Source organism: Pan troglodytes, chromosome 14, assembly GCF_028858775.2.
Source record: "Pan troglodytes isolate AG18354 chromosome 14, NHGRI_mPanTro3-v2.0_pri, whole genome shotgun sequence".
NCBI lineage: Eukaryota > Metazoa > Chordata > Mammalia > Primates > Hominidae > Pan > Pan troglodytes.
Genome location: NC_072412.2, coordinates 36,541,626 through 36,604,944, shown reverse-complemented (window position 1 = coordinate 36,604,944; position 63,319 = coordinate 36,541,626). Strand labels below are relative to the sequence as shown.

Here is a 63,319-nt window from a genome sequence, read left to right as displayed (position 1 = left end):
CAATTCATTGTTTGGCAATGAAGGGAATGATTGTGGTGAAAATCACAGGATATTAAAACAGAAGTTATTTTCAGCAAAATCTAGACTGGCACTTATTTTTAACCCTTATACCTAGAAAATAATATGAGATCAAAGTTTACAATGTATTAAGCAAAGCCTACATAAAAGTTATTGATGATTGATATTTTACTGCTATAGGTGACCCCATAGAGATACATTTCTTAAAATTCTTAGAGTTTAGTTACAGGATAATAATATCAATGAGTTTGGAGAAATAGGCTTCAATTCCTGCTTTCTGAATTGTTATTCACAACTATCCTCAACTACAGAATTATGTACTGTGATGGAGGAAATTGTAACAAGATGGAAAAATAAAACAAAGTCCCTTTCAGAGAAAGCCTTGTGCATATTTAGAGGAAAGATTTCGAAGCTAAAATAAACCAATTATGATGAAAAGGACTTCCTGACTAACAAAAGGCTGTGAAGAAATTGCCCTGTATATGAAAAGATGGAGGATTTGAGGTTCTGAGGAAAAATAAGAATGACAAAATAAAGGATCCAGTAAGAAGGGATACAGAGTGACCAAAGGGAGGATAATGAAAACCAGCAGTTTTGTTATGATGGCAGTGAGAACTTGCAGAAAATAAAAACATTTAACGAGGACAAGGTTTTGTGGTACATGGTTTCACCCTCTCTCTTTCTCCTACAGAATCTTCATTTAAATCTGTATCATTTTTGGTTTAGTGCTTTGTTTGAGCAAATTTAAAGTGAAAAGACCTGAAAATGTTCCTATCCAGCTATACAAAAAGGAAAAATCCACCCCAGTAAATGCAGAAACCACGGGTTAAGAGTAAAAAGCTTTAATCTGGGTCACAGTGAAATGAATCTGATCAATCATCATAACATTACCTTCCCTTTGATACATTAATTGGTCCTCATGGTATAATTTTTCTATAACATATTTATGTTTCTATGTTATCAATATGCCTTTAGGCACACACATATCCATGCAATCCACTTTAATTTTTTAACCTTTTTCCTTCTTGTACAATTCAGTAAGACTATAACTAAAACATGGAAGATAATAATATACCTCAAGCCAAGCATACATTTCGTATGAAAAATTGAAATAACTAAGGCAGCACGTTTTAGTCTCAATTATCTGAATTCTTCCTCAATTTTCATTTTATCCTGTAAAAGAAGAAGGGGAACAGACAGAAGACAGTTGTAGACTCTCTGGGGGTACTGATCTCACCTCTTCTTTATTTCCTGGGGAAATGCTGCTTTTGGAAGTGGCTTCCTTTTCAGCATTAATTTCTTATTTATAATGTGCCAATGAGTCTTGTATTACACTTAATATGGGAAAAAATACAAAATAAGCACTGTGCAGAATATTTGGCAAATGAAGCAAAGAAACCATTTTTTTTTCTAGTGTCTCAGACAGGAACTGAATGAAAATCACATTCTTTACACTAATAGTCACCAGAGCTTCAAGATGAATAAAGATTTAGGAAAGTAAAAGATCCACAAATAAATAGACACTACATTCATGTAAGAAAACTATTAAGTAACTATCCTGGACTTCCAAATAGCATTCTGCCATAGAAATGTTTAACTTCCTTGATGCTATCACAAGTAAATAAATAAATAAAAATTTTAAAAACACAAGCTTTAAACATAGCTTTCTGAAAATATAAAATGAAAGGAAATAGCAAATTCATTTTCTGATAGACCCAACATAAAAACCAATGAGTATAAAATATGGAACATTTCTACCTATAAATGGAAGTTAATTTGAAATAAAGGTAAAATCAGTTAAAAAGAACAAAATTATTAAAAGTTATGGGAGACATACTTTATTATCAAAAAATGTGTCAAGCTTGAGAGTTTCAATTCATAACACTTGTATTTCAAGCCAATTATGTATTACAATATTTAAAAGGGCCAATGAGACCTTCAGGAGCAGTGAAAAATTACAATATATGAAAGAAAGAAAATTATTATCCTATGTTATGTTGCTGAACATTGTGTTAATCTTCCCTCATATTAAGACAGCTGTGGGCAAATGGAGATGTAATGAAATGTTAGCAACTACGATGGTGTGGGACACTACATCACATGAAGGGAAGCTGACAAAATAGGGTGCAGAACCTGGACAGAAGACTTAAGCAAAAGCTGAGGAAAAGAGAGGGTAGTTTTCTCCAAGTGTCAGAAACACTGTTACATGAAAGAGTTACACCTGTTCTTCTTGTCTCTATAAAGGGGATCTGGGATCCACATAAGAATGTTTCAAAAGTCCAAACTGTGTCATCATGGAATGGGTAGTCATGTTAGACCTCTTTTGCTTATAAGTAGTAAAACAAAAAGAGAAAAAAAGAGAAAGGTATTAACCACACAATTGAGAAACCCAAAGGTGGAGCTAGCTCTAGGAATAGAGGATTTAGAGGTTTCAATAGCTGCCATCATGCTGTCCATTTCTGTTTGGTTTTTGTCTTGTGTTTGGTTTCTTTCTCAGGCAGTCTCTTGATACACAAGAGCGAAGAGGGCCTCTGGAAGCACTGGGTTTACCAGAGTTTGCAATCAGAAAAGAAGAAAGTGGCCCTTTCTCCTTCATCTTCCACTTGACAGGTATGATGGAGAACCATGACTGGTTCCCAAAGTGGTCACTTCTTGGACCAGTGACTGTAGATGGGGGATGGATGCTGTGAAAGGCCTACCCTAGGCTATGCGTCTGCCCCTAAGAGCCCGGCAACCATAACTGACATCAACAGAACCACTCTGAGTAGAAGAGAAGGCAATGAGGAGCTGTGAAGCAAAAACAAACAGGCAAAACTGAACTAAACTAAACTAAAATAAGAAAGGATATGTACCATGGCTGCTTTGGAAGGCAATGAATTTCTCATCACTGAAAATGTTTGAGCAGAGGTCTAATAACAATTTATAGATAGAAGGCCACAGCACCCCTTCTCAACTGTGGGACAAGTTCTCCCTCATTTACTTGTCCAGCACTTACAACACAGCAGGCCATATGAATAGCATGGTGCACAAAGTAGACAAGATCCCTGCTTTGCAGTAGCCTGTAATCTACGGTCTCTAGTCCATAAAAAGAGAATATGCTTGTCACACAATATGAGTGTGATTAAAAGAAAAGATGTATGTGGAAACTGGCCATTACCGAACACTATATGAATATCAGCTATTAGAGAGCACACTTGCTATGTGAACACTGGCGTGGGTAGAATAAGCTCTAATTCCAACCACACCTCTTTGGGGAAGTTCATTGTGTGAGTTGAGGTAAGTCACTACCTCTTTGTAAAGCTCAATCTTCAAATTCGGAAATGAAATGAAAGTGGGTGTAAACTCACTCATACATTCCCAAAAACCCAAATAAATTTAAATGATGAAATAATGGAACATTGCCTCCCGGATCCTAATTCTTAAAGGTTCCTTAATACTACCATTTTATTGTTTGAGTGAGTGCCAATTTTTCCTTTAAAATCTGTCTATTCAATGAAGGCAGCCTAAGATATAAGAATTCACAATTAATCTGTGGAATTCTATGATTCATTTTGAGTGAAAAAAAGTGGTCAAAGTGGACAGCTAATCTTTTTTATTGTTGTTTTTTGGTTTCTGGGGGGTTTTCTTGGTGGAGAGGCACTTAGGATATTGGGCAGGATGAAAAAATAAAAAGTTGCTCACCATTCTCTTAGGTCTTTAGATCTGCCCTGGTTGTTTCACTTACAGTTTTTCCCAGACACATGTGCTATGTTGTGAAAGCCCCTGATGTATGATAGGAAATAGCAGGATTAAGAGAAACCTCTAAATCAGATAGCATGTGGCACAGCCTAGTTTCCAAACCATCTGAACGGGAAGGTCGGTTTGGACCAGGACTCAGTATGCCCCACATAGGACTCTTTACATCTTTAAATCAGCCACTGGCCAAAGGGAAATTTCCCTCAATCTCCAAAACATTGATGTCATGTCAGTATTCACACTCACTTTCACTTCGTTTTCAAATCCGAAGGTCGAGCCTTAGAGGAAGTGAATTACCTTACCACAAGAATAAACAGAAAATAATTTGCAGAAATTTCCTCTTCTCCGAGGGAGGCAAATAGGATGTAGAAACCCTGCTCAGCTGACTGAAATGAAAAGTGCAGGAGCAATCGCCAAAAATCTACTTATGTGAGGACATTTAAATTGCATGAGCAACCCCATCCCTAAGTAAGGACCAGTGCTTGGGAATTAAACACCAATAAAACAGCAAAGCCCATTGTTTTTCCAAGTTCAAAGATATAAAGGAGGCTTCCGAGTCAAAGGTTGTTTATTTGGTAGGGAGTAGGGGGTTGAGATATTAAGTGTATTGTTGACCAGTGGAGTTGGCAGTAAGTTTTGGTGTTTTGAGGTTTTGTTTTTTTTTAATTCCCAGGTTTCCATTACTGCATGCTCCAGTCATTTGGCAATGAGTAGCCACAAATCACTTTGTAACAATAAATGAATGTCTTGTCTAAAGTCTGCTTGTTCCTTGCCTGTTTGCATTATTCTCCAACACAACATTTTTTTCTGGTGAGAGAGGAAAGATGTGTGTGTACATGCGTGCGTGTGAGAGTGTGTGTGTGCACCCACATAGGTGTCTATTTTCCATTCTGTTTTGAGGACAAGAAAAGAGAGATAACTCAAAAACAAAAGCAGTATCCTTTAGTTTTTCAACAGTTTCTACAGCTCAAACATTTCCAATCATAAGTGACCCTACTTCTTTTTTGACAGAGATATTCTATTACTTCATAGCTATGTTTTCAAACTTTTTCCTGACCTTGCACACACAGAACACACAAGGCTGCTCCTGGCTGGCAGTGATCAGCTGCAAAGGTGCTCCTCTGAGGGGGATTGGGCAGGGCATCCGCACTTTGATTTCAGATACTGGGAAATGTCAAGCAACTCCTTCCAAAGGAGCTAGGGTGCACATTCTTTCTCTGAAAACCATGTTGCTAATATGATCACCTTACAGACTTGCATCCTCTTTCTCATTTCAAACACATTAATTATCAATATGTTTGGAGTGAAGTTCTGTATGGTTTACCACAAATATAGGCTGTATGGTTTTCCACAAATACAGGCTGCCCTGAACTAGGTGGACCCATTCCTGTAAGTTGCTGGATCTCTCTCCAGAGGCATTGTCTTTGAGGGGATTCCATCCTGTATCATTTTGCTGCATTATTCTGCAATCAGGAAACAAGCAGGTGGCTCTCAAGTAAAGAACTAATACCTTTCAGATTCATAGGACTTATTTCAAAATCAAGGATCAGGAAAAAAGGTAATATTAGGTAATTTTGACCAAAGAATCAGCAATTAAATGACAAATACATATAGGGATGGTGATATGGTTTGGCTGTGTCCCCACCCAAATCTCATCTTGAATTCCCACATGTGTTGGGAGAGACCCGGTGGGAGGTAATGGAATCATGAGGGTGGGTCTTTCCTGTGCTGTTCTCATAATAGTGAATAAGTCTCATGAGATCTGACGGTTTTTATAAAGGGGAGTTTCCCTGAACAAGCTCTTTTCTCTTGTCTGTCACCATGTGAGACATGGCTTTCACCTTCCGTCATGATTGTGAGGCCTCCCCAGCCACATAGAATTGTGAGTTCATGAAACCTCTTTTTCCTTATAAATTATCGAGTCTCAGGTATGTCTTTATCAGCAGTGTGAAAACGGACTCATACAGATGGGTATTGTGGTTTTAGGATTTGTAACAGGAAAGAACTAGTGTTTGCTAAACATGGCCTGTCCCCTGCCTAGGTGTCATGAGAGCCACCCTTCCCAAAGTAGCACTTGTGAGCAGAGGTGATCAGAGGGCTTTCTGAAGAGTGAGGAGGTGAGGACACTGCATTTGTTGGGCAATACTGTATTTGAGATTTTTTTCTTTCTAAGTTTTTGTTTGTATACACTAGTGACTTCAGAGGGCCAAAAAGAAGAAAAGGGAGTGAGCCAGTCGTTAAGACTCCTAATCCCGGCTTATTTTTACTGCTTCTCAACACAGCATTGCAAGTGGTTGATTTGGTAAGTATGAATGCAGTAGACAAAAATCTCTGTTCTTAAAGCATTCTTGCTAATGTCAGAATATTTTCTGAAAGCAGTTTTGGCCCATGAAGCAAATCAACCTACAAAACTGAGGCTGTGCTTTTTCACGGCTTGTTCATTCTTGCTGCCTCATTCTTGTGCATTCTCAAACTCTTATTACATAAAGCTCAAGATTTCAACAGATTTTACTCATAAATTATATCATACTAACTTGGTTCATTTTGAAGGTAAAACAGACTTAGTTAAATAACATATTTCAAAGTTGATTCTGATCATTTAAATGTTTGTGGAAGGCCTCCAATTATTTATTTATTTTTTTTTATAGAGTCTTGCTCTGTCACCCAGGCTGGAGTGCAGTGGCATGATCTCGGCTCACTGTAACCTCCATCTCCCAGGTTCAAGCAATTCTCCTGCCTCAGCCTCCCAAGTAGCTGGGATTACAGGCACCTCCCATCAGCCTGGCTAATTTTTGTATTTTTAGTAGAGACGAGATTTCACCATGTTGGCCAGGATGGCCTCGAAGTTCTGACCTCATGATCCACCCGCCTCAGCCTCCCAAAGTGTTGGGATTACAGGCGTGAGCCACCGCCTGACCTGAATTTTTTTTTTAAATGACATTACCATTTGTTGCTTTCATTGTTTCCCTGGGAAATGATGTTCTTATATTTTAAAGATGCTGGTCAAAACTTGGAATTGCTTTCACTTCTTTTTTTCCAGCTGAGTGCTTCCAGAAATAGATTATAATCCACAGTGAACCCTTAAATGCCTCTTTAAAAAAATTGACTACGACTTTATTCCAAAAAATTATGTGGCCACTGTTATAAAATTTTGACTAAAAAGATGTATAAATAACAAAATGCTGATAGTAAATAGTTGTGCCTTAAAAATATGAAAAATAAAAATGTATTTCACACACACAGAGTTAAACCAAACTAGAATTGGAGTGAGCTGTGTCTGTCATCATTTAAGAAATAAGTAAGAAAATCTTAATTACTGCTTATTAGAAAATCTCATCACAAAATATTATTTACTTACAGCTCATTTGAAATACTCATAGCTGGAGACAAACACAACTCTCATTCTAGTTCTTTGGACTTTAAAACTGAAAACATCTGAGAAGAAAACCCTGCTGGCTTTCTTCAAATGTCACAGCAGACTTAATTGCTTTCTATAATTAAACAAAAACCAACTCATTAGACAATCTGTGAAAACAGCACTTATATGTACTTTCAGCAAAGTTTGTGTGGAACAATCATTAAACAATTAGTTAAGTTTCTCTCTTGCATGGCATCCGCACACATGGACAAACACATAGGTATACAATGTACACATGGATGTACAAGGAATGAAAGGTATCTTTGTGTGAATATTTATAAAGTTCCTTTTTAGAGAACCCAGATTTAATAAAATGTCATGTGCAGTAGAATATTTGGAAAGGCCCATATAAAAAAATCAAAGGGCCTTATTTTCTCAGGTGCTTTCACTGGCAAGAAAAAGAGCTCTTTCTAAATGTTCAGAGGTATACAGGATTTGAGTTGAGAAGAATTTAAATAATCTCCAGCTTTTGATATCATGGTGAAATATAACATTCTCCTAAAAATGTTGCTGAATATAATTGCCAAAAATATGACTAGACTCAGGATGAACAGTTGTTCCGAATATGGATATTCTTATTTTCTAATGCGGGAATAAGAGAACATTAAAATATTGTGAAATGTATGGGATGGAATATCACTTCATCAGTGCATACTATTGGGTTGAAGTTTCTGGAGAATACTTTGGTATTTGTGCCAACCTCAGACTCTTTAGTGAAGCACTTGTTTTTTTTCTTTTATTATTGCCATGGTTTTCAGGTTTTTCTCCTAGCTAATGATGGACGCTTCTTTCCAATATTTTTATATATTCCCTTTTATGTCTCCTAATCATTCCCCAGTCAGTTTAATCATTATCAGTTGCCATTGGGACTGTGTTAGTTCCTGATTATATCAAGAAAAGCCTTTTCTCTTTGCCTATTTAAGAGAAGTATTTACAATTTATAATCCATCATCAGCTGTCTAATTAGAATACTTGATTTTCCCCACCTTACTCCTTCACCCCCAAAATCACCTGGTCTAAAGTAGTCTGCAAAACAAAGCATTCATCACTTTGAGCCCACGCTGGGCTCTCTCTGCAATGTCCTTCCAAAAACATTTCCTTTAGTCAAAATGACTGATTCACTGCAGCTAAACACACCCATATGGCCTGCCTCAAATGCTGACTTTAATAAACTGGCCAAATGAAACATTGAGAATGTCTATATAGTGAGAATACTAACATGCACTTTTTAACAAATGACTGGAGTGTGGTTTTATTGAAAATTACAGTGGTAAAAAGAGAGAGATACAGGAAGGGAGTGTGTGCTCATGCATGGGTGGCCATGTTTCCACGGAGACACTTGTTTACCTCATTAGTCCATTCTTTCCTTTCATAGTAATAGAATTTTTATCTAGATCACATGACCTCTCAGGATGGAGACTATATTTCTGTTTACCTTGCAGATGGATGTGGCACGTGACCAAGTTCTGGCTAATGAGATGTCTGAAACTTAAAGTGGAAGAGATGTATCATCTCCTTTTCCTTGCTCCATCCTGCTACCTGAAAAATGGATGTGGTGACAAGCCCTGGAAAACCACAAGGATGAGAACAGCACTGGAGAGATGGTGCAGCGCATGATGCAATTGCCTAGGTATCTGATGGCTGAGTAGAATTGCTCTCCTCCGACTTTTACATGGGAAGGAAATAAAACTCTATTTTGTTTGAGACTCTGTTATTTTAGGTCAATGTTTTAAGTAGCTGTAGCCATGTACTAATTCTTTCCACGAACAGCCAGGTTTCGCATGATAGCCTTCAGACATCTGAGAGTCACGGCATACACAGTTCTGATAACCTCATGTTGTTATTGCTCTCAGGAACTGACTTGCACTTTGGCTAAACCATCTGGACCTTCAAGCTGAAAACTGAAGTCATTGCTTCAATGTTACCCAATGGATTCTATTACTGGGGTACACAAAGAAAAAGGAGATGTAAATGGGCCTGAGGGAGAGTCTGAGTGCTGGACCTGAGTCAGTTCAGAGACATGATCACAGAATCACATGAGACATTTTGCCAAGTTTTACCAGGGACAAAAGCCAAGGTCTCTTGAATCTCAGCCTAGTGCAGGCATCTTTCTCCTGATGTTTCATCCTTCTTAAAGAACTATCAGAAACCAAATCTTTAGTATAGGTACCTAAGATATTTTTCTAGGTTTTCCCTTTTCTTATTTTCTATTTAGCTGTGTTTCTCCTTGTCCGTTCTTTATTTACTAAACTTTCTATTGAATATCTTTTCTACTTAAAACTAGTCCCATGATTCAAAAGCGGCCCTTGCCTGGCCAACATGGTGAAACCCCGTCTCTACTAAAAATACAAAAATTAGCTGGGAGTGGTGATAGGCACCTGCAATCCCAGCTACTCAGGAGGCCGAGGCAGGAGAATTGCTTGAACCCAGGAGGCAGAGGTCGCAGTGAGCCGAGATCATGCCACCGCACTCCAGCCTGGGTGACAGAGCGAGACTCTGTCTCAAAAAAAAAAAAAAAAAAAAAAAAAAGAGGAAAAAAGAAAGAGTGTGACACAATTTATCAAATATCACCTTGATTCTCCAGAAGAGATCATTATCTTCCTCTGTTCAAGGACTTTGTTTTCCTAATGATAATAATTTAACTTGGCTCCCTGCCTGATCTGAACAGCTCACTATATACTCTGACCATTTTCTAACTACATAGAGAGAAGACAGCTATATAGATTCACACTGTCAAATGCAGCATCCATTGTCTATTTGACAATTGTGAGAGTTTTTTTTTAATGGAATCATTTATATTATTTTGGTCCCTGGCTGTATTACATATTCCCCTGTATTATTTGTCTGCAATTATTTTAAGCCTTTACAAAAACTATTTTTCAAGTATGGCAAAACAGTTTTTGAATTAAACTTACAGGCTTTTTCTACCATGCACTGCCTCAAATTCTGAGCCTAAAGAGCAAAATGTTGCTGGAAAAAAATTTATATACCGAGTTGACCTGGCCCATTTCCATTTCCAACCACATGGGAAAGCAGAATTTACTGTTATTATCTTATTAAATATAATGTGGCCACAAGCTACATCTGTTCTTAAAACTGTTCATGTATTGCCTAAGATTTTTTTCTCCTTTATCTTTCTTCTTTCCCAACAGTAACAATCTCATAACTGCTTCAGAGAGAAAAACAAGATGATCAGCTCAAAACACTCTCAAATTCTATTTAAAAATGCCCTCCCTCATTTCTTTTCTCATCCATCTACTCAAAGAGCATTTCCGTCATCTATTAGATATTTATTGAGTATTTGGGCACTCTAGGAAAGAAAATAAGTATTTCTCAATCACAAATACAAAATAAAGGAGTCTCCTATCTGTTTTCAAGGAGCTATAGTCTCTCAGGAGAAAGTCTTCATGTACACAAATCATTAATATAGAATACAGGAAGTTCTGGGTGTCATCAAGAGACATATCATTAAAGCCACTAAAGAAGAGCAGAAACTTGAAAAGTCATAGCCAGTTTCAGGGACTGTATGTGATCTGGGCCCAATGTAGTTACAATTTGAGAAAACAGACATGGGAGGAGAGAGGTTTTCCAGAGGAAGGAAAACAGTTGAACAAAGTAATGAAGGTAGAAAAGTATATAAAATGTGCAGAGATATCTTCCAGTTAATCTGGCTTCTCTAATGCAGTAGAAATCTGAAGGAAGAGAGTGAGAGAAGCAAATGTAAAAGACAAATTTGGGTCTGTAATATTGGGCTAAATTGCATAGATTTTATTTATTTTGAAATGGTGAGCCATTGATGGTTTTCTAGTAAGTCAGAGGTATCCAGAAACATTAATCTGACAGCTATCTGGAATGAATGGGAAGGGAAAAAATTGAAATCAGAGATAGCTTGGATATTCCCTATACTAACCTAAATAATAGGCAAAGGAAGCATGAGAGAGGCGTAGGAGAAGAATAGAGGAGATGGATGGATACAAGGAAATGTAGAAGATCCAGGATTTGACAACTTCCTTGGATTGAAAGAGAGAGAGACAGAGCATATTTCCACTCTAAACCTGTTATTCTTTTAAATTGATTTCATGGATAACATTGATATTGATTTATGAACCTATGTTATTCTTTTAAATTTATTTCATAGTGTTGATTTATGCCCTATTCTAATTTCTAAATAAGAAGTTGCTGAAATTTCAGGAAAGTAGTAAAAAGAAAGGTAATTCAAAAACAATACGTGAATTCATTGAGCCAAGCCAGTGGCAAAGTCATATTAAAAATACATGATGAATAGTTCCCTTATTCAGTATAGAATAGTAGCTCAGCAAAAGGGTGCTCTGTTTACAATACAAACAATGATAAAAAGAAGAAACATATGCATCAGAGTCAATGAACCCTATCTCAGTCTGCTTCCTGTTGCTTATAACAGAATACCTGAAACTGGGTAATGTATAAAGAAAATAAGTTTATTACTCACAGTTATGGAGGCTGAGGATCCAAGGCTGAAGGACCACACCTGGTGAGGGTCTTCTTGCTTTTGGGATCGCTGCAGAATCCCAAAATAGCACAGGACATCACCTGGAAAGGAGGCTGAGCATGTCAGCTCTGGTCTATCTTCTACTTATTAAAAAGCCACCAGTCCCACTCCCATAATAATCCATCAATCCATTAATCCATGAATCATCTCTTCAAGATCCCACATCTCAATTCTGCCACATTGGGGATTACATTTCAACATGAGTTTTGGAGGGGACAAACGTTCAAACCACAGCAAACTCTAAATAAACACTCAACATGTATATGCCTTTTAGCCAAACTAAAGATGCCAAATTGATTCCACACTGTAATCTGTACTCAGATTAACACTGTACTCAGATACCAAATGCTAAAATAAGTAAAACCGAGATAAAATTGACTGAAATATAGTAATAAAAATAGTAAATTATTTATTTAAAACAATACAAAGCTAAGCATTCTATTCTTTTTTTTTTTTTTTTTCCTTTTGAGATAGAGTCTTGCTCTGTCACCCAGGCTGGAGTGCAGTGGCGCGATTTCGGCTCACTGCAACCTCTGCCTCCCAGGTTCAAGCAATATTCCTGCCGCAGCCTCCCAAGTAGCTGGGATTACAGGCATGCACAACCACACCCAGCTAATTTTTGTATTTTTAGTAGAGACAGGTTTTCACCATGTTGGCTAGGCTGGCCTGTAATCCCAGCACTTTTGGAGGCCGAAGCAGGCGGATCGCCTGAGGTCAGCATTCTATTCTTTACAAACATGACACTTCTATGGTTTCTATTTTCTTTGTCTTTTATTTTCATTGTAAAAGTGATATTGGAATTGTGTGTGCATCTGTCTGTGAACAATTAAAAGTTCCCACTGAGCCCCATTTATAAATGCAATATTTATATTTAAATGATTCCTCAATCATGCTGTTAGCAGTACTTTAAAGAATAGCAACATCCCAGACATTGACTGAGACATAGGCTAAGTGAACTCCAATTCAGAGTCCCTTCTGGAAGGAACGCTGTACGACAGAATTTTCTGAGTACAGTGATCTTCTTCAGTGCCAGGACTGACAAGGAAATGGAAGGTTTGTTCAGTATTTGGAAAGACTGAGAAATAGAGAAGGGAAATTTGGGGGTAAAACAGAGGTAGAGTGAGAAAAATGAACAATATGCCAAAAAAATCAGTGCTCGGATTCTGACTTTATCTATTCCTTATAAGATGTATCTTTGTACATAAGTATAAATTATTATAGACATAAAATGATAAAAGTTGGACACTAGAAGTGGCTTTGAAGTAACTCCATCATAACTCTTTATTTTATGACCATGAAAGCTGTTCCTGGGGAAAGTGAAGTTTTTCATCTCCTCTCTCTATACCCAGTCTTCTCAATCATATCAGCATTATTAAAATAAACGTTATTTCTAAAATGCAACAGTCTATATTTTAACAGAAAGTGCAAACAAGATTTAACTATGAGCTAATCCTCTGAGGTTAGATCAATCCCATCTTATTCCTTTATTTATTGTGGGTGTCCGTGTATGGCTAATGACTCAACAGCCAGCCTGTCCTCCGGCATTTGTGCTTCTTCCATGGCTCACAGCTCCTCTGCTTTTCCTCTCTCGTGAGCACTGAGACAATGGCATCTAATCTGAGCCTGGGGATTTGGCAGCTCCTGAGCAGCACTGTGCCACAGTTTATGAGTATGTAAGCTGCTAATTGACTAGATCAAAGAATGGAGAAAGCTACAGGCCACATACCCCAATGTTTCTCGTCAAAAGCAAGTATACAAAAATGGAGTATGATCACTCAAAAACACCAAAACTACAGCCATTTCATTAAAGCATTATGAATTAACAAAATGGATTAAGTAGAAAATTTCCTGTCAGAGGTAGAAAGGATTTATATAAATACTGACACCTAAAATAGAAACAAATATAAAACTTAGTTTACATATAGGAAAAGCAACTTTTACAAAATGGTATGTTCTGGATGCATCTATCTAAAATTAAGTGGAAATAACTTTTGGTTGTTTATCATGAACTAAAATGTCAAACGTAAACTTCTTAATTATTGAAATTCTGTTAAAATAAAATATTTGTGGAAATTATAAGTTTTTGTATTATTTGCAATTCAGGACATCATTAGGAATAGCATATTGGGCAAAGACAACTGTGTCTGGTTAGGATATTCTTTCCAAACTAGGTGATACCATGATATCATGTGTATCACGAAATTAGACTCGACATGTGATTATTGTGAAGTTCTTTGCTTTTCTCTCACTTTACTTATATTTAAATAACTGTGAAAGGGCAAAATTAAAATGTGTAAACAGTTTATTCTAGAACACCTGCAGGAAATTTTTCTTAATGTTGGCTGCACTTTTTTTTTCATTTGCCCCATGAAATACAATAGTAATGTTAGACGAAATGCATATGTCAGTCCTATTTTCAGCATTTTGCCTGGAGGTATAATTAGATTTTCTTTCTTGAAATCCACACTATTATGTGAGTTCCTGTGGCATGCACTGCTGTGAGCAATCATCATTGAATGTCTACAACAGGATAATCATGAGACTCATGCTTATATTATCAGAGTATTGTTTCCAAATGAAGTCATTGTCTTCTTTTCCTGATCTATAGAGTGAGAAAATACAATATCCTAGATGCTGATAATAGATTGTATTGGACAGGAGTGTACTTTGTAAGTATTCATAAATACTCAACCAGTGTATTCCACGAGTATGAGTGGGAGACTACTCAGAACTATGTTAAAAAATTAAGTAATAAAAAGTGAGTGTGAATACATATATATGTATATAATATCCAGAAATTATCCATTAAACTTAGATGAGAAAACAAAGATGGGATTTTTCTTAATGTATACGATTTAAGATGGTCCACCTTGTACAGTAAAAGCTGAGACACTTGGTTTCAAATACTGACTGCTCTACTGACTGGTTATATAACTTAAGGTTCTTAATCTCTCTAAAACTTAATTTCTCTGTCTAAAAAAAGCAATAAAAATATCTACTTCGCAAGATTCCTGTTCAGTATTATAATAGGGTGTTCCTCTCTCCATCCCACTGTTACTCTGACCAAGATGACCTTAATGTTTCCCTTAGTTTGACTAAACTTTTAGACAGATTTCTTTCTGACTATTGGCCCCTGACCTCCCTTTTCTTAAAAGTGTTTACTTTAGAAAACTTGCAATGTATAAATTCTTTCTATGCCCTTTTGACATGTAAATCTTCTTCTAGCCACTTACCAGTTTTACAAGCCAGGAATGTCTTCCTCAAGGACCTGAAGGCCATCCTTTTGAAATGTAATCATCAATAATGATAGGGCCCTAGTCTCCAGGGCCTAACTTCAACAAGCAATGATTGGCAAACACAGATAACCACGTTGACTACCTCCCTCCTGATGTCATCCAGGACTTTTCCACTAACCCACTCCAGTGCTGGAAAATTCTCTTGCCTTTAGTTTCTTTTTATTATGATTATTTTTATTTTAGGTTCAGGGTCACATATGCAGGCGTGTTATATAGGTAAACTCATGTCACAGGAGTTGGTTGTACAGATCATTTTGTGACCCAGGTGCTAAGCCTCGTACTCAACAGTTCTTTTTTCTGCTCCTCTCCCTCCTCCCACCCCCTAGCCTCATGTAGGCCCCAGTGTCTGTTGTTCCCCTTTTTGTGTCCATGTGTTCTCATCATTTAGCTCCCACTTATAAATGAGAACACACAGTATTTGGTTTTCTGTTCCTATGTTAGTTTTCCTTTTCTTTCAATAGAGTTTAGTTCCCCCTATTGCAATAGTCTTGAATAAAGCCCTCCTGGCCTGGTTAACTTGTCCATTGCAATTTTTCTTTGACAAGTCTTCTAGAATTCTCCCTCTGTGGTTGGGGTGATATGACCCTTGACTACAAGCTCAGTACTGATTGATTCAGGACCTAACAGTAATCCAATTTTGAATAAGATGTAGAGAAGTTAAGAAATTCTAGCTCAATAACTCAAGAGTCAGTAATAGGCTGACTTTAATCACACGGTTTTAATAATGGGTGTTTTACTTGGCTTCCAGAATAACATCCCACTTTGTTTCCTTCATAGGCTATTGCTCTTGGCTTCTCTAAACAAGCTACCTTGGCTTACAACCTATCTATTACCCCATTACTCCAATATCTTGCTATTTTCATCTTCTCATCCCACCAGGAGCTAATCCAAGTTCATGCATCCTACATTTGTTATGTGACAGTTCCTACAGGGACCTTTCCTGTTTTTGCTTGATGTCAAGATCCTCAGCACAATTTTGTCCTGCCTGTCTGCTTAGAAATATCAGACAGTCTGCTACCTGGGCTACTGAATAACCTACATTGCCAAACGTCATTGTCAAATGGAGCTATTTGTCCCGTCAAACTGAGCTACCATTCATCAGAGCTTGTTAGGTGCCTAAGCCTCTGCCCTGAGTTTTGTTCTAGGCTACGGAATGTGCAAACTGTGCTTTAATATGTTGTGTTTCATTTTAAAAATCAATTTAGGCATGTCATTTTAGAATGACTTGTATTTATGGCTTCATATTCATTTTAAGCATATTGTCTTTTATTCAATTTAAGCACATTGATTTAGAATGATGTTGTGTTTTAGGATACCTGATAAGTATGCAGAGAATTCTTTGGAGGATAAAATGAAATCCACAAAAAACTTTTGAAGTATTAAAAAAAATTCAATTTACAAAGAAAACAGCAAAGGCAGGAGGGATTACTAGAGAGGCCTCTGGGGTACCCAGGAATCAAGCTACAGTATTGGACACAAATCTCTTCTTTCCATCTGGTGCATATACTGGGCATGGAGAAGAAACTCAATGAAAACAATAAAAGAAATAAAATTTTCTATTTTCTTCAATTTTCTTCTTCAATTAGGTCTACCCCTAATGAAACAGATTATTCTTTTCACTAACTCCCAGGCTGCATACACTTCTCCAGGAAAATCTTCCCCAAGGAATTATCTGTGAATGTGCTGTTGCGTACCAAAACCATTCCTTCTATTCTGCACACAGTGAGCACTACATTTATTGAATTACTTTTTTAAACAACTTAATCACAGTCACAACAGTGCCTTTTCTACAAAAAATAAAGATGGGTTGTTGTAAATAATCACATTCTGCCTCTACCCAAATCAGTAAGAATACATGTGCAAGATAAAAGTAGAAGTGAGTTTTTATTACTTGCAGAATTCATTAAAGAGAGACAATGCCTTGAACTCAAATGATATTCTGACATGTTGGCTGTATCTGGCAAATGGGCTAAACCAGTGGTTCTCATTCAGTAATTTTGCCAACATTTGTAAACACCTGGAAACTTTTTGGTTGTTACAACTGCAGGGTAGGGGATGGGGGATAGGAGGCGTGATGGGGGAGGTGTGGAGGGCGGCATTGCTACTGCCACCTAGGGGGTAGAGGCAGGGATGCTGCTAAATATCCCATAATATTCAGGACATACCCCTCAGCAAAGAATTATCTGGTCCAAAACATCAATGGTGCTAAGGCTCAGAAACCCCGTGCTAGGCAGATAAGTCCCATTGCATGAGAGTTGAGAAGCCTCTTGAAATAATTCACTCCAAGGTAAGAAGGAACCAGAGGGAGCAGGGGTAGGTTTAAGTACAGCGTAACTGTTGTGTTTGTTTCCAAAAGAGTCCCCTTCTTTACTGGAATCATCTTTGGGTTCTGGAGATAGCAGGAACTGGAAGCAACACTGCTAAAATCTCATTTGAAAAATCAATAGGTCAACATGATCTTGAAACTTCTTCTCCAACAGTATGTACCAAAGAAAAGGGAATGAGGTGACCATTCGCATGTCTCAACAATAAAAATCACAGTGCTTAGGAAACTTCCAGTTCTCCAAGACAGACTAGCCTCATTCCTCCCAGATCCTTCCTCTTGCAACTAAAATCCCTGGACAAACACAAGCAAGCTTAGGAAGACCCTGAAAGGTAGGCAAATAAAGATTGACCATCTAGGTGAGAGGTGAAGCCAGCTGAGCTTCTGGGTCAGGTGGGGTCTTGGAGAGCTTTTCTGTCTAGCTAAAGGTTTGTAAACACACCAATAAGCACTCTGTGTCTAGCTAAAGGTTTGTAAATGCACCAGTCAGCACTCTGTAAAAACCCACTAATCAGCCCTCTGTGTCTAGCTAAAGGTTTGTAAACGCACCAATCAGCACTCTGTAAAAACGGACCAATCAGCCCTCTGTAAGATGGACCAATCAGTGCCCTGTAAAATGGACCAATCAGCAGGATGTGGCTGGGGCCAAATAAGGGAATAAAAGCTGGCCCCCCAAGCCAGTAGCAGCAACCCACTGGGATCCCCTTCTACTCTGTGCAAGCTTTGTTCTTTCACTGTTCACAATAAATCTTGCTGCTGCTCACTGTTTGGGTCTGCACTACCTTTATGAGCTGTAACACCGCAGGGTCTGCAGCTTCACTCCTGAAGTCAGCGAGACCACCAACCCACTGGGAGGAACAAACAACTCTGGATGCACCACCTTTAAGAGCTGTAACACTCACTGCAAAGGTCTGTGGCTTCACTCCTGAAGTCAGCAAGACCATGAACCCATCAGAGGAACGAACAACTCCAGACGCGCCACCTTTATGAGCTATAACACTCACCGCGAAGGTCTGCAGCTTCACTCCTGAAGTCAGCAAGACCACGAACCTACTGGGAGGAACAAACAACTCCAGATGTGCCACCTTTAAGAGCTGTAACACTCACTGCAAAGGTCTGTGGCTTCACTTCTGAAGTCAGCAAGACCATGAACCCACCAGAAGGAAGAAACTCTGGACACGTCTGAACATCTGAAGGAACAAACGCCGGACACACCATCTTTAAGAACTGTAACACTCACGACGAGCGTCTGTGGCTTCATTCTTGAAGTCAGTGAGACCAAGAACCCACCGGAAGGAACCAATTCCGGACACATAGGGACCCCAGTACTTGAGGGTCAAGTTTTCTGGATTTCTTGCAGCCTCCCATGCATCCTGGAAGAGGTGCTGTAGCAGCTTCCAAACAAGAACTGGCAACAGACTGACCAGATAATCCCCAAGAAAACCTGTTTCTGCTAGCCAAGGAACTGGGAAACAGGAAGCCTAACAGCAGAAAACCTTGTGGCAATACCTTGCCTACTCTAGCCACACACAGCAATGAGAAAACCGCTTCCTCCCACTCACCTATCACAGGTTCAGCAGGCCCAGTAGGGAGCTGATTTTACACTTCATGCCCCAACCTTGTGGAAAATGGAATTCTCACCAAAGCAAAGAGCAAATCTCCCATCCCGCCCCTTCCCCTCCTGGAGAAGCAGGAGTGTCCTGACTCCCCTTCCAGGTATTGTTGGCACAGCCAGCCAGGCAGCTATCCTTTCATCCTCACCAGGCAGAAACAGGTGATGCTCCAGTTTCCCTCCTGGGACAGTGTCAGAGGGATGGAGTGAGAAGTTGATTTTCCACGCCCCCTTCAGTAAAAGCACGTGCTGCTCTGATTGTTGTGTCGCCATTTGTATTGTTCTGTCCTTTTTCATCTGTGGCCCTTCTGATTTTGTGTGTGTGTGTGTGTGTGTGCGTATTCTTAGCTTGTTTTTTAATTTATTTACATTGTTATAAATACATTTGAAGTAATAAATATACTCATAAGTATTTTTATGGTGCATTCCATATATATTTTATAATTTCCTATTCTTCTGAAGGGTTATTTACTATTTTGTTTTCTTTCTAGGCATAGGAGATTGTTGAGGTTTTTAAAAGATATACTTTCGTTACTGACTTCAACTTTTATTTCACTGAGATCAGAAAACATGGTCTCTTTGGTGCTGACTCCTTAGACCTTTTTTTAAAAGTGAAGATTTTTTTAAAAGCCTAACACAAGGCCAATTTTCATTAATTGCAACCCCTTATTTGCAATTCTAAAACTCAAAAAGCTCCAAAATTAAGGTTTTTGTAACTCATTTGGTGAAGAAATCTAACCTATATGGATTTAGTGATAAAAACCTATATTGAACTGATGCCATTATTTCATGTCTTTATTTACTACTTCTTTAGCTGTAGAAATACTAATATTTGATTATGAAGTCCTATGCTGTATCTCATCAAGGATGGTGTATTATATATAACATATGAATTATATTAATTTTATATCACAAAAATCTAAATTTTGAAATTCATCTGGTCTTGTGGATTTGAGATAAAAGATTATGCCCTAAATATATATTAGAGTTTGTTGATAATATTTAAATATTTAACAGTTTTGCTTGTATTTTAAATTTTTTATTTATTATTTTCTGAGAAGAGCATGTCGAAACTCTTCACATCCATTCTTGATTTATCCATTTCTCCCTATATTTCTGTCAATTATTGCATTATGTATTTAAAAGTATAACATTTGGTGCCTATATGTTCAATTTTTATCATGGTTATCTATTAATGCATATATTAATCAGGGTTCTCCAGAGGGACAGAATCAATAGGAGATTTTTTACATACATACATATGTACACATACACACACACACACACACACACATATCTATCTATATGTATATAGGAAGGCCTGCATGCCCTGCCAAGCCACTGGTGCAAGTGTCAGAGGCCAAAGGCTAAAGAACCTGGAGTCTGATGTCCAAGGGCAGAAGAAGTGTAATCAAGCATCCAACACAGGAAGAAGAAAAGAGCCAAAAGCCTCAGCACAACAAAGTTAACCCTCCTTCTTCTGCCTGCCTTGTTCCAGCTGCACTGGCAGTCAGTTGGATGGTGTCCTGCCACGCTGAGAGTGGGTCGTCTTCTCCCAGTCCACCAACTCAAATGTCAGTCTCCTCTGGCAACATCTTCACAGACACACTCAGAAACAATACTTACCAGCCATCTAGGCATTCCTCAATCCAATCAAGTAGACACCTAACAGTAACCCTCACAATGCATTAGAAACTACCACATATTTATTGGCTTAAAACAATATATATTTATTAGGTGGGTCAGGAATCCAGGCATAACTTAGCCAGGTTCTCTACTCAGGATCTTACAAGACTATTGAAATGACGATGATGGTCAGGCCACATTCTCATTTGGAGGTTTGACTAGAGAACAATCTGCTTCCAAGATACCTCGGGACCTTGGTGAATTTCATTTTCTTATGACTATAGAATTCAGCTCAAACTGTTTCTTCAAAGCTAGCAAAGGAAAGAGATAGAGACTGAAAGAGAAAGAGTGAGGCTGCTAGTTGGAACCTCTGTATTCACAGAAGGTAGGAGACTTCTTTGGATGGGTTAACCTGTTTGGTCAGACGTACCCAGAATGATCTCCCTTTTGATTAAAGTCAGCTTATTTTGGGCCTTAATTGCACCTGCACAATCCCTTAATCTTTGTCATATTCCATTAATTAGAAAGAAATTACAGGGCCTGACAACACTCAAGGAGAAGGGATTTTATAAGAGTGGGTCATTGGGGGGATTATCTTAAAATTCTGCCTATCCCAACTTTGATATCTTATCTTATTTTATTGTGCCTTTGACAAAAGTATAACATTCTTTTCTGCCTCATATGATACTTTCTCCCGTAAAATCTATGTTGTCTGGGTTTTCTAAAAATGCTACTTTGCTACCCTGGATGTATTTGGGGTACTAATTTGGTGGTAAGTACATCTTTTTCATTATTTTCAACTTTTCAGTATCCTATTATCTTATTGTAAAAAATACAACATTATATTTCTGGAACTGTTTTAAAAACCAAAACATTAGATTTCACACTTTTACTGAGGGCCACTTTGCTATGATAAAGTTTATTTTACCAAACTGTTTTCTATTTTCTATTTATTGTATCTTAAGATATTTGTTAAATTCCGTCATTTGAAAATTTTGTATTCTACTTGTAATCTTCTGATCTCTCATATATATTCATTAAGGACCACATTTAAGGTTTTTTTCAATTTATTGAGCTTGTCAATATCTATGTATTGCTCCTGAACCACGTAAATACCATAGCATGGTCTCACTCACATCTATTTTTGTTCCTCTCTCCCTCATCTCACACCACATCGGTATCATCGAAATTTCTCATTTTGTAGTGATTTAGATATTTCTTCTCCTTCTTTGTTTTTTCTATAATTTTTAATTCATATAATAGTAAATTTTTAATGTTATCTCTTACTTCCCATATCTTGTTAATTTCTCCTGGATTTATACCTCTTCTTCCTAGAGTATTTCTTTTGAAAGTACTTTCAAGTTGAGTGGGGAGGTGACAAGAATGTAGAGGATTTTGTGGGAAACTGTCTGAATTTCTATTTCTTTTCAAGACTCATAATTTTACTATAATATGTTCTTGATTATCCTTATTGATACTCAAGCTTGGGACTATGTATTCTTTTATTTTAGATAATTTCTGTATTATATTCCAAAATATTTTAACCAGCATTTTTGTCATTTTGGAAATCTATTATAATTTTCATCTTATTATTTATTCATCTTAAGTTTTTCCTCATACTTCCCACCTCTGTACAACCCTATAATCCCTTCAATTTCTTGATTTTATTTACCAGCCTACATATTCATTCTTCAATGATATTCATTTTGCTATTTAACCTTCTAAGTTTTTCATTTAAGGTATTTTATCTTTCATACACAATGTCTCCAATTTGTTGTTCTTCATTATTAACTTTTTCCTGCTCCATATCTCTAATATTGTTTCTTGTCATTAAGGGTATTTGTTTTGCTTATTAAACTTTTTTTTACTTTCTAGACCATTAGATTTGTTCCCTCTGATAATCAATGTCATTTTCTTCTTCGTTTTTAAAAATGATTGCTCTCTCATATGTCTTATTACTTTACCTTAAATGGTATTTTGGCTGCAATATGATCCTGGCATTATCAGTGAAATCCTGAGCTTGTTCTTCAGGGAGGTATATGGGAAATGGGGACAGATAGACTCTAGCATTCATGCATCAATAGAGTGGGGTGTGTGACTACTCTATTTGTCTCCTGCACTGTTTGAGGAATGCTTTTTCAGTACTCCAGTTTTGTCTTCAATTAGTGCAATTACTGGCTAGTTGAAAACGGTTCAATTAGCTTCATTCACTCCACATCTATCTGCCTGGTAAATTTGTGAATATTAAATTGCCGTGCCTTGGCCAACCAGACCCTTTCTTCTCTTGGAAGAGAGTTCTTAGAGAGAGTAAGTTTTCTCTCCTGCTCTTTGATGGCTAGACTGCCTGTTCCAGGTGGGTATATATACCAGTCCAGGTCCTCTGAGAAGATTCCAAGTGTAAGAAATCTACTGATGGAAAAGACTGTGGGATGAAATAGAGGGGAAGTCACAGGGGCCAGGAGAGCTGGCAGACCATTATGTTCTGACATTGTGCAGAAAAGAGGGAAAGAAGGAAGTCTGGGTAAGAAGAAAACTGCAGTGAAGTTCTACAGATATTTTGGCCAAGCTAAAGGGGAGTCTTTGAGCCAAAGTCAGAAGAGTGCCCTGTCTGTCAGGAACAGGTCTGCATTACTATCCCTGCCATGCAGTTATTGGCTGGGAGGAGCCCAGAGGAAAATAGGCAGAGAACTTAAGGAATATGAATATCACGAGAAGCAAGAAAGGAGAGATTTACAAGAACAACTGATGAAACCTATCCATGTATCAAGTACAGTAATACGTGTATTAAGCACAAAATGCAAAATCCACAGTCAACTATAAAGCTGATTATCCAGGAACCAAGAAAAGATTTTAATCTATAAAATTTAGTTTTTAAATTAAATAAAAATTTCTAAGACACTAGGGATATGTAAAGCACTTAATTATAATTAAAACATTTGTTTAGAACCTATTATATATAAGGCATTGCTATGGAAAATAAATAATTCCTTGTAAATACACAGTAGTTTACAATTTATAAACCACTGCCCCTGCTTTCTAGGAGTTAATTATATTACCAGAGGAATTAGAAAGACAACTAGCATCAGAAATATTTTTTGTTACTAACAGTGTTGATATATCAATTTATCATTATAAGATTATTAATTAATTTTTAACATTATTACTATAATTTATTTATTGTTTTATTTTCAGCACAGTCTTAGCAAAAAAGCGAATATTTGCTATGAACATTTGGATTCCATATGGACTTTGTCTTTCGTGGTTCACTGAGCAGCAGTTACTCAATTGTGTCTTCTTTTTCTCCATCTTTCATACACACAAACATACGCACACATGCCGCTTGAGCCCAGGGTTAAAGGATTTGAATATGACATCTGCTTTTATCATTTATTTTTTCTTTAGCAAGTATCATAAACAGCAATTTTACTTAGACTAACAGCATATTCAGCTTGTTATATTTTAAAACCTGGATTATCTTTGGATGCTGCCCAGATATAACCTAATTGGAATGTGATAAAACATGGTAGTTCCTTCTTAAAGGTTTCCAGACTGTATTTCATTTGTGTTCTATTGTTATATTGTTCTATTGTTATATTGTTATATTGTTATATTCCTTATAAGGAGAGAGCTGATATGACACAGAACCTACTCCTTCCTAAATGTTAGGATTTGTAGGTAATATGATATATAAAATAGAAAAAAATCCAAAGTTATTACCATGTCTTTCAAGGCCCCATACAATCTAGTTCCTATTCAGAACTTCCAAATCATGAGTAAACACTTGGCATAGAAAAATGATAGGGTTTGTTCTGGAAGAAGGCTACAAAAGGGGTGTGAAATGACTAAAGGACAAATTGGATCCATAAGAGTCTTAAAAAAAAACCGGAAAACAAGATGTCACAAATGAGCTTGAAAGCAGTGTCCAAAATAGATAAAATTATTTTAAGAGTCTTTACAGGATCTTAAAGAGTCTACAGAGATAACACAATCCAAGTATGAGCTATAGGAAACACATGGCAAGGAACATCAGTGGTTATGACTGATGGTGATGGCAAGAAATTTGAAGGGAAACTGATAATCCATGTATGAGATGGCTTGGGTTCAGATAAAGCTAGTCACCATAGGATTGAAAAAATTCTGACTGAGATAAGTTTGAGAAACCACAGGATAAAATATCCACCAAAACTACTTGCAAACTAGCAGTTTTCTGAAGTTCCAGATAGTATGCTATTATTAATTCATGGCTGATCACACACAGCTGCTCTATATTCTTTATCAAGCATCAGTTTGCTTTCGGCCATTTACTTTGTCTTCAACATTTGCATGTTATATTTTACAATTCCATGTCCCTGTCATAAGATGTTTCTCAAGAAAAGTAAAAGAGAATTTTTAAAAAGCATGATCAAAAGTGCAACAAGAACTACTAGATGCCTCCATGATTTTGCTTCAAAATATACACACACATAAACATTTAACTATAAAAGTGACAAGATTTGAGTTGGTTATTTGAAAATATAAACAAAATTGACAAGCTCATAACTAGACTAAGCAGGAAAAAAGGAAAGAACCTTCAAAAAAATAAAACCAGAAATGGAAGAAGAGACATTAAAATTGATGCCGCATATATAAACAGAATCATAAGAGACTATTATAAACAATCACACACCGACAACCTAGATAACTTAGAAGAAATAGACAAGTTCCTAGAAGTGTGCAGCCTACAAAGACTGAATCATGAAGAAACAGAAAATCTAAACAAACCTATAAGTAGCAAGTAGCAATAAAGAGAATCCCATCAAAGAAAAGCCCAGACCTGATGCTTTCATTGAAGAATTCTACCAAACATTTAAAGAAGAATTAGCACTAATCCTTCTCAAACTCTTCGAGCAATTAAAGAGGGGAAAGCACTTTCAAACTCATTTTATGAGGCAAGCATTACCCTGATATTAAAACCAGACAAATATATTACAAGAAAAGATAACTATAGATCAATATCTCTACTGAATATTGATGCAATAATACTCAACAAAATACTAGCAAATCAAATTCAATGGTACATAAAAAAAATACTACAAGATGATCAGGTGAGACTTATTCCTGGCATGCAAAGATGGTACAACATAAAAAAATCAAATCAATATAATACATCATGTTAACAGATTGAAGAACAAAAGCTACCTGATCATCTCAATCCATACAGAAAACTAATTCGACAAAATTCAACAGCCTTTCATGATTTAAAAAAACACTTGACAAACTAGAAATAACAGAAAATGTTCTCAATATAACAAAGGGCCATATGTGAAAACTAACCTCATACTCAGTGGTAGAAATGGAAAGTTTTTTCTCTAAGTTTGGAAACAAAGCAAGGATGCCCACTTTTGCCACTTCTATCCAACATAGTGATGGAAATCCTAGCCAAAGAAATTAAACAAGAAAAAGAAATAAAATGCATTCAAATTGAAAAGCAAGAGGTAAAATTATCTGTTTTCAGAAAACATGATGCTACATGTAGAAACTCCTAAAGACTACACACGTGTGCGCGCGCACGCAAAATGTTAGAACTAATAAACAATTCTGCAAGCTATAAAAATGAGTTGTGTTTATACAAACTAAAAATGAACAATCCAAAAAAGTTTTTTTTAGAAAATCCCATTTAAAACAGCATCATAAATAATACAATTCTTAGTAATAAACATAACCAAAAAGGTAAAAGGCTGAAAACTACAAAACATTATTGAAAGAAATTTAAAACACACATAAATAGAAAGACATCTCTTGCTATAGTGTGGATGTCTGTACCCCTAAGCCTCGTGTTGAAGTTTGATCTCCAGTATTGGAGGTGGGGACTAATGGGAAATGTTAGCGTCATGGCAGTGGATCCTTCATGAATGTCTTGGTGCCATTTTCACAGTAATGAGTGAGTTCTCATGCTATTACTTCCCAGGATAGCTGGTTGTCAAAAAGAGCTTGACACCTCCCCATCTCACTGTTGCCTCCACTTTTACCATGAGACCTCTGTACATGCTGGTTCTCCTTTGCCATCTGTCATGAGTGGAAGCAGCCTGAAGCCTTCACCAGAAGCCCAGTCTTCCAGTCAACAGAATCATGAGACAAATAAAAACTTTTATTTATAAACTACTCAGCCTCAGGTATTCCTTTATAGCAACACTAAACGAACTAAGACATCTGTGTTTATTGATTGAAAGACTTAATATTGTTAAAATATTTATTCTACCCAAAGCAATCTACAAATTCAATGAAATTTCTATCAAAATCTCAATTTTTTTACAGAAATAGAAAAAATTCTAAAATTTACATGGAACCACAAAGGACCCCCCCAAAAGTAAAAACCCTCTTCAGAAAGAAAAAACAAAGTCGGAGGCCTCATATTTCCTGACTTGAAAGCATATTACAAAGCTGCAGCAATCAAAACAATACGATACTGGTATAAGACAGACATATAGACCAATGGAACAGAATAGATACCCCAGATATAAACTCATACACATGGTCAAATGATCTCAAACAAGTATACCAAGGCTGAAGGGGAAAAGGTACACTTTTCAACAAATAGAGTTGGGAAAACTGGATATCCACATGCAGACGAATAAAATTGGGCCCTACTTTATAGTATATAACTCAAAAAATAACTCAAAATATATTAAAGAACCAATAATAAAATCTACAACTATAAAACTTTTGGAAGAAAATATAGGGGAAAGCTTCAAGACACTGGTTTTGGCAATAATTTTCTGACTATAACATGAAAAGCACAAGAAAGAAACGCAAGAATAGACAAGTAAAGTTGCATCAAACTAAAAAGCTTGTGTACAGCAAAGGAAACCATCCATAAAGTGAAAACACAACCTATGGAATGGGAGAAAATATTTGCAAACCATATATCTGATAAAAAGTTAATATACAGAATATACAAAGACCTAAAACCATAAAAACCCTAGAAGAAAACCTAGGCATTACCATTCAGGACATAGGCATGGGCAAGGACTTCATGTCTAAAACACCAAAAGCAATGGCAATAAAAGCCAAAATTGACAAATGGGATCTAATTAAACTAAAGAGCTTCTGCACAGCAAAAGAAACTACCATCAGAGTGAACAGGCAACCTACAAAATGGGAGAAAATTTTCGCAACCTACTCATCTGACAAACGGCTAATATCCACAATCTACAATGAACTCAAACAAATTTACAAGAAAAAAACAAACAACCCCATCAAAAAGTGGGCAAAGGACATGAACAGATACTTCTCAAAAGAAGACATTTATGCAGCCAAAAAACACATGAAAAAATGCTCACCATCACTAGCCATCAGAGAAATGCAAATCACAACCACAATGAGATACCATCTCACACCAGTTAGAATGGCAATCATTAAATCAAGTCAGGAAACAACAGGTGCTGGAGAGGATGTGGAGAAATAGGAACACTTTTACACTGTTGGTGGGACTGTAAACTAGTTCAACCATTGTGGAAGTCAGTGTGGCGATTCCTCAGGGATCTAGAACTAGAAATACCATTTGACCCAGCCATCCCATTACTGGGTATATACCCAAAGGACTATAAATCATGCTGCTATAAAGACACCTGCACACGTATGTTTATTGCGGCACTATTCACAATAGCAAAGACTTGGAACCAACCCAAATGTCCAACAATGATAGACTGGATTAAGAAAATGTGGCACATATACACCATGGAATACTATGCAGCCATAAAAAATGATGAGTTCATGTCCTTTGTAGGGACATGGATGAAATTGGAAATCATCATTCTCAGTAAACTATCGCAAGAAGAAAAAACCAAACATCACATATTCTCACTCATAGGTGGGAATTGAACAATGAGAACACATGGACACAGGAAGGGGAACATCACACTCTGGGGACTGTTGTGGGGTGGGGGGAGTGGGGAGGGATAGCATTGGGAGATATACCTAATGCTAGATGACAAGTTAGTGGGTGCAGCGCACCAGCATGGCACATGTATACATATGTAACTAACCTGCACATTGTGCACATGTACCCTAAAACTTAAAGTATAATAATAATAAATAAAATTTAAAAAAAAAGAACTACAACTCAACAACAACAACAACAAACAAAAACCTGATTAGAAGTGATCAAAGAACTTGGATAGACATCTCTCCAAAGATGATTATGCAAATCACCAATGAAGAAGATTAAAAGATGCTCAATCTCACTAATCAACATGGAAATGTAAATGAAAACCACAGTGAGATACTAATACTCCTTAGGATGGCCGCTATACACAAAACAGAAAATCAAAAGTTGTGGTAAGGATTTAGCAAAGTTGGAACCCTTATATACTGTTGGTGGGAATACAAAATGGTGCAGCTGCTATGAAAAACATTACGGAGGTTTCTCAAAAAATTAAAAGTATAATTACCATAAGATAGAGTAATTTATCTTCTTAATATTTATCCAAACGAATTGAAAACAGAATCTCAAATAGGTATTAGAACACCTAAGTTCACGGAAGCATTATTCACAATAGCCAAGAAATAGAAGCAACTTAAATGTCTATTAGTGGATGAATGGATAAAGAAAATGTGTTTATATATACAGTAAAATGCTACTCAGTCATTCAAAGAAGAAAACTCTGTAATATTACTACAGCATGGATGAATCGCCAGTGTATTACGATAAGTGAAATAAGGCACTCATGAAAAGGTAAATGCTGCATGATTCTACTTATATGAGATATCTAAGTAGTCAAACTCTTAAAAACAGAAACTAGAATGGTAGTTACAAGGAGCTGGGAGGCAGGGAAAAAGAGAGTTATTGTTCAGTGGAAATAAGTTACAGTCCTACAAGATGAAAAAGTTCTAGAGATCTGCTGCAAATCCATGGATATATAGTTAACACTACTATACAGTATACTTAAAAAATAGTTAACATGGTGCATTTTAAGTTATGTGATTTTTAACACAATACAAAGTAGTTGCAATTTGAAGGCTCCAACTAGGCATGTTTTGCATAATTGGATCATCAAAGATGATAAAGATAATAGATAATAAATAACACAGGGAGGCCATAAATCAATAGGAATAGTTGAAAGAAAGAGAAATTCTACTTTGCAGCATAATATCAGCTAATAAATGTAGAAAGAATGATAGGGTTTTTAAAAATGAAATTTTATAACCTCCAATGTAATAATTGATTCAACAAGCATGCCAAACTGTTGAGTTAAAGGTTGCTGAAGGCAGAATGTTTACATGGACCCAAGGTACTACCCCATAAATTACTTATAATTAGAAAGAAGAAAATGTACTTTTACAATGAAGAGATCTGGCATTCAACAACTTAACCAAGTAATAGTTGGACATCTGGTCATTATGTTATACAATAAAAATTATATAACATCACCTACAATTTTTGCCAAAAATGTGTAACCTTAATCTAATCATGTGGAAACAATAAAGAATGTGAGACATTCTGCATGACAACTAGCCTGAACTCCTCAAAAAGTCAATGATAGAAAAAAATCAGTGGGCAGGAGGCTGTTCTGGGTGAAAAGATACTACAGAGATATAACTGTCAAATGCAAGATATAAATTTTGATTGAATCCTGGAATTTAAAAAATAATAACTAGCTATGAAATACATTTTTAGGATCATTGGAGAAATTTGAATATGATATGTGTAGAATTTTATATTACCAAATTGTTGTTAATTTTCTTATGTGTAGGAGAATTTATTCTTAGAAGTTAGATGCTAAAATATTTGGGATTGAGATGTCATGATGTTTGCAAATTATTATTACTTTCAAATGGCTTAGCAAATAATGTGTGTGCATTGGGAAAGAAGCAAAGGTTGCACAAGCATAAAAACTAGTGCATCTACATGAAGGGTATACAAGTGCTCTTTTTTTTATTTTCAAGATGAAAACTTGGGGAAAATAATGAAACAGATTTCTTGTACAGTTGTTTTGGAGAAATAGAAGAGGGAAATATATTGTACATGAGCAAATTTCCCAAATATCCCCTTTATCCCTGCTCATTCACCCAATTTCCACTTCCTATTGCACTTACCACTTTATCCTATTCATTCTCCCTCCTCTATCTCTCCTCATTCTTTCACTGTCTCCAACAAGCACTCACTGTGTGTGTCTGTGTGTGTATTTAGGGGTGTCTGTGTGTGCACGCAGACACACACAGACACACACATACAGAGACACCCCTAAATATACATTCATTGCAAAATTCATCCAGATTACCCACTGTCCTATACAAAATGAAAGCTAGATAATTTGCCAAACAGCTACATTATAACATAGCACTGCATATTTATTTGAAAGGTGTTAGATTGGCAAGGTGAACAAAATGCTAAATTCATCTTTAGCAATGAAGATTACAACACGAATCCACTGGTAAGATAAGGTTCCTGACCAGGCACAGTGGCTCATGCCTGTAATCCCAACACTCTGGTGGGCTGCAGTGAGTGGATTGCTTAAGCCCACAAGTTCAAGACCAGCCTGGGTAACATGGCAAAACTCGTCTCTACAAAAAAATACAACTTAGTTGTGTGTGATGGCTCATGCCTGTAGCCACAGCTACTTGGGAGGCTGAGGTAAGGGAATTGCTGGAATCCAGGAGGTTGAGGCTGCAGTGAGTTTTGATCACGCCACTGCACTCCAGCCTGGGTAACAGTGAGACCCTGTCTCAAAAAAAAAAAAAAGAAAAGAAAAGAAAAGAAAAAAAAAAAGGTAAGGTTTCTGCTTTCTCATACACAGCCCTGAACTATAGGCCACTTTAATGGAGAATCTGTGAGAAGTACCTGAAAGGCAGGTGGGAGGTTGAGATGATCTGACTTTCAAACACTGCCAAGCCTCTGACCATCGGAACTAGAAAAGGATATAGTTTAAAATTTGCCCCAGTAGCAAAGCAAAGAACTGAATAAAGAACATAAGAGACCCAAGGGTATGTCAAATGTGTAAAGTTAAACTCCAAGAAGGACAGACATTATACTAGTCACCTCCATGCCAAAAAATCAGAAATTAATATATGCTCAGGCAAGTCTCTTCCCCCGTGTAGACCTTCAATGTTATCTAGATTGGAAAGGAGAAAAGCGAGCTCACTGTGGGCAGAACACAATCATTAGGAAGGAATATGTGATCTAAAGATGCTTAAGAAAAAACTAGACCTTGGACTCAAACCTTTAATGAGTTTAACATAAGCTTAGCTTGCTATGCCGTTTCCTCCAAAAAATAGTCAATATTGCTAGTGCATAAAACATGAAGAGTTTTAGATGTCAATTGTTTTTATTGACTTTGAGATACCCATATTTATAGGCATGGCACCCAGAGGGTCATGCAGAGAGTTAGAAACTATTTTCTGCCAGGCGCGGTGGCTCACACCAGTAATCCCAGCACTTTGGGAGGCCGAGGTGGGCGGATCACCTGAGGTCGGGAGTTCGAGACCAGCCTGACCCGTCTCTACTAAAAATACAAAAAAAAAAAAATTAGCCAGGTGTGGTGGCGCATGCCTGTAATTCCAGCTACTCGGGAAGCTGAGGCAGGAGAATCGCTTGAATCCAGGAGGTGGATGTTGCGGTGGACCGAGATCATGCCATTGTACTCCAGCCTGGGCAACAAAAGCAAAACCCCATCTCAAAAAAAAAAAAAAGAAGCTATTTTCTCTGTCCCTGTTAACTTTCTTTCACTATGTGTGAGGCAAGGTTAGATTTCTTTTAAAGCTACCTCACTCGTCTAGGAAAAGAATAAAAATTTTCCTTCAGTAAGCCCAAATCTGCTGACTTCACGAGCCAAAGCCTTCATGTGAAGTATAAAGCATTAAAACCTATGGGCGTATCCTTACATTTCTGGTACAAACATTTCTCAAAAGTTATTAAAATGATGCAATGCAAAAGGTATGTCCAAAAGGAGTAAACCCTGGCTGATTTATAGACTATTATTTCCCTACACTTTTAGTGTTTCTGTCATCATGTTTGCCTGTTCATTCTGTTCTAAAGTTGCATCCATGTGGCTGAAGCAACATATATAGAGCAAGTAATTTGGTTGTCACACAATCAGCATTTGGCAGTGGAACAAAGTAGCAATCATTTTAAGCAGATAGAATATAACAGATATCTCGCATACACATAAAAACAATCACACTAAAACCAGTGAAAATAAGACAGAAAAATAGAACTGTGAAAGATGAAATGATCACCAATTTGCTCTAACTGGAACTCAATGACTTCTAACATACTGATTAGTGGAAATTTCTCATTAGTAAAAAACAAAATAAAATGTTCCCAAGAAAAAAACCTGAGGCTTTTTCCCTGTTAATAATTAGAATTATGATGGACAAAATGACTAGCAGTGGTTGGTTCTATTCTGCAGAAAGAAAAACTTGACTCTCGAGGTTCCTTCCAATAATATGTTTATTTTAATGAAGAGTTTATAAAACAAAATTCTGCGGGGAATTGCAATAATTAGGGTAATGTGTCCACCCAAAATTATTCCAACTCTCCAATTTATTTACAGAAATAAATTGAGACAAATTACTCTTTAAGTAAAAGTCAACGTGCTTTTGAAGATCCAAAAGATGTAATTTTGTAGTATAGAACTCAGCATGCTACTTTGAAGTCATGTTTCTTAAGATGTCTCTAAAGTAGCAATTAGCAAAATGTGTTTGAGGAAATGCAAAAACATTACACATTATCATAAAGGTGTTAAAATTGTCCAAATTTTTAAATAATGTACATTTAAAACATATTCATGACATCAAGTGCTTTGTGATCAGCATTTATTACATCAAATGACACTAAAAATGTGAACAAATGGAGTGTATTGCACTAGAGCTGCATATACAAAGAACAAAACTCTCAAAAGATGCTAGAATAAAATCATGTTTTTTCACATATGGGAGGGATTCTAGGTTCTCAGCTACAGGACTCCTGAGAAACCATTTTTTACGGTGTGTTATAGAGTTCCAGGAGGTGCTTGGCCATAAAACCCTTCTTTGCAGATCCTCTCCAGAGACTAGTGTTCTGAAGGTTCACACTTTGGAAACTTCTTTCCTGGAAAACAGTAGGCTTATAATGGTAGGTGAAAGCTTGGATGAGGATAAGATGGTGTATTAGTTTGCTAGGCTGCCATAAAAAAGTACTACAAATTGAATGCCTTAAACAATAGAAATTTGTTGGCTTACAATTCTGGAGCCCAGAATTCTGAGGTCAAGGTGTCAAGGTGTGTGCAAGGCCATGCTTTCTCTGAAGGTGCTGGGGATCTGTCCCAGGCCTCCCTCCTAGGTTCTGAGAGTTTTTTGCCTGATTGCTACACATCTCCAGCCTTCCCATGGAGTTCTCTCTACATGCTTGTCTCTGTCCAAATTTTCCCTTTCTTATAAAAACACTAGTCCTACTGGATTAGGAGCCCATCCTACTCAAATATGACCTCATTTTAACTAATTAATCTGTAACAATCTTATTTCCAAATGAGGTCACATTCTGAGACACTGAAGGCTAGGACTTCAACACGTAAATTTGGAGAGATCACAATTCAACTGATAAGAGATGGGATAACTCCAAGCTGTGTAGAAAAAGCAGTGAGTCACTCTCATCTTCAACATGACAATGTTTGGGTGTGTGAATAAAGTTGGAACGTGTGTCACAGGTAATGCTGCTAACAATAGCTAGAATACCTAGGTCTGCAAATAGTTTAACTTTTTACATTAGAATAGACATAAGGCTATATATTTTTAAATGATAAATTATATGGCCTGGAGAATTCTATGGTTAGTCAGAAAAAGAAAGAAACTGGTTTTACTTGGAGATTAAACAAAATATGCACCAGGAAATCTAGCTCCTCGTTCATTGGGATATATTAAGGCTGGCTCACAGAAAACACCACTAACATCTCTTTTGTGTAACAGTTTACCATTACAAGATTTAAAAATGGTAAACTGAAGCATGCGTTAACAGTAGAACTACTCATGATGAGAGAGATGTGAAGAGTGAAACTGGCTTTGTAGCATTACAATTGATTCTCGTTAATCATGGTAGTTGTTATATAAAGAGTCTCGTTCTGTTGCCAGGCTGGAGTGTAGTGGCACAATCTTGGCTCACTGCAACATCTGCCTAATGGGTTCAAGCAGTTCTCCTGCCTCAGCCTCCCGAGTAGCTGGGCCTACAGGGGCACACCACCACACCCAGTTAATTTTTGTATTTTTAGTAGAGACGGGATTTCACCATGTTGGACAGGATTGTCTCGATCCTTTGTGATCATGATCCGCCTGCCTCAGACTCCCAAAGTGCTGGGATTACTGGCGTGAGCCACCGCACCCAGCCAGTAATTCCTTCTTTGTGTGCCTTCTATCTTTTCCTTCTTTCCATTGTTGCTAATGCTGATCCATTTCAAATTCTTAGTATCTTTTCCTGGACTATTACAATATCTCCTTTATCCTCTTGACTGCCTACCTCATTCTCTTACCATCTGAAACTATTTGTCAAACTGCAACTGTCCTGAATTTCTCTCATTTGTTCCTTCAGATCTACTCTTCACTCCCCTCCACTTTGATCTGTTCTCCTGGAAGCTGAAGTGTGTGGAATATATCAAGAGTTCTTCTCCTCTAGCTCCCAGTTGGGTTTGACCGCCAGGAAATGCTGGTAGGAGTTCAAAGGGTGGGCAGAGAGGAAATCCAGGTTATTTAATTCTCCTGGTGTCTTTGATCCTATTAGGTGGCCTTCTTTACACAGCTTTCTCTCCAGATTTTCTCATTTAGAGGTGTGAATGGTGAAGCCCCACCCCCAGCCCCAGTTTCAAGTCTTAGAGGCTTTATTTCTTTTGATTTTCATCCAATCTGCCCACATCTTTTGCAGAATCTCTTTATTAAACTTTTTTCAGGTTACCTGATTTCAATGTGCTATCTGTTTTTTAACTGATGCACTAACCATTTATTTAGCAAAAGGGTTAAATTATGCCCCTCCCTTATCCCAAAATCTTGAATTTTTTTTTAGTTATCTGAGTTCCAAACTCTCTAGCCAGCATTCAAAGTTTTCCACAGTGTCTCCCCATCCTTCCTCTCTCATAACCACCCCAGTCCATTTGACTCACCCACGCTCACTGAGTTTACCCAAATTCCCTAAAAAGCTATATATTTTTATACACCAGGCCCAGGAATTCTTTCCATTCTTTCTTTTCCTGATGAAAGGCTATTTACAGTTGAATTCTCTGTTAAAAATACTGTCTTTCCACATGCATGCATATATTTGTCACAGCACTATTCACAATAGCAAATACATGGAATCAACCTAATGCCTATCAGTGGTAGACTGGATAAAGGAAATGTGGTACATATATATCATGGAATACTATGCAGGCATAAAAAAGAACAAGATCATGTCCTTTGCAGGAGCATGTATGAAGCTCGAGGCCATTATCCTTAGCAAACTAATGCAGGAACAGAAAACCAAATACTGCATGTTCTCACTTATAAGTGGGAGCTAAATGATAAGAACACATGGACACAAAGAGGGGAACGACAGATACTGGGATCTACCAGAGGGCGGAGGGTGGGAGGTGGAAGAGGATCAGGAAAAATAACTAATGAGTACTAGGCTTAATATCTTGGTGACAAAATAATCTGTACAATAAAGCCCTGTGACACAAGTTTATGTATGTAATAAACCTGCTTATGTACCCCTGAACTTAAAAGTTAAAAACATACTGTCTTTCAATGAAGGCTTCTCTGTTGAAATCATCCCCTATTTTCTTGTTCTTCTGTGTCTATTGAATCATTAATTAAATTCCAACTTAAGACACTATATTAGTAGTATTTTTCATGTATTAATATTTTTCTATGTTTACATGAAAATGTTCCTTTTTGACATGTATATTAAGTGCACCAAAGATTTAGCTTTCAGTGTATGCTAGTTACCAGCAGAAAATGTGGCCTGAGTTGGGTGCTACACACAACTCTAGTTCTACCATTCATGCAAAAGCTGCACTATTTCCAATCATATAGCAACTTCTATGCTATTATGCATTATCAAAAAATGATGATATTGAGAGAAAAATACAGATGTCAGAGCTAAAATAGTGGCTGTATATGTAGTTTTTGGTGAGAGGAAAAAAATCAGAAATAGATATAATTCTCAGAACGACATCTTAATTTCACTGGAGAGAAAGCAAAGGATTGACAAGGATGATGGATGGAGCCAAGGTAGAATAGTCTTCTATGCGTTGACTCATAACTATGTGAACTGGGAAAGGAAGTTGAGAAATTCCCCCAAGAGAACCAAGGGATTTCTCCCTGGGGTATTCTGTGCTGAGAATGTGGAATAAATGTTACACCAATTTTTTCTCATACTAACATCAAAATTTCTTTGACTCTGGGTCTAGAGTCAACTTTGAGGCACAAAATATCAACAACTGCAAAATATACTGGGCCCTGAGGATCTAGTTTCTATCTGAGGCTAGGATTAAACCTAGGTCAAGTTGAGTAAGTGAAACAAGTTTCAATATATTTCTATTTATTTATTTATGATCTATACTCACTAATGCTCACATTGAAATCTGAGAGGATATATTCAACTCTCAATGATTAAAGCAAAGACTTAAGAGATGGTTGCGAGTTTGAAGTTATAGATACTGACCTTGATGAAAAAAAAAAAAGGAAAGGGAAGACAACAGTCCAAGGCCACCATTCAGGTATTTGGGCTGTAAGATGAAATACAATCAGATACTTTAGAATAATAATAATATTAACAAAAAGTAAGAAAGTAGCATTTCCAGCCACACATATTTGGTGCTTAATTGAGTATCTGGGTTTTTTAGCCACCACAGATAGAGAAAATGCTCAGCACAAAATGAAAGAGGGTGGGATAAAAAGTATTAGCAACGTACTGTTGAACATCAAAGCTCATCTAGAATTTCCCTTGAATCAGGCCTTTTCTTAAAATAAGGGACATGCATCCAAGGCTCTGTGGGATGACAGCATAAAGTCCAGACCAATGCATAGTGGAAGAAAACACACACGCGAAGAAGGGTGTCCCACATTTTACCAAGCCATGTCGCTGCCATCTCTAATTTTGTGGAACTCTTTCTTGCCTTTCTGTGCATTTCTCTCCCCACAATTTCCACAGTTTCCAGAACCCACAGTTTTTCCTCACTCCCCACTCAAGCCACTGCTGGCAAAACACATGATTAGACTAAAACCAAACTCAGATGCTGAAGTTAGAGGCGGCCCATCACAGAATGAAAACAGTCTACTTCCATCTTTCGGTAAACCTTTTAAACTAGAGGGGAAGACTTCTTTAGGAAAGAATAACTAGAACATAAGATGCCCAGGAATCCACAACATTTATTTCCGTGTAATGGGAATTGAGTCAAGTGTTATTTGGTAGTCATAATTATTTCTATGAGTCGGATATAAAATCACATTACTCAGAAACCTGGATTCTATCTTCTCCTTGTAAATACATAATTAAAGCTTTAACTTGGAAGAGAAGTCTCCTTGTAGAAAGAAATGAAAGTGTATTTTAGTTTGAAATTGTAATCAAATCAGTTTTATGAACATCAGCAGTATTCACTATCAAATATTTATCTTACCAGCTATTTTTATGCTACATTTTAAACTCATATGTGATTGATCTAAACAGTCATCTTCTTGGTTGCTCCAGAATAAGGCTCAGGACACAGCTGACAGAGTAAGAAACACTGTGAGGGGTCAGTGTTTTCATTGGAGTAGAAGTCACTTCCATGTTTAAGTTAAAAGAATATCGACACAAACTATTTTGTTACTTATTTTTCCACTAATACACAATAGTGGCTTTGTTTTATCAGAAGGGAATTCTTTATTCAAATTTGTGGTCAATTATGGTTGTTTCCTTTAAAATACCATTACTTAGAATTCTGGTTATAAACAAACTAAAAAATATCCTTTTTCTCCTCCAAGGTTAAATATTAAAATAGCATCTATAGAAGAAAATGAATTTTCTGTGAGCAGTAACTTTGTGTTAATTGCCAAAACAAAATTGAATGGTTGACACATAGTATTAAAAGTGGATATAAATATTCTAGTTTCACTATATTATTATATTTGAAAATCAGAATGGGCAGTTTGAATTTCTTCTGGTAGCTTTAGTTCCTTTGCACATATATGAGACACTTATACAAAGTACTTCCTATTTTAGTCTAGATCAAATACTGTATTTTTCATGTTGCTTGAACATAGAGAAGGAAAGCTTTCCACTGCTTCCATCACCATCCCCCGAGAAATGGGCCACATTGTACAACCGCTACATTAAAAATATCAATTGTAGTCTTGGATTAATGGAACTACGAGATATAGCACAATTTAGGTAAACGGAATCAAGTTTACTAACCTAAAAGGCAAAAACACAAAGAAGCACCATCAGGATACAGGACAGAGAAACAAGTAACACTTTCCGAGAGAGAGGTACAAGCTTCTGAACCCCAAAATCCACACCGAGATTAAACAGATGAGAATAAAGCATCAGAAAGAATAAGGCCTTTACTTTGTCTGAAAGTCCAACTTCCAGGCCTGGACTTCAAGGCCCAGATTCATAAACAGATATAACTTTTTGCAGATGCTGAAATGATTCACCACATAGGCAACAGTAAATATGTACAGGAGACCACTTGTTCTGGTCTTAGAACCCTCGTAATATCTGAATTTTGCAATGAAGGTGTAACTGCCCAGTGTGGCCCAGCACGCTTAGTCATGAACACAGTTCTCATTGATGACTCTCACCTCTCCAAACTAACCCAGATTGGCCAGGGTATATTGGTCAGTGCCATGCAACAAGGAGAAAAGTCAGTTACACAGTTACTCTCTGAGAGTTGTGCTAGTTGAAGAGAAAAATGAGCAAGCAAGAAAACAATGCCACATTTCACATTGAGAAGATAAGAAAGTAGAAAAGGAAAACTATCTGTGCATTGTTTCTTTGGAACTCACGCACTGGACACATGTCCCTCTTTCATTTATCTTAATAAATGTTGAGCACTTGTTTTATGCCTGGTACTGTTCTAGGGGCTGAGGAAATAATTGTGTGCAAAAAGAAACATTGCTCAAATCAAGTTGACATCCTACTAGGGCTATCTTCTTTGTTACCTCAAGGTTAGTGGATGTAGGGGAAAAAAACTATTTACTAGATAGATTTTCTGGAAAGCTGTCAAAGCTATGAGGAGTGAACATATGGGAGATGAGAGAATGTTCTGGCACAAAATTTTAGTCTTTCCCATGGGCCCATTTGTTAACTTGTGCTAAAAGTTTTAGAAACTTCAAAATAGAAATAACTCATGATACATAAAAAGTCATGGGGGGCGGGGAGAAGTTAGTAGGAAATTACTTAAAGCCAGAGAGTATCAGATTTCTTTCTGTAGGAGGATAACCATTCTTAAAATTATTGTTAGTTAATTATGATCTTCTTGAAGACTCCACAGTGTCCCTCTTGAATATAGTCAGAGGCCATGAATAATGTGTGTGACTGAAGTGGTGGTGCTAGAAGCAACATGGAGTGAATTGTGGAAAGCTTCTTCTCTCTAAAGCATTCAAACTTACTGTTTAAGAACATGGTGCAGGTTAAATTCAGCCCAAGGGCTACCAAATTACAACCTCTGCCACAGTACTATGAAAACCTATGTTTTTTAAATGATAAAAATAGTAATAATCATTATCATCATTATTCATCAGAAGAGTATTATTAGTGCACATCTCTTATTTTTGCCACCCAGAATCCAGTTACCCTTCCTTTCATGATCATAACCTATTTTTTTTCCTGAGTGGATGGCAACCAATCCATCCCCTAATTTCTAACCACGTGCTTTGAGTAAACCTCCATCCCAGGAAGAGATGGAGCATTTGGGCATAAGCCAAGAAAAGTATTATAATTACCTCAGAAGGGGTGATTGGTTTTGTAAGGACATGACCCAATTAGACCTAATGAGATGCAGTAAACTCTTATAAACCTGTTATTTGTGGAAAATAGATTTTGCTTTTCAGGTTTGATGTGAAAATGGGACATTGTAAGGTCTGGAGTTGTTCCCATCATCCTAGGACCGTGAAGGTACAGCCTGTATGAATAAACAGCACCAGAGTTTACAGATTTGGGTTGCCATGGCAATTTAATATCTCTGTGGCACAATTTCCTAAACTCTAAAGTCAAGGGGGATGGTCTAGATCAGTGACTCTTAAATTTTTCTACCTACAGAGAAAAATAAATACTTACTCTCAGGGGGTGATGCAGTATAACTCCAAATGGCCTGTCATCAGTGGAAATTGGATTCAATTTTATGTTCTGTTTTAAATATAGACACTTTAAAATTTTCATAATGTTTATCTCAATATAAACATAATTCCCCATGAAGAACTGATGTTCCAGGAAGATGGGCAATGGCTGTGTTTCTTCTGGAGCTTCCTCTAGCCCCTGGCCCATCACTCTTGCCTTGGGGGCATTGAGAAACATGGGGGCCCATCACTCTTGCCTTGGGGGCATTGAGAAACACGGGGGCCCATCACTCTTGCCTTGGGGGCATTGAGAAACACGGGGGCCCATCACTCTTGCCTTGGGGGCATTGAGAAACATGGGGGCCCATCACTCTTGCCTTGGGGGCATTGAGAAACATGGGGGCCCATCACTCTTGCCTTGGGGGCATTGAGAAACATGGGGGCCCATCACTCTTGCCTTGGGGGCATTGAGAAACATGGGGTCACATCTGCTGCTAAAGAAATGCCCACCATTAAAAGTCTGTTAACTCACTTTTCTGAACACTTGACCTTAAAGATGCCCTACAACCTATCTACATGTAAGAGTGATATCATTGAGCTTTCCTATAATTCAAATTAATAAAACACTACCAAATAATTATTTCTTGAGAATTCAAATGGGTCCTTTTTTTCCCCTTTTTCTACTTCTCCCCATCACCACCATTCTGCTCCCTTGCCATTTTTTTGTCCCATTTTGGACAAAAACTATAAATTAAAATTATGATATGAATTTGAAGATTGCTACTCATCTAGCATAAATAAGCAGCCCTGCCTCTCCTTATCCAACATACTAATATATGTATTGTTTTCTTAAATGCAAATGCCTTAGGCTTTTACGAGTTAACAGACTGTTTCACCCACCTCATTCCCACCAAAGGAAGCTAAACAAACAAGGGAGGGTGGATGAGAACAAAACAAGTTTTTACTTCCAGGAGGGCTTTATTTGAAAGCATCCAGCTCTGAGGATGCAGTATGAGTCCTGCCAAGCTCCAGGCAAAGCACCCTCCAAAAACTTGAGGACATTCTGCTAACGTGGGGAGTAATTGTGGAAACAACATGTTACAGAGACATTGAAAACTAATCCTGGATTTTCCAGTGTAATGTACATTTGCTGGAACATTCAACTCTTCCCAGGCAGAAGTAAGAATGTTTATAGCTTTTCAGCCTCACTGTTTGTAAATGGAAAGCTGAGCTCAGAATTCATAATCACTGATTAGGCTGCTGTTTTTTATCCAACCTTAGCAGAGGAAAAAATAGTGGGTTCTCATACTGAACCATAAACACATGTTATGTTAAGTGCAATAAATTCCCTAACATTGTACTCTTTTTGAAGGGAAGAATGAGGGATATAATAGAACATTTTCAGCTAAAAGCTAAAAGAGACTGTCTAGTTGGCATATCAAGTTAGAAATGAAAAGAAATCCATTTAAGTACTGCAGTATATGTATTTCATGGGCTAGCATCATAGAATACTGAAACTAGAAGAGCTGCAGAAGTACCTAATCCAATTCTTTCTTTACAAAAGACAAAACTGAAAACCAATGAAGCAAAATGATTTAAAGTCACATAGATAGTTAGTGTCAACATAGATAGTAGGCTCAATTCTCCTGATTACTAATGCAGCATACACTGATGGTAACTACTGATCAGTGCCACATACCATACAGGTCATGTCACAGCATTCTGAAACATGTAAGTTCTTTTTCTCACTGTCTTGACCACTTTAGACCTAGGTATGTAGCCATTACCATCATGTGGGACTTTGTTTATGGGAACGGCCTTGCCCCACCTCCTCATGCCCGAGAATGAATGCCTTTGGCTAAGTAAGAAACCTCAGAAAATATCTGTGAGTAGGTCTGATTTTGATGAGTCAAGAAGAAAGCTATTGATTATAAGCTAGGAATAAAAACAGTGGGTCAAAATATAATAACCACATTTTCTAGTTTCTTTATATTTGATGCTTTGACATCTTGGAGACTTGCAGACTCTGGAGAGACTGACCCTAGTTAATTCTTAGAGATAGTAAAAGACTAGCTTATGAGTGCACCTTTCATATACCAAGTAACCAATCCAGAGACCACATCTCAACCACCTTCTTTATTAGTCCTTTACACTGGGGACCACTACCCACCTGCCCTAATCACCCCAGACCCAGATACCAGACAACTAGGGACAGCCCCTAGATCCCATAGCGTGCTGAAATTACTCGAACTCATCAATACTAAATCTGTTTGCCCTTCCTTGCCAGTCACTTCCTGTGGAAACCATAATAAAGACTTTTGTCCACATTTTCCCCTCACTCCCTCTGCCTCCTGATGCCAGCGCTTCCCCAGGGTGGCCAGGTGTGGCATGGTGTACCCCTTCCTCCTGGAACTGTGAGTAACAAACTACCTTTTCAATGGCAACCATCTCCTAATCTGGTCACCTGCATAATAATAACAAAACCTACATTTTGCAAAACAGAGGTGAAAAGCCAAGAAAACTAAAGGTGCCAAAATCAGAGATGGGTTTGAAGCAAGCAAGAGGAAACAAGAGATAAGTCACAAGTAGGGATAATGTGGCAAGTCTGGCTCAGAAGGAACTCATGCAAACCCAGAATACTTATGGGAGTATGCCTTTGGTGCCCTCCTGCTGATATGGGAGGGTTGCCTTAAAGTGTTAAAGTGGCACATCAACAAGTTCCTCCTGAACACATCCTTAATAAATGGCATGTGAGCACTAGAACATTCCTAGACACAGACTCACTGTGCAGCATTCCCATGACCGGCGCCCTAGTTCTGGTCCATAGCAGAATGCTGAAACAGCTTCTTAGTCATGTCTCTGCTTTTTTTCCCCACCCGTATTTAATTCATCTATTTCAACCCTTCTAAGTCACAGCTTGAATGTTCATAAGAATCTTCCATAGTTCCTCATATCTTCCTCATTTAAATTGAATCCTCGCCGTTACATTCAGAACTTTCCAAATGGTGTCTCCAGCCTGTCCTCCAGTCCTGACTTCCACAGTTCTGCATTCCCTACGATCTGGCAAAATTAAAGTATCCACTGTCCTTAGCACATTTTTCCCGTGCACTGAACCACTTCGTTACTAGAAGCACCATAAAATATATTTTACAGTATTGATTTTGGACATAAACATATCTGGGTTTGAATTCTTGGCCACAAACTGGTGTGATCTTGGAACTCTAAGTCCTTTTTTTGCTCATGATAAATAGATTTCATAATATATATGTTACAGGATGATTAAAGAGATTAAATGAGATAATACACGTAAAGATCTCAGCACAATTTTGGTGTGAATTAACACTAGTTAACAGCAGCTATTTTATCGTTGCTCACCTTAAGTGTATTAGAGTTTTCAAAGTATGTCAGAAACATAATGACATTTGCTACTCATGAAGTTCTAACATGTATTATAACTGTTGCCATTTTTCAGATGAAAAACCTCAGACTCAAGAGAAGGGACTTGCTCCAGGTCATATAATTAGGTAAGAATTACAAAAGTTTTTTTTTTTTTCTGAGACGGAGTTTCGCTCTTCTTGCCCAGGCTGGAGTGCAATGGCGTGCTCTCGGCTCATGGCAACCTCAGCCTCGCAGGTTGGTTCTAGCAATTCTCCTGCTTCAGCCTCCCAAGTAGCTGGGATTACAGGTATGCACCACCACGCCCGGCTAAATTTGTATTTTTAGTACAGACGGGTGTTTCACCATGTTGGCTAGGCTGGTCACGAACTCTTAACCTCAGGTGATCCACCCGCCTCGGTCTCCCAAAGTGCTGGGATTACAGGTGTGAGCCACTGTGCCCTGCCTAAAAAAGTTCTTGACTGCTTCTTACTTTCATTCTTTTCTTCTCTACACTGCAGATGACATAATGCCTTATAAAGTAATTTAATGAAAGGAATGGAAGTAGTCATGTTTTATTCTCACAGTACCTAAGAATTAAGAAGAAATTTTTAAAAACTTAATTTACTGATTATTTGTATGTGCCTAACACTGTGTTAAGAGTTTTATATAAATTTTTATTATTTAAATATAACAACACATCTGCAAGTTATATATTATTACATACATTTTCAGGTGAGAAAATGAAAACTTATGGAGATTAACTTGTTCATATCACATAGGTGGCAGCTGACAACACTGTACTCATCTAAGACAAAAGCCAACATACTTAAACACTAGATTAAGTTTCGATTCAAAATAGGCATGTAATTAATTTCTATTGAATCAAATTTTAAATGACATATGGAAAATAAACCTGCCTTGCACTGTGGTCGAGGGAAAAATAATGAGATTTTCTGGAAAACCGATTTGTGTGTGTATATGTGTATGTGTCTCTGTGTGTGTGTGTGTGTAAAACTGATGATAGATAGATAGATAGATAGATAGATAGATAGATAGATAGATGTTTTGCCCAAGCATATAAACATGTTTTAATAAGCACTCTTTCTTTTAACAATAATAGAAATCCAATTTAAGCCAAGCACATGGATATTTGGAGGGTGGGAGGGAAGACAACCTTACCAGCCTCATTTGCCACTAGCTGTAACCCTGTGGAAAATTCTGATCAATGGAGCGTTAGGAGAGAAGATGTAAATGACTTATAAGATACACCTTAAGGGAAAGTGCTAGCCACTTTTTCTCCCTTTCTTCTACCCTGCTTAGATCATGAATGTGATGAATGGAGGTAAAATGTAGATTAGGTGAATAAAAATTGCTCCTTAAGGGTGTCATTGTGGACATCTCAAAGTAGCCTGAGTCCCAGGCAACTGTTGTGCCCCGAACATTCTAGATCCTAACTTTACATGAGAAAAAAAGTGTCTATCTATTTAAACCACTGTTATTTTGGTCCTTTATTACATACAACTCGACAAATTATAACAATTCTTATATCTTAATTATTTACTAATGCATAAACCAAAGCTAAGAACAGAAAGAAGGAAACAATTGAAATATTTTTTGAGGGACTTATGGGTTAAGTGTCTAGCCATAGACTTATGAAATTTCAGAGTTGAGAGGGACATGAACGGTAATCTAATCTATTCACAGAGGCAACCCTCAAATCTACTGTACAGTCATGGGGATATACTAAATTAGATGTATCTAAAATAAAGTGTTAATTTTCATAGTTGTCAGAGCCACATCCATGTAGTCAAGTATTCATCACTTGAGTTGAAAATTTACCAGGGCCCTGATACTTGCCTAAAATGTACTGGGTCTATATGAAGTGATACAGGAAGGACAGACAGCTGAAGTCATTGCAGGAGTTCAATGGGAGATATTAATCAAAAGAAGATTGTCAAATGTGCACATAAATTTACCACTATGGACCAGGCACAGTGGCTCACACCTGTAATCCCAGCACTTTGGGAGGCTGAGGCAGGAGGATCAGTTGAATCCAGGAGGTCAAGACCAGTCTGGGCAACATAGCAAGACCCCATCTCTACAAAAAAAAAAATTACCACTATGCTATACCTAAGATCCTTCATTATCTTCATTTAGTTAATCTAACCTGCAATACTTTGTCTCAAATCCTGGAGACTTGAGGAAGCATTTTCTCCCACACATCCTAATGACACATCTTCAATGACTTCTATCATGGGAAGTAGGATCACATCACATGAGACTCATCATGGTTTTTAAAATATGTGTTTTAGAAGAATTGCATTTGCATAGTTATGCAACATTGGGAGTGAAGTCATTGTTGCTGTACAAAGTAAAATTGTGGTTTATTCTTGTGTTTCTGCTAACTGTTCAGAAGGAAAGCAAACAAATTAAAGGTGCTGACACATTGATAACACCTTCCTTAGCAGAAAGTTCAACACCATACTCCTAAGCATTGTTACTCAGCATCTGCCCAGAGGCCTGACAAAGTGTAATACCCAGACACTAGGCAGAGATCCCAAGAATTGTAAGACATGTTACTTCCATCTGTTCCTTAAGGGGTGGGGTTGGGTAAGAGGAAAACAATTTGCCCCATGAACAACCAGGATTTTTCTATTTGACTCCTGAATTAAACCCACCCCTCACCTGTACCCAACCCCACACCACCAAAGGAAGGCATCCCCCTCCATCCTCCTGAAAATACCCTAAGAATCTGATCAAAAATGGACAATTTAAAAGATGCTCTAAAGTCTGTTAAGAATTGAGTTTTCTTCATCTAACATAATTGCTTTCTCAAGCACTTTCTGTTTTTAAGCCATGATTAGGATGTTCTGTTGAAATAGAAATACTCTGTTGCAAAATGTGCTTTCGCAAACAAAAGAAGGACTGCCTGGGAAGTTTTGCATGATTGTACTCACCATTGATTATGTACCCACAAACAATGTTGTTATGGCCTATAAAATGTATTTTACTCCTGAACTACTTAAAATAATTTATAGAAGATACACTAAAACTTACAAGAAACACAAATATTTTATTGTATATCACTATATTAAGTGTATTTACCTTTAATGGTAAATATACTTACCACTGTACTCACCAATTAATGGTAAGTGTACTTACCATTGTTTTTGTATTTTACCCATACAATTACTTTTTGTATTTTACCAATACAATTTTACCAATTAATGGTAAGTGTACTTACCATTGTTTTTGTATTTTAAGGAAAGTAATACTAACTCTTCAGCGAAATAAAATTTGCTCACTTAATAAATATTCTAAGCCTAATTATTTGGTTGAAGTTAAATATATTTTATAATTTTTTTCCTGGAAATATTTGGTCATTGTAAAAAATATATAAAATACAAGTAAGTATAAAGAGAAATAAAACTCACTTCACTCTAATCCCATAATACAAACAAAGTAAACGTTCTGGTATATTTTACAAAAATTTAATATACCCCTTTATTTTATATTTAAAATTATATCACAAGCATTTATCTGTTTTAAGACATTTTCTGTTGCTCATGATATGTCTTTGCATTCTCTTTTGCTCCATGGACTATATTTTGTTTGGTTTTGACTCAAGTTTCTTGAAAAAAGTCTGCTGGTACTAGTGGTTAATTTAAGGATTCTTCTAAGACAAGGGAATTTTAATATATCTTGGAACAAAGAAAGTGAAAACACAACATAATAAAGCTTACAGAATGCAGCAAAAGCAGTACTAAGAGGAAAGTTTCTAACAATAAAAACCTACATTAGGCCAGGCACGGTGGCTCATGCCTGTAATCTCAGCACTTGGGGAGGCCGAGGCAGGCAGATCACCTGAGGTTGGGAGTTCGAGACCAGCCTGACCATCAAGGAGAAACCCCGTCTCTACTGAAAATACAAAAAATTATCTGGGTGTGGTGGCACATGCCTGTAATCCCAGCTGCTTGGGAGGCTGAGGCAGAAGAATCACTTGAACCTGGGAGGTGGAGGTTGCGGTGAGCTGAGATCGTGCCATTGCACTCTAGCCTGGGCAACAAGAGCGAAACTCCGTCAAAAGAAAAGTGAAAGATATTGAGTAAACAAGCCAATTTCACACCTCAAGGAACAAGAAAAAGAACAAGCTGAGCCGAAAGTTAGCAGAGGAAAAGAAATTATAAAGAATAGGGCAGAAACAAATCAAACAGAAAATAGAAAAATAAACAAAACTAAGTGTAGTATTTTTTTAAGATAAACAAAATCAACAAACTCTTAACTATACTAAGAAAAAAAGAGAAAAGACAAATAAAATCAGGAATAAAAGAGAAGACATTACAGCAGAAGCCTCAGAATAAAAAGGATCAGAGGGAAAATTATAAAAAATTACATTCCAAGTTGGATAACCTAGAAGAAATGGATAAATTTCTAGAAACATATAAGACTGAATCATAAAGAGATTTGAAAATCTGAACAGATCTACTAAGGCTATTGAATCAATCATCTAAAACCTCCTAACAAAGAAAAGGCCAAGACCAAAAGCCTTCATGGTTAAATTCTGCCAAACATTTAAAGAAGAATTAATGTCAATCCATCTTAAGCTCTTCCAAAAATCAGAGGAGGAAACACTCCCAAAGTCATTTCATGAGGCCGGCATCACTGTGACACCAAAGGCAGAAACATAACACACGTAAAGAAAACTTCAGGCCAATATCCCAAATAAACACATATCCCCAAAAAAATGGTTGCAAATCAGATTCAACAGCACATCAAAAGGATTACATACTATGACAAAGTGGGATTTATCCTTGGGATGCAAGGATGGTTGAATACACACAAATCTACCAATGTAATACACCACAGTAACAGAATGAAGGACCAAAAGCCATGTGATCACCTCAAATAGGTGTAGAAAAAGCATTTGACAAAGTTCAACATCCCAAACTCTCAACAAAACAGTTATAGAAGAAAATTTCTTCAACACAATAAGAGCCATATTTTTTTAAAAAAACCCTACAGCTAATATTATAATCAATGGGGAAAAACTGACACCTTTTTCTCTGAGATCTCGTACAAGGCAAGGATGTCCACTGTTGCCACTTCTATTCAATATAGCACTGGAAGTCCTGGCCAGAGCAATCAGACAAGAAAAAAAGATAAAAGGGCCAGGCACGGTGGCTCATGCCTGTAACCCCAGCACTTTAGGAGGCCAAGGCGGGGGGATCATGAGGTCAGGAGATCGAGACCATCCTGGCTAACCTGGTGAAACCCTGTCTCTACTAAAAATACAAAAAATTAGCCGGGAGTGGTGGCGGGTGCCTGTAGTCCCAGCTACTCAGGAAGCTGAGGCAGGAGAATGGCATGAACCCATGAGGCGGAGCTTGCAGTGAGCCGAGATCGCACCACTATACTCCAGCCTGTGTGACAGAGCGAGACTCTGCCTCAAAAAAAAAAAAAAAAGAAAGAAAAAAAGATAAAAGGCATACAAATGGAAAAGGAAGAAGTAACATTATCTCAGCACATGACCTGATCATATATGTAGAAAACCCTAAAGACTCAAAAAAAAAAAAAAAAAAAAACCTGTTAGAACTACTAAACAATCAGCAAAATTTTAGGGTACAAAATCAACATAAAAATGGGTGGCATTTCTAATCACTAACAATGAACTGTTTGAAAAGGGAAATTAAGAAAACAATCCAATCACGATAGCATCAAAAATAATAAAATATTTAGGAATAAACTTAACCAAATAGATGACAGATTTGTACACTGAAAATTATAAAACATTGATGAAGGAAATTAAAGGAGATAGATAAGTTGAAAGATATCCTATGTTTGTGAATTGGAAGAATAAATGGTATTAAAATGCCCATACTACCCAAGTGATCTACAGATTCAATACAATCCTTATCAAAGTCCTAATGGCATTCTTTACAGAAGAAAAAAAAATACTAAAATTTACAAAGGACCACAGCCCCAAATGGCCAAAGCAATCAATAAGCAGTGCTGGAAAAACTAGATCCCCACATGCAGAAAAATGAAATTAGGCCTTTATCTCATACCATATACAAAAATTAACTCAAAATATATTTTAGACTTAAAATATTGACTTAAATGTAAGACCTGAAATCCATAAAACTACTGGAAGAAAACACAAGGAAAAAGCTTCTAGACATTGGTTTTGACAATCATTTTTTATAATACACCAAAACACAGGAAAAAATGCAAAACTAGACAAGTGGGATTGCATCAAACTAAAAATCTCCTCTACAACAAAGGGAACCATCAACAGAATGAAAAAGCAACCTACAGAATTGGAGAAAATATTTGTAAACCATATCTCTAATAAGGGGTTAATATCCCTTAATATTTTTTAATATTTGTAAACCATATCTGTAATAAAGAGTTAATATATAAAGAACTCATACAACTCAATAGCAAAAAATAAATAATTTGATTTAAAAAATGGGCACAGCACCTGAATAGACATTTCTCCAAAGAAGACATACGAATGACCAACAAGTACATGAAAAAATGCTCAACATCAATCATTAGGGAAATGCAAACTGGAACCAAAATGAGATATCACCTCACATCTATTAGAATAGTTATTATCGAAAAGACAAAAGATAACATGTTGGCGAGGATGTGGATGGAGAAAAGGGAACTCATACGCTGTTGGTGGAAATGCAAATTGGTACATTTGAAAAGCACTATAGAGATTCCTCAGAAAATTAAACATTTAACTACCATATCATTCAATAATCCTACTGCTGAGTATATATCCAGTATAATTAGTATCTCAAAGAGATATCTGCATTTCCATGTGGATTTCAGCCTATTCACACTAGCCAAAATATGAAAACAACCGAAATGCCTGTTGTCAGATAAATGCATAAAGACAATGTTACATACACAAACACACACTCATACACACACAGTGTAATATTATTCAGCCTTAAAAAAGGACATCTTGCCATTTGTAATAGCATGAATAAACCTAAAGAACATTATGTTAGGTGAAATAAGTCAGATACAAGGAGACAAATACTGCGTCATTTCACTCATACGTGGAATCTTAAATAGTCAAACTCATAAGAGAGAGTAAAATGTGGTTTCCAGGGTTTGCACGTGACAGAAATGGGGACACATTGATCAAATGGCACAAAGTTTCAGTCATGAAATAATGGTGAATATAGCTAGCAGTACTCTATATTTGAAAGTTGCTAAGAAGGTAGATCTCAAGTGTTGTTACCATAAAAAGAAAGATTGTGCCACTGCACTCCAGCCCGGGCGAGAGAATGAGACTCACTCTCAAAAAATAAAGAAAATGGTAACTTTGTGGCTTTGTGGGGTGATGGATATGCTAATTAGCTTGATTGTGGTGATCATTCCACAATGTATACATACAACAAAACATCAAGTTGTATGCTTTAAATAATACAATTTTTGTCAATTTACCTTGATAAAGCTTGATAAAATAATTTCATCATAGGGCTCTGTCAAAAGAAAGAATAAATGGGCATCATTTAAGTGACTCCCTTATATGTTAAAAAAAGAAAAGAAAAAAAAAGAACATTTAGGTGCCCTCTGCCCCTTCCTATAACGGTAGCTTCATAATGTTGGCAAGGCTGACCTATGTAGCTTGGAATTCCCTTTCCTGTATGTTCCTGGACAAGGTACCATGGGCAGAATTGAAGCATGCAGTTTTAGTTGACACACATTGTCATTTATAAGCTGCCTTACTTCATTGGTGTGAGACAGTAGCTAAGCCTGAAATTGCTCTATCTTCATCTAGATCCTCCTTCAGCTTCTCCAACTCCTGGGCCAGACCAGGTGTGTATGTTTAGCTCTGTTGATGAAGAGCCCTGGTTTCTGCAAGACAACTACACTATCAAGTTCAGAGGCTCAAACATAACTGGTTTCAGTCCATCCTAGTGGCTCCAACTCATGCTTGTGGATTTCAGGCCATTGGGTGTTTCTTAACAGATTTATTGAAGTATATGTTACTTACCATAAAATCACTCATTATAAGGGTAAATTTCATTAACTTTTAGTAAATATATGAAATTGTGCAACCACCAAAATAATTCAGTTTTAGAATATTTCTATCACCCCCCCACAAAAAAAATTTCCTTAAGTTCATTTGCAGCAAATTGCTTTTCCAACCACCAGCCGCAGGCAGCCACTTATCTGTTTTACTGTCTCTGTAAATGCGACTTTTCTGGATTTTTCAAGTAAATGGCATCTTGCAAATACAGTAGTTTGTGTCTGACATCTCTCATCTAGTATAGTGGCTTTGAGGTTCATCCATGTTTTAGTATATATCAATATTTTGTTTTTTACTGTCTGCAAATGCTTTATATATTTTGCTTATATATTGATCAGTTGATAGACATTTGAAATGTTTCCAGTTTTTCTCTATTTTGATTAAGGCTGCTATGAGCATTTGTGTTCAAGTCTTTGAGTGAATATATGTTTTCATTTCTCTGCTTGGATAGATTCACCAGGAATTGGTTGCTGAATTCTATGGTAAGTTTTTATATAACCATTTATGAAACTGCCAACCTGATTTCCATAGAGGCTGTACCATTTTGCATTCCCTCAGTAATGTATAAGGGTTTCTGTTTCTCTACATCTAGTCAATATTTCTTATTGACTTTCTTTCTCTATTATAGCCATTCTAATAGGTGTGTATTGGTATTTCATTGTTTTTTGATTTGCATTTCTCTATTTATGATCATTGAGTACCTCTTCATATTTTTATTAGATATTTGTATGTCTTCTTTGATGGGATGCCTATTCAAGTCTTTTGCCCATTTAAAAACTTTGGTTATTTTCATAATGATTGAGTTGTAAGATTTCTTTATATATTTCAGATGCAAATTATTTATCAAATATATGATTTGAAAATGTTTTCTCTGTCTGTGACTCGAGTGTCTTTGGAAGCACAAAAGTTTTACATTTTTATAACATCTTTTTTCCTTCATGGTTTGTGCTTTTTGTTTCATCGCTAAGAACTCTGTGCCTAACCCAAAATCATCAAGATTTTCTCCTATGTGTTCTTCCAGAAGTTTTACTTTTATATTTAGCTGTATCATTCATTTCTAGTTAATTTTTGTTCATGGTGTGAGGTAAGGATCTAAGTTTATTTTTTTGCCTATAGATATAAAATGGTCCAAGAATCACTTCTTGAAATTTGTATTATTTCATTCATTGGATTGCCTTGGCACCTTTGTTCCAGCCCGTTCTGGCTCACTCTCACTTTATGACAATCTTTGCTTCCTGAATGCCTGTTGTAAGGACATCAAACTACAATATTAGATATGAAGACAAAAGTATTATAGAGCAGCTCTCACAACTGTATAAGATCAAACCCTTAATAGATATAGGTAGATGATTGTTAGGTAGATAGATAGATAGATAGATAGATAGATAGATAGATAGATAGATAGATAAATAAGAGAGATAAGAATATTTCTTAGTGGTCTGCTTCTTCGAATCCTGACTGATATACTAATCATAGTGTGCAATGCTTATGAATATGTCTGAGATTTTCAACTGCAGACTTTTGAGTTAAATATTCAGCCATCAAAGACTCACTATTTGTATTCAGAGTTATAAATATTCTTTAACTACTAATTAAGCATGACTCTAAATTCAACTGGCTTTACTGTTCATATCTAAGATCTTTAATTCGGCACTTTCCAATTCTTGGGATGTTAAATTTATTTTTTTTTTAGTATATGTGGGTGGTAAGTTGTTTTATGCCATCCATATCTGAGAGTGTCTTTCTGTTGAATTTATGCATAAAAAAATTCACTTGTGTGTTAAATCCTTGACATGAGGAATGTGTTTTGCTTCCATGGAAAAACTTCAATAAAGATATATAATTATTGCCTCATTCTTTTTACAATATATTTACTGACTCTCCTCTTTCATGATCCAAATGTAGATAATATGAGAAAAGTTTATAACTTAACATCAACATCACTTAATCCTAAAGTAATTCTTCTTAAAATTCTCCCTCTTAACACCAAAATATCAGGGTAAATCCAGTGCTAGTCAGCATTAAGCATCATCTATGACTTTTATAGAAACGATGGTTAAAATACTGGCACAAATCATGGGAAAGAGCTCATGAATTCATTTCTGTGTAATAAGCCGTAAGTTGTCTACAGTCTGACTGAATCTTATTTGTAAACAAATTATATGAAACAATTCCAAAAGAACAAGATGTATTTTATTCACTGGTAGAAGTGTCTGCATCAAAATTCCTGCTCGAGTTTAAAAACACATTATTATAGAGTTAAAATTTATTAAGTTGATTTCTCAGTTTATCACTTCCTTTTCCTACATAATCCCCTGCAATTCTTTCTCTACGGAAAAAATTCTTTCAATAAATTTTATTTTATAATAGTTGATTTATGCAAAATATATATATATGTTGGCTATGAGGCATAATGAATAATTAAATGAATACTTGTGAGTCCAATCTTTCACCCCACTTAAGATCTGGGACATTGTATTGCCTGTGGGTTGTCCTTGTTTCCCATCCCAAACCCCCACCACTCTGAATTTTGTGTCTGACATTCTATGTCCTTTTTTTATTACTCTTACTGCAATAATTTTTATTTACAATGTAATTCATTAGTTTTACTTAATGAGTTTTCATAAATGTTTAATCACCACCACAATCACGATAAAAAAGATTTCCATCACCCCGAGAAGATGTCTCTTCGTCTTTGTAGTCAGTTTCTTCTCCTGAACCTCTGGCTCCTGGCAAACACTAACCTGTTTTCTGTCATTCTTGTTTAGCCTTTTCTCGAATGTCATATAAATGGAACTTACAACATACAGTATAGCCTTTCATGTCCAATCTATTTCACTTACCGTAATGATCTTGAGATTCATCCCTGTTTGTGTGTGTACCCATAGTACCTTTTTATTGCTGAGTAGCATTCCATTGTGTGGATATACCATAAATTGTTTGTCTATTTACCAGTTGATGACGATTTGGGTTGTTTCCATTGTGGGCTATTATGAATAAAGTTGCTATGAGTATTGAATACAAGTCTTTGTACTGGATACGTTTTCATTACTCTTATGTTTTCATTTCTTATTCCTAGAGGTGGAATTCCTGGTTAATATGATAAGTATATGTTTAACTTTATAAGAAAATGCTAACCTGTTTTCCAAAGTTGCTATGCCATCTAATCTATTACTTTTTTAAAAATATAACTCCATCGCATGTGTATGTATCCCTAGGCAATATTTTTAGCTTTGTCTGTTTTAGAGCTTTATAAAATAGTATAACAATGTGGTCTTTTCTTACTTGTCTTTTCTTCACTTAATCTTACAGTTCTTACTGTCACCATCTTGTTACATATAGTCCTTAGTTCTGTCTCGTTCACTGCTGTATAATATTTGACTATGTAAATAAGTCACAATTTGTTTTTTCATTCTATATGTGCCTATTAAATGTTTTTGAATTGTATTTGCCAATTCCATATCCTTGTGAAAATTTGTTTGTATAACCTATCAACATTGAGATATAGTATATTGAAATCCCCCGCTACAATAGATTTTTATTTTTCTAGATGTTTCTGTTAATTTTTAATTTATACACTTTGAAGATATTTTCTTAAGTGCACATGATTAGAATTGTTGCAGTTATGGCAAATTAAAATGTTTATCACTAAGTAGTATCGCTCTGTATATCTTGTCAGTCTTTTTAACCTTAAAGTTTATTTTTTTTGACATTAATGTAATTATTCAAGCTTCTTTTTTCCTGAAGAATCTTTTTCCATTACATCAACTTTTTAATTTTTTTAGGTGTGTTTCCTGATAATAGCATATGACGGTAATTTTTACTTCATCTTTTCTGATAATTGGCCATCTTTTAATTGCTCAATTTAGCCCATTTATGTATATTGTGATTAAGTTCTAGCATCTTCTTTCTTACTTTCTGTTGTTCCTGCTATTTCTCGTCCTTTCTATCTTTCCTTTAGTATTTTAGGATTAACCAGATTTTTTTCTTTATTTTCTTCTTTTTCCATTTTTTCACTTCTTACAGATATATAATTTATTCTTCTTTATTTTTTAAAAGGGATAACCTTTGAAATTTTACCATGTATATTTATTATTTATTGATTTCTGAAGTTAGTATTTTAACCCAACTTGTGAGCAACATAAGCACGTTTGAACATGTTAAATCTTATTACAAGAGGGATTGAGGGCTCAAACATAGACAAAAACTGTCGAGTCCTGAAACACTCCTTCAAGGCATAGTGTATCTCAGTCTCTGTGAAATATTATGTAAATCTCCCCAAAAGTTGACCAGGCCCTTGTCCCTGTTCCACATAACAAATATAATTGTTTCTTTGTATGTATGTCACACTGAAGTGTGACTACCCTGAGAATAAAGAAAACATCACCTTTATTTTTTATTTGTAGTTCCTGACATAGGACTCAGCATATCATAGCATACATTTATTTTAGAAAATATTTCTTTTCAATTAACAATTTTATGTTCCTATGCACTCATGACTTTTTATTTTCTCATCTTTCAAAGTGATAACCAACTTCATCAAAAACTTTACTTGGCATGGCCAATGATAAAAGAGAAGGTCTGAATAAGCTCCAAATGACAATTCTTATATTTTCTGTGTGTCTCTCCACTTTTGACATGTACTAGTATTCTGATATTTGTTCCTAATTAATTCATCATTCAAACAGTCTAACTACAGTGACTTTAGTTTGAGAGAAGCAGGATAAGGCCTTGTAAGAACTATTCTATCACATTAGCTCTGTGTCATAAGGAGTCCATGTGTTTCAGAAGCAAAGGAGTGGAAGATGATCTAAGTCTGGCTGAGCCAAATAAGCGGTGGTTATTCTTATGTTTATTCATATTATTTGGAAAGAAAACTGAAAAATATTATATGCTTTCTTAAAATACCACTTGCACTATTTTCTCAAAATTTTATGTAACTTTGGAATTAGCATGCTGTTTTCATGTCCAAAATTTTTCCAAACTCCCCTAGGGAAGGAATCATGGACTGCAGAACTCTGCACCCACCCAGACAGCCAGCATAAAAAGCAGTGGGCACTCAGTAGGTTCGTGATCATTGTATCTATTATGAAATGAATCCATGAATTAGTGAACAAATGGAAATACAAGAGAATGAAGATACAGTTGTATCTTCCCTGTAATTTTTTACCTAGACTTTTTTGACTCTTCTATCATTTAGCCTTAAAAATATTATTTAAATTTTTAACTGAAATTATTTTGAAATATTTTATTTTTAGAAGAACTTTTTTGTTTGTTTGTTTCATTGGCTGTTTTTTTGTTTCTAGCTAAAATTGAAACTAGCCTACAAAAAAGTCTGTGTAACTAGCCAGGCTCAATGGTCACGCCTGTAATCCCATCACATTGGGAGGCGGAGGAGTGTGAATCACTTGAGCCTAGGAGTTGGAGGCCAGCCTGGGCAAAATGGGGAAGGAAACCTTATCTCAACAAAAAATAAAAGGCTTTGCCAGACACAGTGGTGCACACCTATAGTCCCAGCTATTCAGGTGGCTGAGGTGAGACGATTGCCTTACTCCTGGAGGTTGAGGCTTCAGTTTACTGTGATCGCACCACTGTACTCCAGTCTGGGAGACAAGACAGAGACCCTGTCTAAAAACAAACAAACAAAAAATAGTGTATGGTATCATAAATTTAAAAATGTTCTTTTTTAGAGATAGAATGGACTATGCAACCACATTGTGAAGAAAACCCAGCAAGAATAGAGAAATGGAACAACTTGGAGAAAAGTGACAGATCAAAAGGTGGTAGAAGATCTTCAAGGTACATCTGCATGTCCAGATGCAGGCAAAATCAAACGTAAGCCATCTCAGACTATTTAGAGGGTATTTTGCTTTTAAATGTATGCAGAAAATAGTCTCCACAAATATCCCTCCTAAATTCTAGGAATGGATTCCCAACATTAAATCAAAACTCATTATGATAAAAGCTCACAGTAATGGCTGTAATAAATGTCTCATATAGATTGCTTCATTTGTTCCTCATGATCCTAAGACCTAAGAAGAAAAGAGAAAATTGAGGCCTACAGGAGCTAAGAAATCAGCAGAACTAGGATTTGACCCCCAGAAATCTGACTTCAGAGCTACCTGCATAATTACTACACTCCTGGTTTTCCCATACCATAATAAAACCATGTTTTCATAGCCAATTGATAGTACAATTAAACAAAAACAGATCTTCCATCTCAAGAACTCTCAGTTTAATAGGTTTCACATATTTTAAGGTTAGCTTTTGGAGCTAGTTTCAATTTCAAAAAGTAGTGAAACAGGGAAAATACTGTAGTCTCTAATTTTTCCTTCTCTCTCCAACACCCACGCACAACACTCATAACACACCCCATTCCCTCTACACACTTACACCATTTTTTCAAGCTGTACCTAATTTATTATCACTCTAAGGCCAGCTCTTCATATGTTCTTCTGCCATGCAAATGGGAAGATAAAAATGCCATTAGTACCTGAAATTTCCTTTTTCCAGGACGATCTATGAAGTAGAGGGAGCAAGTAAGCAGGTGAGACAGTTTAGTGACTAAGATTATAAGCTCCATAGTTTGAGTGCTCTAATTCGTGGCCTCTGATTGCTACTTGTGAAACATCACACAAGTTTTTATTAATATCGTCTGTCGAATGGACAATAAAACTATTTCCAATTGTTATGAGGATCTAATTACATAATCTCTATAAAGCTCTTCATGTTTTGTGTGGTACGTAGTAAGTAGTCAACTAATAATAGACATTAATATTAATTCTTGTCTGGAAAAACATCCAGAGTTATAAATTATGCCTAACTACATTTGTTGTTGTCATTGTTGTTGTTTTCAGCAGATTCATTATGCCAGCTATATAGAAAAATCATCTATCATTCAAATGTTAACACATTTTTTGGGGGGAGTCTTTTGCAATTCATCTCATTGGTACATAGTCATCACTAGAACTGAATGTGTGACAAGAACCATATTGAGTTTCTGTGTGATAGATGGAGGCATTTGATATTATTTAGATGTAAAAAACTGGTGTCTCTTTTCAACCACAGATAAGGCTTGAACACTGCTATTGGGAAATGTGCTGTATGGCTGCAGGCATTCCTCCAGCCCACCTTCATGAAGAGGTGGATAGCACTTAATTAAGGTAAGAAAACAGGTCTGGAATTTTCACATCAAAATACCATCTCTGCCATTTGCACAACTAACATGAATCTCTAGTTTACCTGTCCTGGCTTTTTACTAGTGACTTCCATCTCAAATTACCCTACTCAGCTTTTAGTAATGACCAAATACCTGGTAACTATAGCAGCTATGTATGCCCCTAAAGTCTCCAAACTTGAGTCCTCCATTAAACCAGATATCCATAAAACCACAAAATTGGAACAGGCTATGCCTGACCTCGTATTATGCCTTTCACTTTCACATAAGCTGCCTCCAGTTGTTGCAAAAATATTATCAATGACATTATTAATTTTGTCATTAAGAAAACATCCACATGACAAATTTCTCTCTAATCTCAGGGCCAGAAAAAAATATAAATATAGTTGACAAACTGCTAACCTTCCCATTTCTGGATAATGAAAGATTTATAACACTCTGCCTACTGGGTTGAAGCTCTGAGTTAAATTTTGAGTTCAGTTGCATTAGCTTTTCACTATCACCTTTTTAAAATTATTTTACACAGCTTCATATTTCTTAAATAATTTTTATCTGATTTTCATAATACCCAATTCAAAAATGGTTCCTGCAATCTCTGTCTGTTGAAGCACTAAGCTCACTGCTGTCTGCATGTGGTCTTGGGTCTCATGGCGCCATTTAGCTTCTTTGGATCATCTTGCCTATTCTCATATCCATCCTTGCTCAACAGCTTATATTACTCATCTGTTTATAGCAAGCTCTGCTGAATCACTAAGGCAAAAGACTTATTCCCCGATGTAGTTTCCAACTCTGATCTCTGGTCTTCTGAGTGATCTCCTTTGCCTGTAGGTTACTGTCTCATTTTTCTTCGACTTTTTGCATCAAACATCCTTGAGGACTCATCAGTTTTTAGAGTCACCATTTCCTCAGCAAGCATTTTATCTTAAACAATTCAAACCCACTGCTCTACTGTGACTGCTCCTCTCAGATTGCTAATGACTTCTCAGTTATTAAATACAGATGGTCCCCAACTTACAATGCTTCAACTTAGAGGTTTTCTACTTTATGATGGTGTGAAAGTGGTAAGCACTCTGTAGAAATTGCACTTTGAATACCCATACAACCATTCTTATTTTCACTTTCAGTACAGTATTCAAAATTACATGAGATATTCAATGCCTTATTATAAAATAGGCCTTGTGTTAAATGAAATGATTTTGCCCAGTTGTAGGTTAATGTAAGTGTTCTGAACATGTTTAAGGTAAGTGCGGCTAAGCTATAATGTCTGGTAGATTCGGTGTATTAAATGCATTTTTTATTTATAATAGTTTCAACTTACAATGGATTTATTGGAATATAACCCCATCGTAAGTCAAGCAGCATCTGTAAAATGGTTAATTCTCGAACTTTATCTTTCTTCCGTAGCACTTGACACAGGTATTCACCCTGTCTTCGTAAGTACACGGTCCTCACTTCCTTCTTAGGGACTCCTCACTTGCTCAATCATTGCTCTGTCTCCTGCATTAGCTCCTCTTCTCTCATTGTTAAAGTTGGAGTCTTCCAACAATTTGTTCTTGAACCCTTCCCCATCATCACTTCCTCCTGTGTTGACCTCATCCAGACTCTAGACTTTAAATGCCATCTATATTCTGATGACTATTGCCTTGACAGAGCCATTGGTCATAAACTATCTCCACCCTATTATAACTGAGGCCAATTTTGTATTTAAATTTCCCCAGCCCTAAAATTGTTAGAATAATACCTGTGTCCTCTCTCTCACACCATACATCCAATCTCAGAAAATACTATTGGCTCAAACTTCAGAACACATCCAAACCCCAATGCCCCTCACAAACTCCACTTAAGTTTAGGCCACCATCACATCTCACTTTGATGACCCAATAGCTCCTCACAAGTTCTCTGCTTCTATTATTTTCCTACTACAATCTATTCTTTTATGACATAAGTAATGTAATGTCATACTTCTCAAAAGTCTCCAGAGGTTCCCAATGACACTAGAGAAATGGCCAAATTCCTCCCAGTGGTGTAGCATTACCTCTCTAAATTCATCCCCTTGCTCACTTCACATTCGCCTCTGCTATTTCTCCAGCACACATGGCATGTGGCCACCTCAGGGACTTTGCACAGCCTCTTTCCTTTTACTGGAATGCGTTAATCCTTATTTATTTCATGAGGGTTATTTTGACCACTCAATTTAAAAATTACAGCCAACTCTCCACACTTCTATTCCCTCTGCATTTCCCTTTCTCTTTTCTCTCATCTACATTTTTAAAACATCCATACAATTTAACACTTTCTAACATACTGCATAATTTAACTGATTACATTTGTTGTCTATTGTCTGTCTTGCCTGGCATATACTAAAGACTAAATATTGGTTCAATGAACATGGCAAGAATATCTATATTGATAAGCATTATTAAAGATGACAGAATGTGCTCTAGCTGATTTGAGGAAAATTATGAGACAGTTCCCTTTATCTTTAGTACAACTGAAGTAAAAGAATGACTTTTTTGATAATTCCCAGAAGCACGTGGTAAAATTTTCCAGCTAAAAGGGCAGCTGCTGTCAACACTTTGCTCCGTAATTAGAAAGTAGCCAGATGAGGAAGCTGTTGTCACTATTCAAGCCCTACAAGAAAAACAAATCCACTTGCCAGCATTCTTGACAGAATATCCCATCTCTTCACTCATGACTGCCATTCTGAAAATGTCCAGTTGGCTAAAACCTAGGTCATAAGCACACCATAGCTGAAAAGCAATCTGATAAAAGTAGCTTTTATCTTTCATTTATATTTGTAGGTACCACAGACCCTAAGTGGGTGTGTAATAAGCCAATTGCATTGCTAGTCATAGCCCACCTTGTGGCTACTCAACGTCAGTACACACATGAACTCCCACACTTAACACTTTCAGGTAACAATAGCTACACACCCCACTTAAAAGAGTTCATCAAGCATTGCATCTACTGCTGGATGATTGATTAGCTCTCCTCAAACTTAGGCATGCTCCTCTCTCACTAGGCTGTAATTTTTGGGATAAATGATTAAGATCACCACTCTACCATGCTTATAGAAAATTCTGGCGAAAAGAGAGGGAAAGGAGGGAAAGTATCACATTTTTATTACAGCTTCGGTCTCATTATTTGTTATTGGTCTGTTCAGATTCTGGATTTCTTCATGATTACATCTTGGCAGGTTCTATGTGTCTAGGAATTTATTCATTTCTTCTAGGTTTTCCAATTTATTGGCACCCATGATTGCTCATAGTAGCCTCTAACAATTCTTTCAATTTATGTGGTATCAGTTGTAATGTCTCCTTTTTCATTTCTGATTTTATTTGGGTCTTCTCTCTTTCTTAATCTAGCGAAAGCCTTGTCAATTTTGTTCATCTTTTTCAAGAAACCAACTTTGTGTTTCATTAATCGTTTCTAATGTTTTCTTCGTTTCAATTTCATTTATTTCTGCTCTGATTTCTATTTCTTTTTTCTTCTACTAATTTGGGGTTTGGTTTGCTCTTGCTTTTCTGGGTTTTTTTTCTCTTAATTTTACCTTTATTTCATTTTTATTTTTCACATTTCTTTTTTTATTTCAATAGTTTTTGGGGGAACAGGTGGTGTTTGATTACATGGATAAGTTCTTCAGTAGTGATTTCTGAGATATTGGTGCCCCCATCACCTGAGCAGTGTACATTGCACCCAGTGTGAGGTCTTTTGTCCCTTAACCCCCTCCCACTCTTCCCTCCAAGTCCCCAAAGTCCATTGTATCATTCTTATACCTTTGTCTCCTCATAGCTTGGCTCCCACTTATGAGAACATACAATGTTTGCTTTTCCATTCCTGAGTTACTTCACTTAGAATAATGGTCTCCAACTCCATCCAGATTAGTGCAAATGGCATTGTTTTGTTACTTTTTATAG

The 63,319-nt window shown here is 36.6% G+C and overlaps 1 long non-coding RNA gene across 1 annotated transcript; it reads left to right on the top strand.

The window, feature by feature from the left end:
* The first annotated feature begins 5,711 nt into the window (after positions 1 to 5,711).
* On the top strand, positions 5,712 to 8,875 carry LOC107968054 (uncharacterized). Its single transcript, XR_001708929.4, has 3 exons — positions 5,712 to 5,870; positions 5,947 to 6,055; positions 8,614 to 8,875. It is a non-coding gene; the product is annotated as an uncharacterized LOC107968054 (long non-coding RNA).
* Positions 8,876 to 63,319: the final 54,444 nt, after the last annotated feature.